Raw genomic sequence first — 60,948 nt, 5'->3', positions numbered from 1 at the left:
ATCAAAGCATCCAACATGCAGCAAGAAACATACTTCCAATAATAACAATACAAAGATTTGATCATCAAAATAATAATAATAAAAAAAAAAAAATGCATGTAATTCAGAGCAAAAATCCGCTTCTCCAAAATTTGTAGGTTGTAGCCAAAGTCTCTAGAAGAGTTACAAGGGAAGGTTAATTACCTGAGAGAAATGGAGAGAAGCGTCGTTTGTTGGAGGAGGTAGAGAGAGATTAGAGAAGCTGTAATTTGTGAGAGATATTAGAGGCGAAAGAGGGAAAAGGGAAAGGTAGGAGGAAAAGAAAATTATGGTGGGAAAAAGGTTAGGTTTCTCGGGTGCGGGGGGTCATGAAAATTATTTTCATTGTTCCCGTCATTTAAAAAAAAACCGACGCAAAAAAATGAAGATTAGCGTCGTTTCTTAAAGAAACGACGTCGTTACTCGACATAAATTCATGTCGCTTGTATTTTAAACAACATTAATAAAAATGACACCAAAAACCTTTTTTTTTATAGTGTTTACCATGTGGCATCATGTACACCATTAAATGAATGCAACAAAATAAAATTCTAACCATAAAATGGCTTCTCTCCATTTCAAGTGACTATTTCCTCCAAAATGGGATCGTACACTAAAATATATATATATATATAACAACCAACATAAATAAAAGGAAAACTTCACTTACTCTTGAACAAACAAGCGTTTTTCAATATCCCCCTAAACTTTAAAATTTGCAATGTAGAGTTCTAATTTATCAGCTCCTTTCAGTGCCCCCTACCATTAGGATTTTTCGTTAACTCAAACGATTAACATGTAAAATGTCCACTATACTGCTATAAAATTTATAAAAATAAAAATCTTAAATTAAAAAATGAAAAAAAAAAAAAATGGACGACCCACATTCTAAGTGTGGGTGGCTGTAGTTTTTTTTTTTTTTTAACTTTTTTTTATTTTAAAAACATAGTATTTTGATCATTTTTATATCTTTCATTAGAGGAGGGGCATAGTTGAAAAATGCTGATAAATCAGACACATACATTACAATTTTTTTAAGTTTAAGAGAACATTAAAAAGGCCTTAATAATCATCGATAAGAACAAATGACTAATCTTGGTTAGTTTGATAGTTATGCCATTGATCGTACCATTTGTCGATGGTGGAAAACCACATGCAACTTATTAATTTGGGATAATTGCACCACTGGTCCTTAAGGTTGGCCTATATTACGAATCACTCTCTGTTGTATAAAAAATTTATGGAAGGTCCTTGTGGTAAACTATAATTACAAATCACTTCCTGAATCTGTTTTATGTCCACCAAGTTAATAGAGTCTGTTAGTTTGCCACGTCATACCCAATAGGAAAGCGACATGTGTTCATTATAATAAAAAAACATAAATAAATAAAACTTAAAAATTATTTTTTAAAAAAAAAAATTAGAAAATAGTGAAGGGGTGGTTGCCAATTAGGCACGTGTCGATGCTAATGGATTCTATTAACTTAATGGACGGAAAACAAGTTCAGAGAGTGATTCTTAATTATAGTTTACCACAATGACCTTCCATGAACTTTTTGTATCACAAAGAATAATTCGTAATTTAGGTCAACTCTAGGGATCAGTGGTGCAACTATCCCTATTAATTATTTGGTCGTTTTGTAATTGTGACAATGTCTCAAGATCGATCTCCATGTCTGGCATAGCTTCCAGCCATGGCCATATGTCTTCGTGGTTGGGCGGGATGAGCCAGTCAAACTACGGATTAGGATTCCTTACAAATTTTAAAAAATTAGTACATTCTTAAATTACGGTATTTAGACCGTTTTTTATATCAAAACGTTTGAAAAATGACACATATTAAAATTGTGGCATGTTATAGTTAATAATTGAATATATTTTTATCATGTTCTTGCTAATCTCTATGTTTGTAAAAAGGTTTTGAGCAAAAAATTATCTTTTGGTTTTCTAAATAATAAGCGTCTTTGCAAAAGTAAAAAAATAAGCATTTTCGGAGGAAAATTATTTTTGATTGCTTTGATAACATGTCACAATTTTAATAGGTAGCATTTTTAAAGCGTTTCTATGCAAAGAAACAACCTAAATTCTGTAATTTAACAATCTACAATTTCTTAAAAATTGTAAGGGATCCTAATCCTCCAACTACTTTTTCTTGAGGTTTTTTTTTTTTTTTTTTTGTTATTATTATTATTCATTTTAATTTGTTTTTATTTGGGGACAAAATTATCTTGTCATAGTTATTTATGTTAAAAATTGATGAAAATACTAACAAAGATCTCGAATTCATAATAGAACTAAACTCTATTCTTAAATTTATCAAATTAAAAGCTGAGATTAAAAGTTAAAAATGACAAAAAGCACGAGTCATTGCCTGATTTCTATTTTTTTTTTTTTTTTATATCAATTTTAGAAAGTGGATATATTTAAAGGGCCCATTGAATTTATAAAGTGGATTTTATTTTTTATTTTTTTCAAACTTGGGTTATCGCATTCTTTCCACCATGGAAATCTATTTATTGACTCAATTGAGATCAACCAAGTATGCTTAAAAATTATAGTCAGCAAGTTTACCCCAAATAATTTCGTTATATATGTACTTTTTCATATATATATATATATATACACTCGTAACAAATTAAATAGCTAGTATCAGAGTCAGCTGTGTGACTGCACCCTAGCTTGAGGAGAAGGGCTTTGAGAAACCAGAAACATGAGGATAATAAGGAAGAAGCTGCATATATGAGTGTAGGATTATTACCTCATTATTATCATTTCGAATTGGTAATCTTATTAGGATTAAGGATATAATTTATTTTGAGAGGTCTTCTTAGAATTTGAGGCTAAAGCAATAACGTGAGGTTACTGTATAAGCTAGACATGCAGCAACACGATTTTTGGAGTGGACATAATTAAGCCAAGGCATATTTTGTTGACAGGCAATTCTGTTTCTAGGTTTTTCAGGGGTAAAAGATCTGAGATAGAACTTCTTTTTTCTTCTGGGTTGATAGAATGGTTTTAATCATTCTGAGTTTGCCATTGTCTCTATAGGCATTAAATTTGGTACCTTGTTCAGGCCGGATCAAAAAGGCCGGTGAGCTGGGTAATTTTAAAGTCTGCTTGTATTGTTTTTGTATGATAGTATGAACTTGTATTTTCTTCTATCCTCCACACGTACTGTCAGTCCATTACTACCAGTTTAGTGCGAGAGGAAGAAGATGAATGGAGCAAACACTTTTTTCATTGTTTCCTAGAGAGAAATTGACGCGCCAGAGAGAGATAGAGATCGACGTCAGTAAAAAAATATCATTATTGGCTAGACGGACAAAATTTGTAGTCAACATTAATGGCTTGTTCTTATAGCGTAGCAACTTGGGAACAACAATGAAACATCCTTTGAAAAATATCATGTGGATGACACAAGTAAGTCCTTTAATTTAGATGCTTTTCAATGCATGCTTGTTAGTCAATATAATTGAAAAAGAAGCCGGCCACATTAAATTCCATTTTATCGTCGCGAATTGATAGCGGAGGCAGAGGGTCCAATAACGGAGGTTGCTTCTTTCCACTTCGTAATTTCCGTGTTGAACTGCTGGCATGATGCTATTCGAATAAAGGTACCTTTGATGGCTTTATGCAAGAGCCTTAGTCAAATAAAAGTTTCAGTAATTAAATTTAATTACTGAAAACACTCTTATCCCCCAAGTTTTCATGCAATTAGAAAAGTTTCCCAAGAATAAATAAACTGTACTCCATTTCTCTTTCTTCTTCTATTCTCCTTCTGGTATGAGTTATCAAACAGGAACCATGAAAGATTTGATGGCTCATCATCTCCTCTTCACCTTCTTTCTCTTAGGCCTTTTCACTGCAAATCATGCATGCGACCAAATAGACCAAGTCTCTCTCTTGTCCTTAACCTTCAATACATCTTCTCCTCCATTAAATTGGTCTTTGTTGATTGTTGCTATTGGGAAGGTCTTTCTTGTGATCATAACGGTAAGGTCACCCGTATTTGGTTACCCTCTAGACACCTCAAAGGGAGTATATCCCCCTTGCTTGGAAACCTCACACAGCTCACTCGCCTCAATCTCTCCCACAATTCCCTTTCAGGAGCTCTCCCTACTAGATTCTTTTCATCCTTGAATCAACTCGAAATCCTTGATTTGAGCTACAATTATCTAGCCGGTGATATATCATTACTATTTTCATCTAATGGTCTGCCTGCCTCCATTCAAATACTTGACATGTCTAGCCATCAATTCAATGGGATGATCCGATCTTCATTCCTCCAACGAGCAGGGAACTTGATCAAGCTCAATGTTAGCAACAATAGTTTCACGGGCTATATTCCTTCCTCTATTTGCATAGATTCTCCTTTTGTCAGGCTCCTCGATTTCTCTCATAATCATTATAGTGGACAAATTCCTAACGGACTTGGAAGATGTTCTAGGCTAAAGGTCTTTCGAGCAGGTTTTAACTCTATCTCTGGACTGCTCTCTCATGATATATACAGTGCAATAGGATTGGAAGAAATCTCTTTGCCTTTCAATAATCTTTCAGGATCCATTAGCAATGACATCGTGAACCTTACTAAACTCACCAACCTTGAGTTATATGGCAACAAATTGAGCGGCAAACTCCCTATGAATATCGGAAAGCTCTCTAAATTAAAGCATCTACTCCTTCATATGAACTCCTTAACAGGTTCTTTGCCTCCTTCTTTGATGAATTGCACAAATCTCATAGAATTGAATCTATGGTTCAATTTCTTTGAAGGAAATATCTCCGCCTTTAATTTCTCCGGCCTTCGTCAACTTTCTATACTTGACATGGGGAGAAATAACTTTACTGGCAGCTTGCCAATAAGCATTTACTCATGTAAGTCCCTAAGGGCAATTCGACTTTCTCGAAACCAACTAGAGGGACATATCTTACCCGCAATGCTGCAATTGAAATTCTTATCTTTCCTTTCCCTTGGTCACAATAAGCTAACCAATATCAACGGGGCAATCAACATTCTATTGCATTGCAAGAATCTCAACATACTCTTCTTGGAAGGAAACTTTTTGCATGAGGCCATGCCAGGTGATGACTATGAAGTTGGTTTTCATGGATTCAAAAATCTTCGAGCTTTAAATCTTGCTTATTCCCAACTAACTGGTCAATTGCCTATATGGTTATCTAAGCTTAGGAACCTAGAAACCCTAGATCTAAGTTTCAATTGTATAACAGGTTCAATTCCTAGTTGGTTGTCAACTCTTTCGAGACTTTTCCGTTTAGATTTATCTAATAACCTCATTTCAGGTGAATTCCCAAATGAACTTTGTTCATTTCCAGCCCTAATATCACCAAAGGCTCTAAGAGACGACATTTATTTGTACTTACCAATTTTTCTCGTTAAAAATGATGCCCTTCTCCAGTACAATTCTCTCTCAAACCTTCAACCAAAAATATACATTTCATACAATAATCTTAGTGGCAATATCCCTGTTGAGATTGGTCGTTTGAAGCAACTTCGTATGCTGGGTGTTAGTAATAACAACTTCTCAGGCAACATTCCAAACCAAATATCTGAGCTCACAAACCTAGAAATACTGAACCTCTCTACAAATCAGTTGTCGGGCGAAATATCAGCATCATTAGGTAGTTTGCATTGTTAGAAATAATCAACATATTATTTAATCTAACATGCGCAGCGGAAAACGAATAAACAGGATTCAGGCTTACCTCTAGCCATGTTTGCTCAAGCGTCTCCACGATCCATCTGAAGAACAAGAAAGATTATTTGAGGGATCTTCTAACCTATGCCTATTGCTTGATGGCTGTACTGATGGTGTACACAGGCACTCTATTTATAGGCTAGGTCAGGGACCCTCAAAATGGTAAACACCTTATTTGTCTCCTTCCATCAAGGAAACAATATCATTAATTGATTTTAAAATCAATTAACCGATTCCATATTTACGGTAATCTAAATTAATAGAAATAACCATAATACCGATTCCATATTTACGGTAATCTAAATTAATGGAAATATCCATAATGCCGTATATGTTTATTGAAAAAATAATAAACATAGTAAATACTGTAAATGTGATATAAAGGCCACAACCAAAAAGGAATAATATATTACATTCTCCCACTTGGACTTTATAACACATGACCATATGGTATTAGGTTCTTTAGTTTTGGCCAATCTTTTATGGAATCCTCCAACTCAGTTAAGAAATGTTTCACACGAATCATGGCGGTAAAACCATTATAAAATTAGGTCGTCCCTTCCATGTATCACGATGTAAAACACTCCTTACATGAGTACCTTATGGATAATCAAGCTTTATGAATGAACTTCCTATAAGTCATTCGGGTCCAACTTTATTTATCCTCATGGATAAAATAACAAATGTGCACAAAAAATCTTTATTACAATAACTTTATGTCTATAGACCAAAAAGAGACAAACCAAGCGAAAATGAATTAATGAGTCTCATATATTCCGCATGACCTTATTCTTTCTTTACCGGTAAACTTTAAGTCATGGGATCCGCAATCATTAATTCAGCACTTATATGCTCAATAGACCCTTTATGTCTCTTAATGTTATATCTCGTACTGAGATACTTGATGTCGATTTACTTCTGCTTCTACTCTTTATTCTTATAAAAGAAGATTATAGTAGAATTACCGCAGAGTATCTTTATGGTCTAACTGTAAAAATCGACAAGATTGAGACTTTCAACAAATGTCTCAATCATCATGCCTGTGTACCAAATTCATAGCACGCTAGACTTTTAGCTTTCTTGGTAGACGTAGCAACTATAGTCTGCAAACTGCATCTCTAGGATCTATCCTTCAATAAAAAGATATATACCTTAGAGTAGACTTTCTACTATCTACACAATCAGCAAACTCAAATCTAAACAACTAACCACCTTCAAATGGAAAGTGTATCCTTAGGTTAAGTTGTTCTTCTTGGTTCCTTGCATATACCGCAAGGCTTTATTTGCAGCACTTTATTGACTCAATATACTTATTGTCAGTCATATGGTTATGTATAATGCAGACGCTTAAAACTTTTCATCTGCCCTTATTCCAATACCTTTTGGGACATTAATCTGTATTTAATTAGTCCCTCTTAATTGCTACTGAAGGTACATAATCCTTCATTCTAAATTTTCCCAAAACTTTTTCAATGTAGGGCTTTCGAGACAATGTTAATATTCTTTATGTCTCTGTGAATTTCTATGTCAAAAGACATAAGAGGTTTCACCCAAATCCTTCATTTCAAAGTTTTGTGAACTTTATGTAACAAACCTAAATCACCACTTGCAAATATAGGGCTAGAAAGATTACTATACTCCCACTGACCTTAAGGTATATATACTAATCAACAAGGTTTTCTAATAACCTTGTAAAAAGTATTTTACCATTGAGAGATCTATCACAGCCCATAAATAGAATTCTTTAATTTGCAAGCTTTCTGACTGTTATTTATAAAACCTTTTGATTGTTTCATGTAAATCTCGTCTTTAAGATCCTCATTCAGAAAAGTTGTTTTCGCATCCATTTGATGTAGCTCTGGATCAAAATGAGCTACTAATGCTATGATTATCTTGATGAACCATTCTTAGACACTGGAAAGAATGTTTCACGATAATCAATGCCTTCCTTATGAGTAAAAACATTGGCTACGAGTCTAGCTTGACTTTTGAGCAATGGATTTATCTCTTACTTCATGGCACTGAATCTTAATGTGGAGTTTTCTCCACTCATAGCATGTGAAAACAAATTTGGATCATCTTTATGTCCAATGTTAATATCAGACTCTGGGAGATATACAACATGATCACTAAGAATTGTTGATCTCCTTATTCTATAGAATTTTTCTTAATTCTACTTCCTCTGCATTTTTGCAATGGGAGAATAGACTTTTGAACCTGTTCTGTATGAGTTGGTTGTTCCAGAACTGATTGTGGCTCAGGATAATCAATCTGATTTTCCATGAATACAATCAATCATCCTCTATGAGGAGGAGATTTAGCCAACTCTAGTGCTTCCTCAAATTCCAATTTATGTGAATGAGCACTCCCACTAGGTTCTGCATCCTCTAGAAATTTTATAATCAACAATCCTAGGATTATATGAAGGATAATAAAACATTAAAACCTTTTAAAGTTTACTAGATAGCTTATAAAAGATCCGCTGGTTGTCCTTGAATCTAATTTTCTAAGGCAAGGATTATAAATCCTCTCTTTAGCAAGGCAACCCCATATGTGTAAATAATTTAAACTAAGCTTCCATCTTTTTCATACTTTAAAAGGTGTCTTATGGACAACCTTAGATGGAATACTGTTTAAAATATACACAACGGTCTTCAAAGCTTTACTCTATAAGGGTAATAGCAGATTAGTATTACTAATCATTTCCCTATGTGTGTACCTACCTTAATACTCTATGCCTATATTAGATCTTATGATCTTCAAATTGTTTCTCATCTTCTTCCTTATAGGTATTAAAAACATTCAATACCCCAGCTTTAATATTTAGAAGATAGAGATACATAAACTTTATATGGTCATCACTAAAAGAGATAAAAATATCTCTGACCATTTAGGCAATGAGTATGGAAAGGTTAACATATTTCAATGTACATGATCTCAAGAATTTTAAAAGGCTCTCTTTGGCACCTCTAATGGTCTTGTTGGTATGCTTTCCCTTATGCAATCCACACAAGTACCAAAGTCAGTAAATCACCGACTTTTATTTTCTGTATGGAGATATATTTCAATCTCCAAAGCCATAACAAGAGCATTTTTAAATTCTTAAAGACTCTACTTTACGTCAACATCACTATGCAGAAATAAACAAATAATTTTGTTTCAAAAATTGGGACGTAGGTCAATTTTAAATAGACTTTAAATAAACCCCAACCAATATTCCACCAAAAATAAGAAAAATTTCAAGTTTAAAATAAAATTGAAATTTTTTAATAAGCCAAACTAGAAAATGGATTTCAAAAAGATTATGGAATATAAATCATTTTTGAGGTCAAAATTATAACTGAATTTTAAAATTAACCTATAGATTCCAACAAGCTCAAATTATAAACACGTGTTATCCATTTTAAAAAGGACTCTGCATTTGTGTTGACAATGTGGATTGTTAAACCATAATCAATCCACAACATATTTGAATGAGTCACTATAAGAGATTCATGACATACTGGATATATGAGATTTATTTTAAGTCATTTCTTTTACTTCATGCAATCTTTCTTTATATGCCCTTAATTTTCCTTATTTCATGAGAAATATGTATCTTGATTGCCATAATACTTTATTGGCACCTTATTCTCATGCTTTAAGTGTTGGACATGATTGCATTTATTGGTCCTTCCTTTGACATGAATAATCATGTGAACACTTTATAAATTCTCTCATATCCTTGAACACACATGGTTAGAAGTTTATTTACTAACCATTTATCCTTACGTGTGTTACAAGATAAAATTCTACACTTAGAAGAGAGAATTCAAAAAATTGAAATAGACCAACAATGACTCAAAAATCTCAATCTTTAGGGACTTAAGCTAATCTATAATATCCTTCATTCCCATAATGGGATTATAAACACTTCAGAAACTGTAAAAGGTTTGTCTTTAAAACTTTTTCTATTGGGGTGCTGGCCAAGTTTTGTTTGAACTTACTAAATGTTCATAAACAACCTTTATAAAACTTTGGCTCTAAAACATTCAGGAATAAATCCCTGATGACTTTAGTGACATGAGATTTCATGAACATCTAACTTAAGTGATTAAATCACTCCCACCGTTCATGCTTAATAATCTCACGTGGCGTACTTAATTCCGCGGGAGTAGGTGGTTTGTCCACACGGAGTACCAAAATTTTTAACACCCCAAATGAAAAAGCATATCAATCATTTTTCCAATCAGAAAAATATTATCATAATGTATTGGAATATAAAACCACCAAAAGGTAGAGTAACATGAATAGCTGCAATAACCCAAAATTAAAATAAATACTTTAATGCTATGAAGTAACTTTATTTTAAATTAGCCAATGCCAATTTAAATAGTAAATTTCAACCTACCTTTGGGCAAAGGTTGCATCACGCATGAAATTTACTCTTTATTGATAAGACTAATAAATTTAAATATTAATAAATAAAATTCTTCGTACCTTTGGGCAACCGAAAGAAATTTTACTTTTAATACTAAATTTATTATCTCATTCTAATTAAGTCATAAAAATAAAAACTTCCCTTTGGGGATAGGTAATTAAATTTATGAGTTAATTACAATATGATGTTAATTTTTCTATATGAAGTTCATGTGTACGATCCTTATGCAATTATTACAAAATTAGGATGCTTTGGCTCTCCCAAAATCATAATAATCACGCTGTAATTCATGAACATCTAATAAATCTTTATGAGGTTCATGCGTGTGATCCTGATGTAATTATCATACAAAAATGGGATGCTTTGGCTCTCCCATAATTATTATGATAATTACGTGTGTGTAATCTTGATGCAATTGTCATTCAAAATTGGGATGCTGTGGCTCTCCCAAAATTATCATGATAATTGCTACTTCATTAACATCTAACAACTTTATAGATGCCCCCTTAATGGCCTTAGGAATATAACAAACCAATACTTAAATGGGGTAAACAGCATTTTCCAAGGTGCAAGCAGATGAGCTCCCAGGAAAGTGAGGGGGGTCACACCGGACACACTTAAATCCCAAGACTTTCCTTGCCAGAACTTTCCCGACATTGCATTCTTAGATATTACTGTAAACACACCAGTATATATGGTATTGTTAATTATTCTTAGGTCTAGGCATCAAACAATTTATATTTAAACAATATAAATTTAAAATATATATATCCCTCAATTCATGTATTAAATAAACAATAATTTTAATACACAATACTGTAAATAATAAAGGGAATAAAACTTTAATATGAGGACATAATAAAACACATGGCCTAATGGTTTAGTAAGTGGCCAAGGCTCTTTACACCTGGTGAACCCAGGTTCTAAACACCATAAGGCCTAAATTCCCCTTTTAAAAAGAACTTGATGGGTTCCTGAAAAGGGTTGCTGTATTGGGCTGACCCAATTGGGTTAACCCACTTAATTTGGGTTGGGTATCTGTATTGGGCTACTATATTGGGTTGGGCTTTTGGGTCACAAGACTCCAAATGGGCTACTGTATTTGGCAATTAGGTCAACCCACTTAATCGGGTCAGGCCTCTGAATCTATGTATAGTGCTGGCCCAAACTAGGTCAGCCCACTTAAATGGCCCAAAACTGCATGGGTTTTAAAAAACCCTACCCGAAAATATATCAAACCCAAAAACTTTAATGGGTCGAAACCCTACCCAGTCACCAACCAACCCGACCCGTAATGTTCCAGATGGGTTGAAAACCCTAAAAAATGGAACCCTAGCCGCCACCCCTTTATGAAAATACCCATATCAAGATTACAACAACTCAAAATTAGGCAGTATATCACAATACACAGAATAGTGATAAAACAAAAAATAGTTATATCAAATTTATGGGTTTTCCCAAACAGTACGTGAACAACAAATATTCACAAAATAATCGCTAATGCGTTTCTATCATGTCACAAAAGACGAAATATTGCTCAAACAATATTGACAAACAGAAGTGAACAATACCAAATAGAATATACTTGATTCAATATTGATAACCAATAAAAAATACTTGATTCAATATTGATAACGCATAGTAAAATTATATGCTGAGCAAAATAGCACAGAGGCTGGCTCTGATACCACATGTTAGAAATAATCAACATATTATTTAATCTAACATGCGCAGCGGAAAACGAATAAACAGGATTCAGGCTTACCTCTAGCCATGTTTGCTCAAGCGTCTCCACGATCCATCTGAAGAACAAGAAAGATTATTTGAGGGATCTTCTAACCTATGCCTATTGCTTGATGGCTGTACTGATGGTGTACACAGGCACTCTATTTATAGGCTAGGTCAGGGACCCTCAAAATGGTAAACACCTTATTTGTCTCCTTCCATCAAGGAAACAATATCATTAATTGATTTTAAAATCAATTAACCGATTCCATATTTACGGTAATCTAAATTAATAGAAATAACCATAATACCGATTCCATATTTACGGTAATCTAAATTAATGGAAATATCCATAATGCCGTATATGTTTATTGAAAAAATAATAAACATAGTAAATACTGTAAATGTGATATAAAGGCCACAACCAAAAAGGAATAATATATTACATTTCTTGTCTCAGTTTAGCGTTGCAAACAATAATCTGCATGGACCAATACCATTAGCCACTCAACTCCAAAGCTTTGATGCCTCTGCATATGAGGGCAATCCTGAATTTTGTGGCCCACCACTTCCAAATGGGTGTACCGATATTGTAATTAGCACCAACGTTGACAAGGACGTTCAGGATGATGAAGATTGGCTTGGAATGCCATGGTTTCCGGTTAGTGTGGTTTTTGGCTTCATTACAGGCTTTTGGGGAATCTTGGGTCCTTTATTTTTTAGCTACAATTGGAGAGTGGCATATTTTCAATTCCTGGACAATGTAAAAAAGAGGCTCTATGTCACACTAGGAATGTGTTAGACTGGATTGCACAGAAGGTTGAGTGTAAAATCTTCTTTAAAATTACATATTTGTGGCTCTGAACTCTAAAGACTATTACCAATTTGGTTTCTCATGTTATTCGTCTATGGTCCTTTAATATTTAACTATTATTGGAGAGTTTCATATTTCCAATTCTTGGACAACGTAAAACATGGGTTTAATGTGCTAATAGTTGCTTGTATGGGCCGATCGATTGTATGGAAGGCTTGAAAACTAAATTAGAGTGTTTTTTGCTTTTTGGTTATGATGTGATATAAAGAAGAAAATAGTTTTGTGTGTTGAGTTATTTATTAATATTTCCTCTTTTTTTTTGCTTTTTCTTTTTTTATTTAAAAAGCAAAAAACTGTCCTAAAAAGTATTGTCAAACGAGCCCCTTCTATTCTCGTAACGAATATGCCATGGTTTGTTTGATACTCCTTGTTCTTACTTCTCTCTAGAACTAAGAGAGAGGTGAAGGAAATAACCTCCTATATGATGGGAAATCTGGCGTGAGAGAGAAAAACATATATAGCAGGTCCAGGGAACTTGGATCTAAGAGAAACTGGGCTATCATTTCAACCGTTTAAAACCGGTCGCTAATGGACTTGAAATGTAAATCAAAGCTTTGGCCCAAATCCTTTTCCACGGACGCACGGCTTAGTGAGTACAGTTAGAAGCCTTCACATCCTTTCCTCTTTGTCTTTTTGTTCGGTTATATATCCCACCTCGATTTCTCGAATAAGACCCAAAACCCTATTGTTTATTCTGTTCGATTCTCTTATGTTTATCTTTTCAATCTTAAACCCTAATTTAGGAACCGGGCCAAACCTTGTATTGAAACACCAAACTAAGATAGAAAAGGCTCATGATTGATACGACTACCTCTACACAAGCTGTGTACATGCAATGGCTGCCACAAAACATTCTACGAGTTCACAATCTCTCTCTCTTTCTCTCTCTCTCTATTCGTTTGATTCTTTCCCTCTTTTTGGGTAGGTAAAACACCGAACTTGGCAACAAAATAAAAGGCAAAAAACACGCTATATAGTTATAATGTACATTGTACAACAATCAACATCACCTTCTTGAACGTTTCCTTGACCTGCCTGCACCTCCCACCACCTCTGCCTCACCATTGTCTCTCCCCCTCTTCCCTGTAGCTGCCACGGCCACAGACTCGGGTCTCTTTGGTGGCCTCCCAACCCCTCTTTTCACCTTTGCATTCTCTTTCCCTCCTCTCCCACCACTAGAACTCCGTGTAACCCTCTCATCCCTCTTGATCCCTTCCCTCTTCCTTAACCTCCTCTTCTTCTCCTCCTCCCTTCTACCCTCTTTGCTATCATCCTCGGAAGTATCATCTTCCTCTACCATTTCACTTGGCGAATTTTGCTTCATTCTTTTTAAAAAACTCGCCGCACCTGCCTTCTTCTTTACTGCATTTTCCTTTTTCTCCATCTTAACCTCCAAAGCGTCATGAGAACTGAGCTCATTCCCACCATATTCATGCTTAATGTCACCATCTTTGTTGCTCGATCTCGAGTTTCTCCGACCCATTCTTTCTTTACTCCTTTTCTTCCTTATACCTTTCTCCTCCATCTTAACAAAAGAAACATCATTGTTCTTTTGGCTGACATTTGGTTTTTGCTCAAGCTCTTTCTCTCTTTTATCTACTTTCCTATTAACACCTTCGGTAATCAGTGCTTTCATAGAACTTCGTTTCCCACATGCCACCATGGTAGTAGAGGACTTATTGGGCTTCAAAAGTGAGTCGGATTCTTGTTTGGGTTCGGGCTTCACGGTTCTGGTTTGGAATTTCCTGGGGAGCTTCTTGTTGAGTTCATTACATACTAGAGCTCGGAGCTCTTTGGCTGCAACGTGCTCAGGGGAACCTTTACGGAAAAAGATGACACCATTGTTGAATAAGAGGAGGACATCACGAAAGAACTTGTGGATAAAATCCGTATAGACTCCTCTATCAAGCCTGGATTGAATTGTTGGGAGATCCATGTGTTGTCGAATCAAGCTTTTGTACCTTCCTGATTCCTGCAAAACCGTAGGGTTTTAAGATAATTAAGTTCCTATTAAACTGAGAATATGTTTTCTATCTTTTGGTAGTCAAAACAAAATACAAAATACATTAAAAAAACAACTCAAAACACAATAATAGGCTCTTTTTGATAACTACATTCCCCTTATTTTCACTTCTCTAAAAAAAAAAGGTCTTCAAAAGATTCTAATTTGTTTTACTTTTTATATCACATCAATAATTCTTTTATTATTATTCAAATAAAAAAAAAAAAAAAAACTCAATACAAAACAAAAATTTTTCATACAAATTCTTTATACTTTATATCACATCAACGATTTCTTATTACTATTCAAAAACAAAACTCACCTCAAAAACCTTTACCAAACACACCAAATATTTTTTTTAATCAATTTTTATATTTTCTTGTTGTAGGAATATTTTGACTTAAACTTTTTGCAGACTTAGGAGCTAACTTATTATTTCAAATTTTCTTTTTAAGAAAAAAAAAAAATTTGGATGAATTGCCATGACCTCTTTTTTTCTCTTTTTTATTTTTTTTATTTTTTTTACAAGTTCTACATCTATTTGGGTTTCTCAAAATAAGGTGTGTTCGATAGAAAACATTTTTCAAGTGTGAACACTACCAAAAAATAATTCTAAAAACAATTTTCACATTTACGTCACATCATCAACTTTTTCAAACCAAGAACATAAAACACTCCTCAAAATACATTAACAAATATTACCCATACACATGGGAGATGGTATTCCTGGTATTTCATGTTCTGAAATTCCTTACCATACATGCAGTATCAGTACTATACCCATGTTATTGTTTGGTAGCAAGCCAAAACTACCAAATGATCATTTTGTTAATTTCTTTCTTCTTTTTTTTTTTTAACTTGTTTTGTAGAGGGGCAGAATGATCATTCTAACTAAACTTGAGGGTTAAATCAGTCCTTTAAGTAGCAGACGCAATAAGGTAGTGTGTTGTAGACCGTGAATTTTTTTTTCGCGTTTGAAAAGTTGTAGGGTTTTAAAATTCCACAAGGAATAAAAGTATAGAAGAAAACGCTGCATCGTTTCACGGAGGGTGGCTAATGGTAGAAAAAATTAATGAATAAAGGTACAAACCGTAGAGCTATTTACATATGCTCACTTGGGTCAACAGTTAGCGTATGAAAAGGGGGGAGTCCGTGCGAGCCAAAAGCGAAGAGCTTTCCATAGAAAAGTATTCCTCATATAAAATAAGTGCTAATTATGGATTAAAAAAAATTTGCAAGTAACCAAGGGTGTGAGAAAAAACTGCAATCACCCTCCATTGACGAATCATAAAAGCAGAAAAAAATACGGTTAATATGATCCAAAAATATATAAAAACCGATATTCCCAAAGATGAATCCCACTCTTTGAGCGACAGCTGAATCCCACCAACTAAACTTCTATTGACCCTTGGATGATTCTAAACCTTCCTATCAGCCCCAAGAGAGTGAGCCAAGTGCCAAGTGGGCCAGACTGCAGCACCACTTGAAGACCAAAAAGTGAAATTGACTGAACAGGAAAGACGAGTGAGAATTGAGAATGCACAGTAGAGTAGTAGGTGTGACAATTTATGTTTTCAGGATCGGATTGAGTTGTGTCAAAATAGAAATATAGGATTATATATGTTAATTCTATTCTGATTCATTTAATTAAACGAGTAAAAAAAATTTATTCTAACTTGCTAATTTCATATTCAGTTTGTTTCGAATTCATTAGTCATAATAGAGACAACCTTACATTCAAGCAGCCCGAAAACGACAAACCCATTCTTAAGCCTAAAAAAATAGACCACCCCCTCAATCTTTCGTAACAAATTATATTAAGTGATTACCAGGGACTCCCTATATTGTCAGATATATGTTTATTGGCTACAACTCCGACCGTCTTAATATGCAACTGTCATTAATTTATCATTTAGGCCATGAGGGAAACTTGTGCTCATACACACGAAACTGTGTAGAAAAAGCATAATTCATGAGAAAACTTCATTAATAACTCATAATTTTTCATCACTTTTGCAATTAAGTATTTAAACTTTAAAAAGTGTTAATTTAAAGTATTCATTTTTCGATTTTTTTCAATCCTCTATTAAAATTCTCTGTTAAATCCTATCAACATTTTCAAAATACTACTCTTTTTTCTGAAAAAATTATAAATAAAAAAAAAATTGAAAGAATTTAGGTATTGATCAGAATTTTAAGTACTGAATTGTAAAAGTGATGCAAATAGAAATTATAAGCAAAGATTTTCATAATTTATCCTTGCAAATGGCGTGGTGATTGTTGAAATGACAGTCTCACTTGGGTGCATGGTTAAGGCGGCAGTCTTTGAATCATAAGCGCTAGACGCTAGGGTGCATGTCTATCCTAAATCTTGGCTACCAGTCTACCTGGCTGGCAAGACATGCCATCCAAAATTATGCCAAAAAAAAAAAAAAAAAAAAAAAAAAAAAAAAAGAAAGAAAGAAAAGAAAACAATGAACAAAACAGCGAATCGGGGAGGGGAACGAGTTTAAACCATTAAAACCAATTACAGAACTTATTTGAAAAAATGAAAAATAACAAAAACCTCATATAAAAAAGAAAGAGAAAAGAAAAAGGCAGAAGCGTGTTTACTTAAAATTTAAAAAAAAAATTAAAAAACTCCTTGAATCTCTTATTTATTTGAATACCTAAAAATAGTAAACCCCCATACGTCCACGCCACCGGGAAATGTCACGACACGTTATGAGAACGTATGAAAAATTATACTAAACCTCAAAAAGTTGAGCCTGTTATTAAAAATGTTTAAATTGCAATTCACGTTTACTTTTTTATTGTTTGAATTTTTTATTTTTTATTTTTTTAGAAAAAGAGTTATTTGGTTATTTATGAGCATTTTAACACCAAAATCTGGGGACGTAAATTACAACAAAATAATAATTTGAATGAGCTAAATATTCAAAATTAAAATTTAAAGAAGCTTTTGTAAGAGATTAATGTTATATATACTCTCATTTTACTCTACCCCACGTCTCGAACAAAAAAAAGAAAATTGTGCCCCCTCTCCTGGTCGGTATCACTTCCGACCATCCAATCTGACAATCACAACCATCAAATTAGATGTCGAAGGCAGTTGCAACCTCCCAATGGCTCTAAAGGTAAACGCACCCTCTTTAAAAATTCAGTTGGGATGATCGACCACTCCAAAAGAAGTTGAGCTTACGTGATAATGCCCCGGTATAACTTTTTATAGGAATTGATGTGACAATTCCATGTACACGTACAGGAGTAAAGGTATTATGAGTAAAATGGGAGCACAGCTAGCATATTCCTTTATAAAAATGGTATCAACTTTGAGGATTAAATGTAATTTCCCTTATGATTAGGCCAAAAAAAAACAGTAGTTTCCCTTGTAAAACTACAAGCCAAGTCGGGGCCTCGAGTTATCGAGGTTCAAGTATGGTCAACAAGCCTAAGCAACTACCGAGTTTAATTATGCACTAAACGACGTAGTTTCAATTTCTTAACTGGGCCCGCCTGTCCCATAACATGTACCCCTACACCATTCATCAACATCATTGCAACCATTTTTGGTCTCGTAGCTCATGCTCATGTGCTCCATCACAGTACGCCACCGTATGGTCCAGTCCTAATTACCGAAACGCCCCCGACTAAATCTAAAATGAAACTGATATCCAGCTTGTCGCCATATGGTGTTCTGTGATTGGTTCACAAGAGATGTAGCTGAGACGCATCAGGTCCGTTGAAATTATGATTCTCCCTTCGTTTTTAAAATTTTTACACAACACTTTTTTCCGTTATTGGTTGTTTTTTTATTTTTCTTTTTTCTTTTTTCTTTTAGTTTTTTTTATCAAAGAAATATTTGGTAAGGCGGAGGATACCTGGCTCCGAAGCCGCCGCTCGAAGGCTGAGCCGAGCCGATGCGACCGGATGATCCCGAGGAGCTTCACCAACGGCTCAGATTTGACGGCCGAGACTCGTTTCGTGGCGGGAGATACCTCGTCACCCTCGGGCTCCTCGCCGCTGCTACTCCCTCCAACACCACCACCCCTGCGACGTCGTTTTTTCTTTCTCGACAGGCTGGCCGAGCTCTGCACGTCGCTGCTTTGCTTCGACGTTGCTTCCTTTTCCCGCTTCGACTCACCCACCGATTCCATCTCGCCGAGTCGACCCGACCCACTCGCCTTACCACCTATATCCTCCTCTTTACCATTATCAAACGAAGAGTCGTTGCCCGGTGCGGGCCCGGCCCGGCCCGGATCCGGTTCATTTCCCACCAGTTCGGGTCTCACTTGCTCTGCAACGACGCCGTTTCCCGGTGGCCCTTGACCGTCGCCTCTTTGACTCGTGGAATTGGACTCGTTGAAAGAGCGATTGTCTTTATCGTCGGAGAGAGATTTCCCAGCGAGATTATCCGGCGCCGGCGACGTTTCTCGGCCGTCACCTTCGAGATCCTTCTTCAGATCCACCGCTTCCGCCTCCGCCTTCAAGCTCCGCTCTCTCTCCTCCTCCAACCTCTTCACCTTCAACTCCAACGACCTGTGAAAACGAAAACAAAAACTCTCAGATCTCAAACCACGAAGAGAACCCGATCTTTCCCGCTCAGATCTCAAACCACGTAAATTCGAACGCCAATATTTACACGATCGACACGTCGCGGCGCTGGACCTCGCGCCGGAGCTCCTCGACCCGAATCCGACGGAGCTCGTCGACCATGGGAAGCAGGCTGGCCGATTCGTCGTCTTTTTCAGGCATGAAGCGCTTCTTCAAGTCATCAAACTTGTCCCTACAGTACTGGGGCGTGAGAGTGGAAGGCAAGGTGGAACTCCGGCTCTGAAGCTCCATGGCTATGGAATCCCAGCTCTTGGTGCCGTGGCGGATCACGGCGCACGCTAGCAGGAGCTCCTCTAACGTGCCCCAGGGTTGCGCGCTCGCTCCGTGTTCCCTATCCATGGTCCTCTCATTTCATCATACCATTTAGGGTTTTTGCGTCTCGATATGGGTTTCGTTCGGTGCCTCTCTTTTATGTCCTGTTAGTTTTATTATGTGTTTATGCTCGTGGCGCTTTTGATTTATATATATATAGATAGATAGGTACATATATGTATGTGTTTATATATGTGTGGTTTGCTTTCAGATTTTGCTTTCTTCGCGGTTCGGGGGATTTTTTGGTTTTGCACACAAAAGCATTTGGGCTCGATCTCCAGCTCGCCCCACCTTGGCGCAAAGAGGGGGTTTTTCCTCGTCGTTGCTTGCGAAAGTTCAAAATTGCCCATTTCTTTATTTTTTATTATTATTATTATTATATCCCTATTCCCTATCACTACGAGCTTGAAGGCTGAAGCTTCACAGTCACAAAGACCTCTGACTGTTCTTCTTCCGGATATCATGGGCCGACGTGGGACCCAGACACAAACCTGGTTTTGGTTGAACCAAGGCCTAGGGTGAGGATCAACAGATCCTGAGCCCATTCAATTTTCTGCCCGGATGGTGGGACCATATGCTCTAACAAGTAGCCCACCATCCGCTCTAATTGTTAGAGCAGGTGGAGCAACGAAATTGTTTGAAATCTCTAATTTTAAGATCAACGGCGGCCGTCACAGTCATTTCAGATGCGTAATCTTTAATATACAAATCTTATTTGAATAATTTATGTGAAATTTCATTGGTATTACAAATAATGATATAAGTTTCTTGTTATTATGTGAAAATTTAAAATTTATGCGAAAATTATGTGTTTTAAGAATAAATATTTCAATTCAATTTGAATAAATATATATATATATATATGAGAAACTAATCTTCATTCACTTGGCAATTCTCTCCCTCTAAGAAATTGCATGCTCTGAATTTTGATGGGAAAATGAGAACATTGTGTTTGATATGTATTGAAGTAGTACTCTTAGCCGTTGGATGGTTTGACAATCCAATGATAGTCTTGTATATGTACGGTTTGATGTTGAGGTGCTTCGGTCTTAATATATAGACAATGAGAATATGGAAGTTCATATCCTATCGATTAGATATGGTAAACTCGTCCAATTATCACATTTTGTTTGCTAGCAGCTATTTTTGGTATTTTATTCGATTCTGGAAGTGGGAAAAGTAGAACAATGATTCAATTAATGACGTGTCTTTTTATACTTTTTTTCAAAATAAAAAATAAAAACATCGTGATTCTCTACGAATATATTGGATTAAAGATTTACCTTTTTGCGTTCTGATATTTATTTCGCATATATTTTTGTTAAGTTGGTATGTTTTATCATTTTTTAATGTATGCTAAGTTGGTATGTTTTATCATTTTTAATTAAAAAATAATAATTCCAACTAAACGAAAATGGACCCCATAATGCAAATAAACATTTTATCTGGATTAAGTGATTATAACATTTAAAACCAGTAATGAGTTGGGAGTTTAAGAGAGAGAGAGAGAGGCTCCCTTTTTTGAGAGAGAGAGAGAGAGTCGTTGTTTTGGCTTTGTTTTGAAGCCTCTCTCCTCTTTGGGCTTTTTGTTTGGTGTTGGATAGTCTCTCAATCTTTAGGGTTGTGGAAGTTTTGTCTCTTCGGTGTGGATTCGGTGGAGTTTGTTATATATTTATAGTTTTTAGTTTGTGGTGGCAGGTGAGTTTTTTGGTGAAGGTGTCGGAGGGGCGTGGTCGTCCATGGCGTGTTGACGACAAAGTTAGTGGTCGAGTTTTCTCACTGTTAGATTTTTGAAGGCTAGATCTATGAGTTTTCGTCGTCTTTTGTTGGACACACGCCCTCTAACCTTATTCATCGTTAGTCTCCGGTGCTTCAGCCGCTTTTCACGGCCGTACGGTCTCTTGGTGGTCGGGGCGTGGTCATCACTCGCCTGGATTTTTTTTTTGGTATTGGATTGCGTGTGATGGCTAAAACTAGTTGTTTTTGTCGTATTTGGTGGTGTTGGTGTTGATTGGAGGCTTTACAGTGTTTGGGTGCTGAAAGGCCTTTTTTGGCGGCAACTCTCTCGAAAGGCATATTCTCCTTTGAGCTTTTCCTGTATTGTTTTGGTTGAGTTTTTATCTGACAGTTTGCTTTGTGCGTGTATTAATCTAGTCATTGACTTTTGCCCATAATGTGTGACCAATTCTCTGTTCAAGTAAAGGTGTATGTCAACGCAGAAACACCATTCTGTTAGCTGAATTTTTCTTAGTAGCAACTGTCTGCACTTGTATGAGTCTTGGACCCAAGTTGAATATACACATTTAGGGTCGATTGATGTTGTAACGTTGTTTTATTGTATGAATGGAAGTTCAACTTTCCTTTAAAAAAAAAAAAGAAAGTGATCATAACATTTAATAGAAAAAAAAAAAAAAAAAACAATTTTATTTTCTATCAGCTACTGTTGGTGTTGATTCAATTATTATTATTATTTTTTTTTTAAAGTCAGTTTATAAATGAACCAAATCAGGTTGTACAATCATAATCTGCTACAACAGCACTATGGATAAAGTTAGGACATTCATCTATCCAGGTGTTGTTTAGCAATTGAGAAATGGCATTCTTTGCCAATACATGAGCTACCCGATTTGCACTCTTGCGAACATGATGCACCCCCATCGACAAGAAATGAGAGAACATACTTTTGGTGTCATTCAAAATTTGGCTGTAAATTCGGAGGCTGGGCTCCCTGGCACCCAAAGCAGACACTATACCTGAGGAATCTCCCTCCAGAAGAATCCGGCTTCCCCCCACCTCTTGGGCGAGAACCACAGCCTCCCACGCCGCTAGAGCTTCGGCAGAGGCAGGGTCAGTGATGTGGGGAATAACTTTCGTCCTGGCTGCCAAAACCCGACCAGTGGCATCCCTAATAACCACCCCCACTCCCATTCTATCTGACTCCCTTGATATTGCAGCATCCCAGTTTATTTTCCAAACATCTGGGGGAGGTTTGGTCCATAGAGAAGGAGAATTCGCTAAAGCTCTGGACAGGGGTATCTTCCGACTTCAAGGCTTGTGAGAAGCCTTCCAACGAAAGATGGACAGCTGCCATAATTTGTGAAGGAGGTGTGAGCTTGCCCTCAAAAACAAAAGAATTTCTTTTATGCCAGATTGACCTGAGGATCAACACTGCTTCCATAAACTCTTCTATCTCTAGTTTTTCTTTTAAGAACAACAGCAAACCTCTGCCGTCAGTTTCACCACAAGCCAGCTTCTGATGCTTCCTTCTCCCTTCTTGCCAAACCGCTACTGCCATAGGACAACTCCAGAGGCAATGAAAAATTGTTTCCGATTCTCCGTTGCATATGGGACAGTTTGGATCAGTAACCACTTTTCGGGAGAACAGGTTGAGTTTTGTGGGAAGTAAGTCATGGCACAGTTTCCAACAGAAGTTTTGCACCGCTGGGGTAGTTGGCATTTTCCATATAAACTGCCAAAAATGTTCGTTACCAGCAGCATCTGAACTTTCACCTTGTTCTTGAGATCTTCTCCTCATCTCCATATGGTAAGCGCTTCTCACAGTAAAGATACCCGAAGGGGAGTCCCTCCAAATCATTGTGTCTTTCTTCAGCAGAGGACTAAGCATGACACTCCCAATATCAGCTGCTTCCCCAGGGTCGAACAACCTTTGAATAAGCTCTAAATTCCACCATCCTGATACTTGGTCAATCAGGCTGCTAACACGGGACTCAGGGTGCCAATTAGTGCTGTTGGGCAAAAGTAAGCGACTTTTGGGAGGGTTCAGCCAAGCATCCCTCCAGATCTTAATGTCTTCCCCATTTCCCACCCTCCACCCCACTCCATTAAGCAGAATATTCTTGGCTTTGAGGATGCTACGCCACACAAAGGAAGGTCGACTCCCCAACTTTGTCCCCAAAAAGCTCACTTGCGCATGATACTTCTCTCTCATAACACGAGCTACTAAGGAATCCGGGTTGGACAGCAGCCTCCATCCTTGCTTTGCAAGCATTGCCAAATTGAACACCTCCAAATCACGGAACCCCATACCACCCCTGTTTTTTGGCTCCCCCAATCTCTTCTAGCTCATCCAGCGGACTCGCCCTTGATTAGTCTTATGCCCCCACCAAAATTTGTTCATCAAAGAGTTTAGGGACTTACACAAAGTTTGAGGTAACCTAAAAACACTCATACAATAAGTGGGCAGCACTTGAACCACAGCTTTTAACAGAATTTCCTTCCCTGCTTGGGAGAGGAATTTTTCCTTCCTTCCTTCTAGCTTTGCCAACACTCTCCCGCAAATAGAAGCAAAGGATTGCTTCTTAGACCGCCTCACCATCGCCGGAAGACCCAGATACTTGTCAAACCTAGCTGAAACTGTCACCCCTGCCATGTTGTTAAGGAAATCCCGAAAGTCTAAATGAGTATTCCGACTTAAGAAGATGGCTATTTTGGCTGAATTCAGTTGCTGCCCAGAGGCTTGTTCATAACACTGCAGCACTTGGTTTAGATTTGCCCATTCCACTCCATTCGCCCTGCAAAAAAGAAGAGAGTCATCCGCAAAAAACAGGTCTTTTTAGGCTTATATAAATACGCTCTTATGTATATATATATATATATATATTGGGATCAATTCTCCCATGCCTTTCTCGGTTAGACCAACCCAACTAGCTCCGTTCGGGTTCGAGCAAGAACAAGTCTCTCTATTGGTTGGAGAGCAGCGCTATTAGGATATCTTGTAGAATGCGCGAAATTGTACTTTCCTTTTTGTTTTTGAATTTCGATAATCTGTTTTGTTTCGTTGGAACCATCTTTTTAAAATACATATTTATCCCCTGTCACGTGACTTATTTATTAGTTATCTTTGTATCCTCACAAATATCACGTGGCTTTAAAATTACAATTAAATTAAAATTTAATAATAATAATCTCAAATTTAATAATATTTTTAAAAGTCACGTGACATTTGGAGAACACAAAGATGACTCTTCTTATATAATTACTCAATTAAAAAAGGCGGTGGATGGAAGCAGAAAAGTGAAGAGAGAGTAGGTAGTAATCTTTTTATTTTTTATTTTCCTCTCAATTTTAAACTCTAAAAACTTTCAAGTTTGTTCTATTATGCCAAAAAATAAAAATACTCTTATAGATTGGCAGGATTCTACATTTTTTAAGGTAATGATATAAACAGAAAAAATTGAGATGAAATTTATTTTATAAATTTAATAGTAAATATTGTCACGTATGCTTCGTTTGTTTTGGCGTAAAATAATTTCTGAAAAATGATTTCGGTATTTTTCAGTGTTTGGTAAGGGCGAAAATAATGGTCAATCAAAAAATGATTTCCGTTTGACCAAGAATACTTAATAAATTTCAGAAAATGATTTATACTTTTTAAAAGCGTAAATCATTTTTCGTAGATAGTAGATGCAGTCGACTCTCTTTTAAATAATGCAGTCGATCTTTATGTTCAAGTAATTGACTATCATCAGATTCCGACAAGCCAAATTTCGACACCGGTCGGTGCCGGAATCTAGCGACGTCCGGCAATCGTTGCCGGATTCCTACCGTATCATGCCAAATTCGGGCCAAATTGGCCGGAATTTTGCTAGAGAGGCTGGATCTTCGGCTATCTGGCCGGAATTTGGCCAGAACGGCCGGATCTTGGACGAATCCGGCCTGGATCTAGCTAGAACGGCCGGATCCCCAGCGTTCTGGCGGGGATCTTGGATGGTTCCGGTCGTTTTGGCTGGAATCTGGCTAGGACGGCTGGCTTCCGGTCAACTAGCCGGGATCTGGCCATTTTGAGCCGAATTTGTATGGGTCAAATATAAAAAAAAAAATTTATATTAACATTTTTTATTTTGTGAATAAAATTTAATTTTTTTTTAAATTAATATGATTAAATTAAAATATAAAAAACATTTGTAATTTTCCGTACGCGCCAAACACCGAAAAATGATTTCGACAGAAAATATTTTTCTAAAAAATGACTTCCCTAAATATATTTTATGACGAAAACCATTTTACACCAAAACAAACGGAGCATTAATTTAAGATTTTTAGCGTAATATGAATCCCTCTATTTCAATTGCAATAAGGTGGATCGTCCAAACAATTAGAACCAACCATTTCACCTAAAAAGGTGGATCGTTCAATTGAGTGTTGGGCCACATGTCACCCCAAGTCCATAGGCCCAGCCCATCCCCAATCAACAATCTTTTTGACAGCCCAAATTTGAAAACATTGTGAATTTCAGAGGAGCGCGAAAACTGACCTCCCGGTAATTCAATTCCCACTGGTCCCTCTTAAAATCCAACTCTATAAATCCATACCCTTTCCACGGAATAAAAAAAAAAATCACTTCCTTCCTTGAAACGCTTTTCACTTTTTCCTCAGATTCTCAAATTAGGCTCGGACAATGACGAGGAGGACTCGAAGCAGAGCCGTTGAAGCGGAAGAAGCACTCAAGGACGTGAAGCGCGAGCGAGTCGACTCGGAGGCAGCGGGTCGCGATGAGTCACCGACACCGGCGAGCCAGTTGGACCGGAGGGTGCTCCGGTCTAAGTACCTGGCCGTCATGAATCTGATTAATGGTTTTGATTTTTTCATAAACAAATAAATATTTCTATTAATTGATTTTTTTTATATTTTTTCTATCATATGATTTTTATTTTTTATTTTTTATTTTTTATTTTTTGTTTTTATTTTATTTTTATATTTTTTTTAAAAAAGTTTGTCGGTTTTTGCAGAGGAAAGAGAGGATTTAACGAGGGCAGACTCGGATAAGTTCAGTGCTATAATTGGCGAAGTGGAGAGGTTGCATGAATTAGGTATTCAAATTTTGAAAAGTTGATTTTTCTTTTGACTAATATATGTTTGGTTGCTGAGAAAATGAAATTGCGTGCTCTTGAAATTGGAAGTCAGCTAACAATAGTTGGACTTGTTTATCATATAAGGTGTCACATGTTGAAAAGTTGATTTTGAAAAATTCAAAAGAAAAAAGTTGAAATATTAATTAATTAAAAGCTCAAGAACATGCTTTAAGACACGTATGATAAATGATGTGGTGATAAAAATTAAAATTATGTACTTAAAAATAATGAAACTTCAGAATAAAATTACCTATTTGGATGACTTTCAGTTCAGAAGCCGAGGGAGCAATTGGCTGATGCAGAGGCACTATTGGGCATTGCTAATTCTTTGGCGACGTCTGTAAAATCGCATTCCAGTGAGGGTGTTACACCTGCAGATTTTGTTAACTGTTTACTCAATGAATTTGGGCAATCCAATGGGGGAGTTGCCCCACAAGAGAATGCTCAGATTATGGTTCGTTGGAAAGATATTGGGCTTGCTGTTGCACCCATTTTCCGTAAGGTTCATGGGTGTTGCACCATGTGAGTTCTATGTATGCCCTTTTTTTTTTATTGGATGAATAGTCATGTGCATTTGTCCTTTGTATGAATATGGGCTAGCATAATTGTTTCATTTTATTGTTGTATATGTTAATTTCTAAAGGGTTGGACCTATGAATACTGAGTTGAAGCACCGGAAGACTGTGGTTCACAGAAAACGTGCAAAGCCAAATGAAACTGCTCGTCCCGAAGAGGTGAGATTGCCTTCTGCCCCAGCTTTATTGTTTATGTTATCGTGATTTAGTGTGCTATGTGCTTTGCGTGTGAGATTTGTCCCTAATGGAAGGATAGAAGATATGGGTAATTAGTATTGTAGATGAGAAGTTGGAGACTGGGAGATCAAATGCTGCTTTCTGTTAACAAATTAACAGTTTATGTCGATTGTGGCTTTAAAGTTCTTATGCTTGAGTACATGTTAAAAGGTGCTTTTCTTTATTTGGTTTTGTTATTCCCTATATCTTGGAGGTATGCATTTGTTTTTTATCTGTCTTTTTCTTAGCTTGTCTGTTATTGGAAATTGTTCTCATGAGATCTAAAGCTAGTCACTCTCTTGTAAACTACTTGTCTGATGCTAAATGTTTACAGTTCTCATATGTAATTTCTCTATAAGTTTGTTACTGTTGTCCAATGCGTCTCTATTGTGTATGTGGCCTGATCTTTCATGATAATGCCAAAGTTTGCGATCCAGGAGTGAGTTTGATGTAAAGTTTTTTGATATTGAAATTGATTCTTCTACCTTGTTCTAGCAACAATTAGCATTCAACCAGATTTGTTATTCATGTGTGACAGCTTGATAGTACTGGGGAAGAAGAAAAAACAGATACTGACAAGAATATGTCAACTATGTTTGAGATCTTGAGGAGGAAGAAGCGTGTTAAACTTGAGGGTTTGATATTGAATAGGGAGTCCTTTGCACAGAGCGTGGAGAATTTATTTGCTCTGTCATTCCTAGTTAAAGATGGGCGAGCTGAAATAAGCGTGCATGAAAATGGTTCTCATCTTGTTTGTAAGTTCATATGCTCAAAATGAATTTGGAGTTTTTGTTTCCTCTAAAAGTGTGTTTTCTGCCATCTGTTCTTTTGGCTTATTTGTAGTTGGCTGTGTTCTTTTTCAGCACCAAGGAATGCTCCTGCTGCCAACTCTGTTATGTCAGGCGAGGTTGCTTACGGTCATTTTGTTTTCAGATTTGATTTCAACGATTGGAAGGTATAAAATGAAAGAAAAGATAATCCCATAGAAAAATAAAGGCAATAGTGGAAATAATAAAATGGTAATCAAATCTGATTGATTTGGTTACTATCAAACCTAATTACAATCAACCTTATTAAAAGGAAGTAACACACAATATCAATATAATATATTTCCTTTCAATATAGGAAATATATTCTCTAACATAAAAGAGTTTTCCGCATTAAAGATAGATGACTTATGTTGTAGCCTTGGACTCCCAATAAATCACTCTCTTGATTGTTTGATTAGCTTTGTATGATATTTTGTCTTGGCGATTTCTTTTTTCTGATGCATGTCTTACAGTTAATGATGGATGCTGTGCCACTTGGAGAGGAACTGATGCCGCATAGGAATATCTCAAACCTGTCGGCTGCTTCTCAGGCAGACCAAGCAGTCAACAATTCTCAAGCAGCATTACCCACAACCCCAATTAGGAAACTGTCTAGGAACCGTGGCCTCGTTGTGCAGGAAGATTACGTTGTAGAAGAATCTCCTGACAATGACGATGGTGTTTCTAAGAGAGAAAATGCAATCCGTAGGGGTAAGCGTAAGCTTAATTGAAGGCTAGACTTGGTAAAATATGTCATGGATCTAACCCAACAAGATGCGGTTAGCATGCTAATTATGCAGGGTTCCTTATTCTCTCTCTGTCCAGTTGCCTGCTGCATGTTTATCCTACGATGTATATAGGTAGCCTTTTTTTGTGATAAGTAGATGTAGGTAGCTTTTAGTTGTTACATTCTATGTATTTCTCTAGGTTTCAACATTTTGACACGACTCTCCCCTTTGGGTTGGTTTGACTTTTGCCACTACTTTTGGGTCAAGTCAATGTAAGAATGCTTTTTTTTTTTTTTTTTTAGAAAGAGTTGTAATGGACTCTTTGAAATGGGATGTGATTGTTGCACAACTCACTTACACAACTCAAGACACATTAGCAAGATTCATGCATTGTGCAAGAATCATTTTTCATTTGAAATTAGGGCAACTGGAAGAAGCTGTAGGGCTTACCTACCCAGACAACTTAAAATGCAAGATCTACCTGCTTGGGATAGGTAGGCCTCACAACTTCCTTTTCACTTTGGACAACTTAATAGCATAGAATTGCAATTCAATTGAAATTTGGATTTGTACTAATTAAAGTAATTGTTGGTGCTTAAAGTCAAGTTGATTTGGGTATACCTATATATGCGCGAAGCAATTTGGTCCCGAGTCCAATTAATAGATATTGGTGTCTTAACTTTAATATGAATGTAATTTTTAAGAATGCTTTTTAACTTTTTTTTTTTTTTTTATTATTATTAATAAGTACTCAAAAAATCATTAAAAGTGTAAGACGCTTTTAGTTATACAAAAAGTATACAAAAGAAAATATTAGAAGAAAGAAGAGAAATAAAGAAATCATGATAACAAATCATAGAGGATGAAGAAAAGCAATAGTTCAAAGATACAAAGGAAGATATGGTTTCGTACTCATAGGCTCTTGTCATGTTCTGGCAATTGATCTTTTGCTTCGATGAAGACAGTACAATGCGACTTATCACATCATGCATTTAATTTTTGCCTCAACTAAGAGCATTACATAAATCATTAGCCACACCCTTTTTTTTTTTTTTTTTTTTTTTTTTTTTTTTTTTTTTTTTCTTTTTTCTTTCTTTTTCTTTTCTAATTAAATAAGAAAAATGTTTATAAGGGAGAATTCTTCACACTTTTAATCTAAAAGAATAAGTGAACGATTCTATAAATGAAATAGGGGTGGGTTTCCCAACAATAAATCTAAATCAAATTAAATCAGTGCTGAAATAAAAACAAATGGTAGGAATTTAGTCAAACAAGTGATTCAGTCATCTCAAAGGGGCGCATAAAGTAGTTAAAAAGGTTAAAGGAATACAGAGTAAGGCAAGTCTATCTGTACTCCCACTTTAAAACAACTACTTGAAGATAGCTGAAGCGGTAGAAGTACTGAAATAATTCAAATTTGGGATTGCAAAAAAGAAAGGTACCAACACAAATTCAAATACAAAAGTCTTTCTTAAAGGGGGACTAAAACCCAAGCAACAAAATAAAACAGAAATAAATAAACAACAAAAAAAACCCCAAAAATTAGCAAATCGGAGAAGCAAAGGACAGCATGGCTTTCGGTGCCCGTGCGTGGATCGTGGAGAATGTCCACCTAGCGCGTGAGCACCATGCGCGGGCGTGTGGGAGGCAAAAGCTGTACAGCCGGTGCCAATTTCAGAATGTACAGTTCAAGAAAATGGCAATTTCAAAACAACGTTAATGAAAACAAGGTTCTTAATAAGATTAGTAAAAAAGTGATATTTTTGTGATTTTAAAAACGCAATCTTTAAAACCATTCCTTTCGAAAATATATTTAGCCATTTTTTTCAAACGCACTTACAAAGTGAATACATTTAGCCATTTTGTTTAAAAACGCTATGCCAAACGCAGTCCAAATGTTAGGCTTCAGTGAAAACAACTTTTCATGTTTCTGGTTTCATGCACAATGAGACAAATTTGCAGAAGCAGCTATGAGCACAGATATTTCAATTTAAAATCATTTGGATTCAGAATTATCAGTAAATATTGCAGTCTCTAAGAAAGGCAAAGAAAAATTCTCACAACAAAACGGGCCGCTGGCCAAGCCATCCTAGGTTGAATCCAAAGAGGGGGAAAAAAAAATGAGCAGAAAACTAGCTGCATGACCGCCAAGTTAAGAGTCCGGCTAACAGTTGACCAGTTTCTGGTTAACCCTAGTGCTCGGCTTTTGGAATGTCCAGATCCTTGAATATTGGACTGTCAACTCCTACACCCATTGCGTTCAGACCATTGTCAACATATATAACAGCACCGGTGATAGCAGAAGCCAAAGGCGATGATAGAAAGGCGGCCGTGTTCCCAACTTCCTCTGTTTCATCAGCATGTGAACTTAGCGATATGTAATAAAATGGTGGAAAGCGGAAAAAAGCGCGTATAATTGAAGGACGACTAAAGAACTTTGGAAAGTCACCTGCAGATAGTTCTTTTTGCAGAGGTGCATTGGCTAATGAATAGTCAATCATCATGTCAATAAATCCAATTGCTTTTGCAGCACGGCTCCTCAGTGGACCTGAGGATCAAAACCAGAAGAGACTTGATTATCATGAGCTAATCAAGGTAATGGTGATACCAACAAATAACTCACCTCTTCAAGAAGCCTACATACCAAACCAGATCCAAAGAGGTCAAACAGAAGTAACCCCTAAAATGGGGACATTTATAAACTTCTACAATTATTAAGGCATTAATACTGCAAATTAGTTGGATTAAGACTTATTGGGTGGGAATTACTCAGACATTATTAATTAAACAGAATACATAAGCAAAATTTCCAACCATCAGTAATGGTAGAATTGAAGCTTACTCATGAAAGTTAGAGGGAGCTTACGACAACGATCCAAAGAAGACAATGACCCAGTTAAACCACCTCTGACTAGGGCAACTACGCACCCTGTTTATGGTGGAGCAAGATGGGTAACTGGGTTAAGGGCATGGGCAAGTGGTCTTTAGAATTACCAACCAATCCACAGAGAAAATATACATCAAGGATTCTAAAGTTGTAGTACATCCTTGTACAGAAAAGAAACCTTCCATTTAGATTATCATTTATAAGAGATCTTTGAAAACCCAACAAAACCATATCTTCCAAAAGTAGCATACATAATAATCTTGCAAATCAAAACATGAAATTTTTTAATAAACAAGCTGAACATGGCCCAAAATTTACATCTTTTATATGATTTTCTTGACAGATATTTGAAAAACATGTTGTGCATTGGCAACATTCCCTATGGTTTAATGATAAAAGACAACGCCGAGGGACTATAAGAGTTGCATAGAATCTGAGAGAGGAAGCAATTAAATTTAACTCAAAGAAAGAAAGGACCAAGGTACCAGCAGATATGGCGTTGACTCTGATTTTGTGTTTTCTACCCGCTTCAAAAGCAAGCACCTGAATGAATCACCATATTCACATACAAAAAACATATCAAAACTAGCTAAAAAATGTGGCAAGTTATAATTAGAAATGCACAGGTAGAAAAGAAATGCAAACTTACTCGTGTGTCACTCTCCAGAGCAGCTTTTGCAGAACTCATACCTCCACCATATCTGTGTATAGAAATATCAGAATTCCAACACCCTATGAGAAGTGACAACTCTGTAAATAAGAAAAGAGAAGCAAACAATGCATGGCATACATACCCAGGAATGATCCTCTCGGATGCAATATATGTAAGAGAAATTGAAGAACCACCTGTAACAGCAACAACCGTATATGAATTGCGAATATGGGCCTCAACACAGTAAATCTTGCACAATTTAGAGTAAAGAGCAAGAAAAAGAAGAAAAGAAAGCACTATTGGATAATTGAGTATAGAAGTGTGCCTGGATTCATTAATGGAATGAAGTGCTTGAGTAAAGAAACATAGGAGTAACTTGATGCTGATATAGCTGCAAGATATCCTCTCCGGGATGTCTCCAACAGAGGTTTAGTGACCTATTAAAGAGGTCAATAGTAATTTAACACCAAGAAAAAATCACATAGATATTCCACGATTAAAACAACTTTACCTCTGGTCCATTTGCAAGTGAGTGAACAAGGATGTCAATGCTGCCAAAATCCTTCTTCACAGATTCAGCGGCTTCCTGCAAGACAATTTAGAAGCAAACAGAAAATTAGAAAGCACATCTAGTTTAATAATTTTGGTGGTCTGCATGTGCCAGTAAAAAGATCAATGTTTTAGTGAAATCTCAAACCCAGTAATAAGAGGAAGGCTTCTAGCAACTGAATATTAACAATGGTTTTAAAACAAATCAAATTTACACAACAGACTTAATCTTCCAGCCAGCGCATAACTTTACAATAACAACATTTTCTATAATTCCGCGGCTTGGCAATGCAGAAGGCACAACTAGGAAAAACCTTTGAACAAATGAACTGATGCAGACCCAATAGTGTCACAGCTGACAATTAGTGACAGATGAAGTTAACTGATTCTATAGAAAGAAAACACCAGTTAAAATAAGACTGAAAGACACCAGATTACAGCTAAGTGTTTAGTCTTTGGATTGGATATACGTTGCATACAATAGGTAAGGAATGTCAGTTGCCACCTCTTATTAAGCTTTTCTCAATTCGAGAAGACGGTATACTAACAAATTATGAAAGCAGATAACCAACTCCTCATAGATGTCATCTTACATTAGCTATTTGACAGAATTTCATAGCAAGCACTATCCGTTAACCATCATTAAGTAAAACAGCAGCTTGTAGCTTGTTTTCCTATTGCTTGAAGTATGAAACCTTGAAGTTCTAGAACAAAATTCAAAATTCATCTCAATCTAGAGCAAGCCTATCCAAAAATTCAATTGCCTACATTAATCAAATTACATGCATTTTAAGAATACAGGGAAAAAAAGATGAGGAAAGATAAAAGACAACCAGAAGGTCATACTCATTGTTTCTTGGATTTCAGTTTGAACATGTCATGGGCCCTACATCTAGGTTAATATATTCAAGCACAATCTCAAGGCAAAGCGCCACTTCTTATGTGGATTTTGACATTAACATTTCATTCAATACAGACTCTTAAAATTCCTAAAAAAAAAAAATAGAAAAAAAAAAAAAAAAAAAAACAGAAATAACGAAAGTGGAAAAATAGGAATTTGTACCTGAACAGTCCAATTACTAGATCCTGCATAACGTTTGTTTGTTTTTACCTGCAAGAAGTAACATCATAACATGTTAGCAAGGATATATTTGAGATTTAACCCATTTCACATTTTCGTTTAGTAAACTAGATATATATATATATATCTCCATTACATCTTCAGGTACATCCTCAGGGTTGTCAAAGACTGCATCTAAAGGATATACTTTAGTGATCTCCATCAAAGAGCCGTCTGGTAACCTGAAAGTCAAATTTCTTGTTAGTAGAGGGCATTTACAAGTATTGACCAGTTTCCAAAATCAAAAACTTACACACGTGATTCGTCAAACTTTCCACGTCGCAGGCTGGATTCAAAAATGTTCAAAGCCTAGAAGAGAAGCTTCCTAGTCAGTAATTATATCATTTTACAAGCCTGGCATTTATTATTATTATTGTTATTATTTTTATTTTTTTAAGAAAAAAATGCAAATACACAGTTCTTAAGATTAGGCTGATTTACTTACAGGCACCCACGTGCCCACGAGAATTTCAGCACCTGCAGCAGCAAGGGATTTCGCTATTGCCCAACCATATCCATGGTCATCAGCTACACCAGCAATAAACGCCCTCTTACCTACACAGAATACTCCAAGTGTTAGTGCCTTTTTTTTCTTTCTTCCTTCCTTTGTAAATATGCATGGCTTTTTCCCCGTGGTAAGTATCAACTTGGTGGATGGACAAAAGGCTGCCCATTAATCAACTTGGCAGATGGACAAAGGCCAGGCCATTTATATATGTAAAAATTATAAGTTACTAGACTAAAAGCTAACAATTCAAGGAGAATTCTTGCAGAAGTTGAAAGACAGCACCACCACAAAGTTAGCAACTAAAAATGGGTTGGTAAAATGCCAACATCAAAATAATGTATAGGCTACAGCTACAACTTACAAGGCTGCCTTTCATAAGCATAAACAGAAGAAAATAGAATCGACGTTTAGAAAGGAAGATGTTATAGAGGTTGCTCTATTAAATGCAATGGTTTCTACCAACAATTTTGAACCACCATAGAGAACAAATCGATAGATCAAAGGACATTAGAAGACAAATCATACCATTACAAGCTATCCATAACAGGAATACAGAAGGAAAGTGAAAACACCGTAAACACAAGACCTTTGAAACTCATGAAAGGGGTTACATAAATACCAAAAAAAAAGGACAAAAAAGTGAGGGGAAGGAAACAGAAAAGAGAAAACTGACCTCTCAAATCAATTGGCAACCCTGAGACAGGTTTGCTTTCACTAGCATTAGACATTGCTTTTGTAGCAACCTTATTGAACTTAATAGAAGATGATGTAAAGCTCCGCTGGAAAGGTTGTACAGATGATATATGACATCCACTTGTAAGCTTATTCCACGTGGCTACCTTGGAATTACCCCCAAGAATTGTAGTACCTGCCTTGAAAAGTCTGCGAGAAGAAGAAAGGCATGGTCTTGCCGCTGCAATTTGCAGGCTGGAAGAGGCTGTCGTTGCCATCTCCAATAAATGAAATCTCACAGGGGAGAACAGAGATCTATATGAATTAAGGCATTGGTATTAATACACAGAAAAATGTATACTAGATCTACCAAAGGAAAATGCCAATGAGCAGTTAGCTAAAATGGGTGAGGTCAAACGAAAACTCTTTTAGTTACAAACAAATCTTACAAAATTTTCATACTAAATTATATGAGGTTATATTATCTTACCACATGTATAATAGTTGCCCCCTCCCCTTCTCCCAACACCCCCCCCAAAAAAAGCATATGTAAGAACTGAATATAAGATATATTGTATGAATAGTATTACGCTTGCATAAAATTTTAGTCTTCCAAAATAATTTCCTCAAATATGTGAAGATATCCCTTGAATGACAACTTCTGCTGGAGTTTGAAACAAACATATAAATCTAGACACAGCTAGTTCAACTCAACAATCCAGAATTACAGAGGAGGATAGCAGCAATCCTTGGATTTGAATGTTTAAAGCATATTCACATTACATGCTAAAAATTAAACAATCCATTGTACTGATTGAAGACATTAGCAAGAGCAAACAAATTACCAAACAGTATCAAACAATTTCGTTCTTTAAGTAATTATATTGCGTTTATTCATTACGATTTTTTTTTTTTTTTAAAAAAAAAATAGTATTATATTCAAAATCAATAATGACTGCCGGTCTAAATTTCATTCTTTTTATTTTTCTTCAAATTATTCACGCTATCATTCCCAAAATCCTGATTTGTTAAACCATGCTCAGGAAAGCAAGTAACCCCTAAGTCTGGCACACTGCAGTGGAAAATCTAAGAGAAACCCGGAAAATAAAAACCCATAAATCAGCCCCCAAAAAAATCTCAACCCAGAGACACACTTAGGTACACAGAAGTGGAAAATCTAAAAGAAACTCAGAATATAAAAAACCCATAAATCAGCAAAAAAAAAAAAAAAACTAAGCTGAACCCAGAAATACACCACCACGGATTAAGTCAAATGTAGGCATTATTGTGACCTTACAAGTCTAGAAATTTCAACGACAACAACAACAGCAAAGATTCATAGAGAGAGAAAGGGAAAGAATTCACCTTTGTGCGAGAGAAAGCGCCAATGTTGAGAGTAAAATGGTGAAGAGAACGATGAGAGTCTGTGTGCGAGTGTGTGTTTAATAAGTAGGAGTTGGTTGGGAGCTAAAGACTGGAGCGTGAGGGCATCGGAAATGTCGAAAGGCAAATCAGATCGAAAGTTTTTGTTAAGATTTGTTTTATTTAAGTATTTGATGTTTGTGTTTGGGTTATGAGTGAAAATCTACTAAAAACGTTTCTACAATAGTCAAAGTTTTGTGTGAAAGAAATAGAGCCCTTAATTCCATTCCCTTATACTTAAAACAACCAAGTTTTTTAGATTGACATGTTTAAAAACCTTAATATTCTCCGAGGAGGTTCTACCCCGTGAAAACGCTATTTAATGGAACTTTAGCCTTAACCGGTCGTGACCAAGAAACCACCGGTTTCGCTTCATTTGAAGGCCCCTATCAATGAAGCATTGGGGCGGGGTCGGTTGGTTGGGAAGAGTAGATAGCCTACATTGTTAATTAGCCTAATAAAGGTGGTGATATTTATGAGAAACCTAAGTTGAAACCTATCAAGGTTGTGATTAATATATAGATAAAAGGATTTAGAGCATGGATATATACAAACATTTTTGTGTGTAAAGATCACATGTTCTATTAATCTTATTAAGAATATAGGTAAGAACCACGTTTTCGACCAAATTTAAAAGAAAATTTTGTATTCTTTGGTTAGAAACTTAGGACGTTCAAAGAGGCCCATTGTGAAAATCCCATTTCAAAATGTCAATTAGAAATCTCTAAAATTATTTATAAAGTCCGATCTTACTTAATTAAGAAGCCAACGTAAAACTTTAAACTCATGCAATTTATTTATAATCCATCTACTTAATGTAAGCAATTCATTTGTCTAATGTAGAACCAAATTTCTAGAGTATCACAAGAATCACGTTTTGCATTAACTACTTTCTATTATTTTGTTGTAAGCATTAGGTTTGTGAAATTCAAGATTAAATTGATAAATTTTGAGGTCTAAAGCGATCATTTGAAGTAAAAACCTTTTCTTATATTTAAAATTTAATTAAATAATAATATTTATTTAAATTTCGATATTATATTTTTCTTTCATTAACATTCATTCCTCCCGTTTTATGAGATGTAAAATTATTAATTAAGTTTTCATTTTGTTTAAATTTATATATTATGTTTTCATCTATCTCCCACGCGTAGCAATGAACGGCCAAAATACAAAGTTGTCATAAAAAGAGAATATATATTATATAGGCTAAGAAGAGTTAAAACTAATACACAAAATGCACTCACAATTGTTATTGGCTCATATTTAGGTCATTTTTCTTATTCTTCTTCTCAAGGCCTTTTTTCTTTCTTCCATTTGGGGACCTTAAGCAATAGCTAAGTGGCCTACCTATTGAACTCGCATAATAATATTCAATTCCTAAAGGTAATTAAAAGCTCATATTTGGTAACGTGAAAAAAAATAATACTAGAAACTATATTTTTATCCTACAACATTCTCATAATGTTGATTTGACGATCCAAATAATTTTTTATTTTTTTTTAACAATAATTAATCCAAATATTAATTGAGATTATCACATCAGTATTGTGAAATAATTGTGATATACATATATGATATAAAACATTAGTGGTTGAAAAGTATCTATTTACTACCTTTTAAAATGCCCAAGCTCAGCCCATAAATGCCCAAAAAACAATTTGCAGCTCACTCACATTTTTTGTGGTCCTAAGTTTATCGGCTTAAAAGAGTAAAGCCCACTTACTTATTGGAATTGCCAACGAACCTCTTGTGCTCGGCCCAAAACTCATGATGGAGCAGGCTTTGTAAATGATAGGGCGCTTCCATCAATGACCCAAGCCCAATTCGACTAATACATTTGAGAAATTTAAACGTGGCTTCTAAATTTATCATTGTACCAAAATTCAATAGTGATTCATCACGAATTCAATAATAATTGTAAAAGCCACACCGAAGAGTGTGAAAGTGAGAACGTGTGTGCAGCATTATTCAATAATTTTATACTCAATGGAAATATAGCTTGTGCACACCTAGCAGAAAAAAAAAAAAAAAAAAAAAAACCGACAAAGAATAAAGTTTTCATTCAAATTGAATCGGATAAATTTCTTTTAATACAATCTATTAAATTAATGTGTTAAACTCACATACATTTTAAAAACTCATGTGAGAATCAAATGCATTTTGGATACATGTCAGTTTAAGAATAATGTTATTATTCACACTCATTTCATACCGGCTGACATGACGTATTTTAAGTAGCTTCTCCGTGTCAATCACTCAAAAAAAAAAGAAAAAAAAAAAAAAAGCCACTTAAAACACACAACGTCAATCAATGTCCAACAGGTATATATGATAAATTGGAATAAAGAATAATATTACTCGTCCGTTTAATTAATAAGCCGAGCTAGAAAAAACTCTTCCAATTAATTATCAAATTTGAAGAAAAATTGTCCAACAGGAAATGAAATAGCATTTTGGAAAAGAAATATGCTTGTGGAATGGCAAACGAATCCTATTTTGTGAGGTGGGCGTCTGGTCGAGCAAATTACAGGCTGTTTTGTTGGCGGAAGCAGTGGATGGTGGTGGGTTCTCACCTTAAAAAAAAAGCCCAAATGTGTATAATATTAATAGTGCAACGCACCTTTAGGCTTTAGCTAGGCTTTGTCAAATTTGTCACTTCAAAAGGATAAATGTCACATGAGAAACTATTTGATAGTCTACGTTTCACATTTTTTTTGGAAATTCATACGTTCTATCATTGCCAACCCTCTATATTTTGTCCCACACAGGCAAAATAAGATTCATGTGCCGGATCGAATCCAAATATATTGTGGAAAACCTAAGATTACGAAGACTTTTATTTATGTAAATAGAGGAGTTTGCATTGCTCCATCGTTTTAATTAAAATGCATTAATGTATATAAATTATTCTTTATAATATTTAAAATCACATTTTTATTCTATCACTATCCCGCTCTACTGAATGGTTAAAGTAGTAATCCGTTCTGACACGTCAGCAGAGTGCATGAAATAGTGATAGAATAAAAACGTGATTTCTAATATTACTTAAAATTTATTGTTTCTAAGTAATATTTTTTATTAGATTAAATTTTTGAAACAATTGATGATTTAACATGCATGGTATTAGAGCAAATGTAATAGGTTTGAATATTGGCTTCGTCAATTAACCTCCTATTTTAATTAAATATTTTACGTATTGAGCTTCACTTATTAAGGGAGAGTTTGAGCCTATATGTTAGGAGGAGTTTAAGAGCATTAATTAAATGATTGAGTAAACTATTTCTTATCAGAATTCACAAAAACTGTATTCTAATTTGGACAATCTTAAACGGGCTAAAGTTTATGATGAGAACCTGATTAACCCATTCCGCTAGTTGGTCAGGATAAGGCAAACCATGTTTTACGTAATACAAACTACCTTCAACTCTACTATTTTAATATTATTGCATGTTAAATTGTTATTTATTTCAAAAGTTTAAGTTTAAGTTCATAAAAATAGTAAATTTAATTAGTTGTTTACATTCATATTTTAACAGAGACTAAAACGAGAGAGAAATTGTATTGAATTGTTGTATGTTTATAAAGCTCTTAATTATACGGTAGTATTTAATACACACAAATGGGGAGATAAAATTTGGACTAATTTTCTGTCATCTTCCATCAATGGAAAGTGACAGAAATGGGCAGGTGCAAATCTCTTGATTGACGCTCACCTTCCTTATAACATTGGATGCACCATAATTGACATTTCCTATTATGACCTCTATCTCAAGCAAGTTAGTTATATCCATTTCCCAAAAAATAAAATAAAATAAAACATAAAGACAGTGAACACATTGGTTATTGTCTTTTTTTTTTTTTTTTTTTTTTTAATACATGTCCACACAAGAGCGAAAGGAGAGATTCGAACTAATGACTTCCGCTTCATAAAACATGGTCTCCAGCCGATTGAGCTACCCCTTGGAGACCCTTGGTTATTGTCTTGTCACATGATAATTATCATACTAAAGCAGCATGAATGTAAATTATAAACTAGAGATGCCAATTTGTATTCATGTTAAAGCATGAATATAAAATTATATAAGTTAATTTTAATTTGAACCATTTAATTAAATGGGTTAAATCCTTAACTATAATCCGTTAATTTCGTGCTAAATTCGTGTCGGATTTATGAGTCATATAGAAAATTGTCAACCTCAAATGTCACATTTCGGATTCGGGTCGTATCAAGACATTATATATATATATATATAAAAGTTATTTATAACCGAACTCATTTAATTAAACTGGTAAGATTTCTCTATCCTAACCTTATATTTCGTGTTTAAATGTTCGTGTCAAGTTTGTAAATCGTGTTAAAACTTATCTGTCATACCATCAACACTACAGTCTTCACGTCTTTCTTTCGGTGCGATGATAATCATCCTAAATCCGGCCATCACCTCTAATGTTGATCTTAATATCATTTTCATTCTGACTAAGTTATGACTTATGAGGGGAGTGTATAGGTAGCCTCACACAAAACTAGATATTAAAGAATCAAACCATTTTCTTCATTCTTGATTTCTAAAAGTAGTAATGCTTTAGACTTTCTTTTTTACCTAATCTTTGAAACAAAGGTCATATATCCATCCCCATATACACCTATATATGTTTTGACGTCTGTATGAGCCATGAGTCCCCATGACCATATTACTTTTTGGGACAAGACCCATGCGTTTGATTATGGCGCATAACAAGATCTCGGTGGTCATTGATGAACATGACCACATGAATGCGACCCCCCTGTCGTTATGTAAGCGATTGATTCGTGGATCAATGGTGTTTTCATAAAAATAAAGTAGCAATTCATGGATGAGGAAGCCCATGTCATGCACACGAGAAACATATTCTTAATTATCGTTTATCGTGAGTCAATGACACGGAAGCTAGGGTTTCTTTCTTCTTCTTCTTCTTCTTTTTTATTATATATATATATATATATATATATATATATATATATATATATATATATATCCAGCAATTGTAATATCACATGCAAGGGTCCCCCAATTCTCGCCTTGGTGCAAATTAAAGTTCAACCTGCCATCGAAACCAGTTTTGGTAGGTCCAAGAATTCAGAACCGCATATTTACAGCAGACTGACAGAATTGGAATCCAAGATCGAATTTTCTTCTTGCTTTTGATTTTCCTTCAAATTCCTACCTTTTTTTTTTTTATTAATTTTTTTTACCGAAAGATCTAAATATTTCATTGACTAAAGATCACAAGTATAAAGCTATTACATCATAAAGTATAAAATTCTACAAAATCATAAACATAGTCAAATGCTATGAAGTTATATAGTATACAAACAAAATTTTTACAATAAATTGTTAGCTATGGCTTTTATCTTTCGTTAATCCATGTACAAAAATAGTTAAGGAGCAAATTTGCTCCAAGCAAACTATATCTAATAATACAAGAAAATGATAAATGTACATCACATGTACAACAAGGGTACAACACCCCTCTCACATGGGGTGAGCCCCACACACTGTGGGGTCCACCTCATGTGAGAGGGGTGTTGTACCCTTGTTGTACATGTGATGTACGGGAATCACCTCTCTCTAATACAAGGGTAGCCAAAATTCCTAGAAAAAATTATTTAAATCGGCCGTGAGAGATAGCCTATCATATTTGATTAATCTTCCTCCTATAGATCGCACATGATGGCAGATCTAAAGAGAATAAAACTTTTATTCAAAACAAAAATACAGTCATCAAACAGCAGTAACGACCAAGGAGGAGATGAACGACACAACACAAAGATAGATAGACGGATGCATAGCTGAGATGCCAAAATTGTTGATCTGGTCGAAAAACACCTACAAACAAAAGAAAAAATCAAACTAGGAGGGGGAGAGTAGGAACGGGGAGTAGAAAAGAAAATGAAAAGGAGAAGGGAGCAAATCTTCTTCCTCTCAAATCTATTTTTTGAGATATGAAATCTAGGGTCGGCTTCTCTGATTCCTACCTTACTTGTACCGGGTTTCCTTTTAGGTTTTGCCACCCACGTTCTAGCAGGTCCCACTGGTAAAGGGATGAATCAAATCTTTTTCTTACTTTTAGCATACAGTAGGATTTGAACCATACTGACCTTAACATTCTTTTCAAGTATTTAATTATTAGATTTTTCGTTTGGTCCTGGATTTTGCAGGTTAAAAAATGTGTTTTTAAACAAAAGTGTAGAAAGTGTTTTATTTGAGAGTGCATTTTTAAAAAGTGGCAATTTGAAAATACAGAAAAATTTACATTTTCAAATCATGATCGATATATTTTTAAAACACACGATTTTAAAGGCTAAATCACGATTTTACGAAACATTTAACTAGGTTTTTAAAAATCGCACTTTTAAAAATTGCTATATATATATATATATATATATATATATATATATATATATATATATATATATATATATATATATATATATATATTTAAATAGTATGTTTTAAAACCGCAAAATCAAACATACCCTTAATTGGAGTAATATATAATATATCGAGATGTAAGTTTGGACCATTTACTATTCTTTTAAACTTTTTAATTTCTTAGGATATAGGATCAGAGCAAGATGGTTGATCAACAATTTGAGACTTCTTGTGTGATGCATATGTTTGCATTTGTTAGATTCTTGGACGTGATTTTGAAAATCCTTTGTTAGTATATACTACCTTTATTAGTGACCGAATTAATGGTGGAAATTGGAAAGCAAATTAGAGCAAGATACACCTTTGCTTAACTCTTTCTTGTTTATTTAACTATCATAAAGTCCATTTTAAAAAAAAATAAAAAAATACTATCATAAAGTCCACATCTTGTACTAAATGATTAATCAGGCAGGCCCTATTATTATCTCTAATTGCTAAGTGTATGAATGATTCTCTATTGCGGCTTCGTTCCGATCTTTATTAGAGTGCGTTTGACATAGCGATTTAAAAGACAAAAGGTGAAATTTTAAACTAAGTCGCAAAAAAATGAATTACTTGAGAGTATTTTTTTAAAAACTTTGGATTTGAAAACATAGATTTTTCTACATTTTCAAATTGTAAGCAAAAGTGTGTGTTTTTAAAAAATCACGATTTTAAACGCTAAATTACGATTTTTTAAAGGCTAAACTCTAATTTTACTAAACGCTTGACTGTGTTTTTAAAAATCGCATTTTCAAATCACACTTTTTAAAATCGTTATTTTTAAATGACACGTTTTGAAATCGCAATTTTAAACGAGTCTTTAACATTATATATATCCTTCTTATTGTGACTATCAAGTTGTTGATATGATCATCTATTTAGCTCATTAATTTCCAAATATTATTAGGTTTTATCTTGTGGGGTTTACATTGGGGGTACGGTGCTTCCTCACCCCTTATTTTGTATTATCTTTTACTTTGTTAATTTATGTAAGAAAACAAAAAAGAAAAAAGAGTAAAAGTCAAAGTCTGGATGTTGGAGTTTTCTTTCTTTGTACCAGAAAGGTGATTAGGACGAAGGAGCAGCTAAAAAGCAAAGAATGATGGAGAAAGGAGTGACGGAAGGTGGAGGAGAATTTACAGTGAATAGTGGCCGTAATGGAGTCAAGTGGGAGTGGGAGACAGCTTATGATCTTCCTGATAAGATAACTTTAATTGAATGGGACACTAACGTTTGATTTGATAAGTCAGTGGTGCACAGTATTATATGGACCCGTCCTTATCACATTTCCTTTTTTTTCTTTTCTCCCTTGAAAATAGGTTCCACTTATCTTTCGAATTTCATTTTCTAGGTGAAAAATCATGGAAATATATAGTGCTTCATAATATGACAAATTTTGAATGATGGACAAAAATGCACCGGTTGACGGCTTATAACTTTGTTTACAAAAATTTAATAATTTTTTCTTTCCATGTCCAAGAATTTTTCGGACGTGGCATAAGAGTCGTTACGAGAAACCGCAAGTCTTAAGAAATTGAAAGAGCATCCGATGCTTAAGTCTTTGACAAAATAACATATATAATGAAGAGCGTGAGAGAGAGAAGGTTCACGAGTATGGTCTCTAGATATTTGTCACGTAATAGGCCGGCTCATGAGTACGGTCTCTAGATATTTGTCACGTAAATAGGCCGGTTGCTAGCCTTATAATTACTTTTCATTTATGTCTAAGTGGGCCTATAATAAATTGATTGTAGAGAAAACTTCACTTATTAATTCATAATCTTTCATTACTTTTGAAATAAGGTACTCAAACTTTAAAATGTGTCAATTTAAGGTATCTATCTTTTAATTTTTTTCAATCTCAACTCGGCCTCAGTTAGAAACTTTCAAAGATTCAGGTATGCGTATTTTTGCAAATTCCGTTAAATTCTGACCAACGCCTAAATCCTTGCAATTTTTTTTTCCTAAAAAAAAAAATTAGGAGTATTTTGAAAATTTTGACAAGATTTAACGGAAAATTTTAACGGACAGTTGAAATTGAAAAAAATAAAAATAAAAAATTGAAAGATAAATACTTTAAATTGACACTTTTTTTAAAATTTAATTATCTTAATTCAAAAATAATAGAAAGATTATTGTACCAACAAATGTCACATTCATTATTCTATGCATGCTGTCTAGCTTTAACTGTGCTATTGCGTTTTGTGGGTTCATCCCAGAAAAGAAAAGAAGTTGAAAAAGAAAATCTCCCAAAAGAGATACTGTGTATTTTGGAAAATGAAATTGTGGTGATCAGTTTGAGGTCAATTTCGATTCATATGAAATTTAATTCAGAAATGATATATGATATGATGCACCCAAAAGAATTTTCAGTTTTCTAAAGTCTGGCAACTGTAATTAGTTTTATGCTTTACTGTATGTTTAGCTTAATTTAATTTCTGGGTCAAAGATTCGGTTTGGGTAAAACTTGAAAATCTATATATATTAAACTAATGAAGAAGTTAAGACATACCAATCTTATCCGAAGTTTGTATTAGTCAGTAACGAGATATAGTTTTTTTCAATGGCTTTTTATATGGGTGGTAACGATATATAGTTGGATTTACAGAATTTTTCATGCCAAGATGGTTACTAATTAATAACCATTAATTTGAATGAAAATGTCTTTGTCAACCTCACCATCTGGTTATGATAAAAAAAAAGGTCAGGTGAAAACGGATTTTTTCTTTTTCTTTTTCTTTTTTTCTAGGCAAATATAACACAAAACCAAAAATAGAGGGAAAAAAAAACACAAAAATAGGAACTAGACTAGGAGGGTTAAGATTTACTAATGAAAACTGCATCGATCTAACGGGAAAGGGACGAATTGACATTGTTATGGACTTTGCCAAAGATTAGACATGGATGAACGATGAATGCATGGTTAATTCCAATATATTGATAGTCTAAAGGATCTAATTACTAGTTTCAGATTAATTAATTAATTTTTTCCCTAAATGATTGGCCAATGTAAATTAGGAAGGAGCTTGTTGACTGGCCTCTTGTTAGGTTCTCGTTTGCTCCAATAAGTTACAAAATATGTTATGACTTTAAACGTCTCATTTGGCTTAAGTATAATCTTAATAATGTACGTGTATATAAGCTATTGATCACCCTTTTTATTTAAGTCCATTTTCAAATATAAATAAATTGTACCTGAAATTTGTTTGTGAATATATATATGTATCTGGATAACATTTAGATTAATGGGACTTTTTTGCACATATATATCAAATTAATTACGAAGCTTACATGTAAATTTAATGTAAGTTCTCATAACGATTAAGAAGCTGAAATAAATTGAAGTTCATTTCTAAACATTGTGCCAAAGCAAATTTATTTCTGAAGTAGAAAATTAATACACAGTACATTAAAACACAACAAAAGTTTAATTAATTGCAGGAAAAAAAAAAAATTCACTAAATTAACTTGCAAACTAACATTTTCTCTGTGTACATATCCTAGCTAATTAACGCATCAATATATAACTTGCTTATCAAAACAAAACTAGGGAATATCTCACCTTTAATTTGTCAAAATTTACAGCTTTTGGATGATTTTTCTGAACGTGATTACAATATCATGACACCTAATTAATGAACCTCACTCTAAATAAAAAATAATTAAAAAAAAAAAAATTAGCTCCTCGATCTGTCAGTTGATATGTACACCAAAGAGCCTAAAACCTTTTTCATCCACGCTGTGTGTCCGATCCAGTCCACTCAATTCCTTCTCTTCCTTAAATCCATTCTCATCCTGATGATCATCTACTTTGTAGCTGATGAATTTTTTCCCCAAATTTAATTCTAATTCCACCTGCACATCGTTGATCCCCTCAACCAAACAATTCTTGCTCTCTCCCCCATTATAAATTACATCGATTAAACAAAATGTTTCACCCTCTTTTGCCTTTTCAGCACGTTCACATGTATAAAATGTGATGATATCATTTGCCTTCAACTTTTTTTCCTTCACGAATCTGTTCCAACCTCTTGTGAAGACAAAACTTTGGCTACTCCTCCAATAGCAGTAACGAAATTTCCACGACTTCATTAGCTTGTCATAGAACAGTAATTCAATGTCGTCCACCCCGCTGCCGCTGCCGCCACCGCCGCCATTGTCGTCGACACTTTCACAAATGCAAGGAAAGTACCTGACGGCATATTTCTTTGGAATTACAAGCCGATTAAGCTTACCCACGTCGCTTGGTGTTAGCTCCTTCTGAAAAAGTTGGCTGCATGAAAACTGTTCGTCGCCATGCACTACCCTCGTTTGCTTGAGACTGATTCCAATTTCGTTGGTTTGAGATTGGGTGCGAAGAAAGGCGGAAAACTTTGATGGGTAGGAACCATCCCTTATCATGTTTAGAACTGCTTCTGTGCTGTAATTGTTTTGGAAATTAGGCTCTTGAGCGGTCTGATCGGTCCATGAAAAATTTCTATGTGAATCCCCACTGCGAAGCTTTATTGCAGCGCTGTCATAAGCCATGGCGGCTTCCTTTTCAGACTTAAACGTCCCCAGCCAAATCCTCTGGTGGTTGGCATATATCTGTGCACCCCAATGTCCGTTTACCTGAGGCACAACTCCTTTGAATTTTGCTATGGAGGTGGCGGCGGCATTGTTGTCGTGTCTCGTCCGCTTGTTGTTTGCCTGCAACGTGTAACGGGTGTTGTTTGAATCTGAGGTTTCTGCTGTCACGTTCATTTTGGCACTCGAGATCATGCTCGAAGCATCCTCTTCCATTGCAAATATGGCAGAGAAATTAATTAGCAAAGGTGGGGGGATATAATATTTATCGAAGGAAAAGGGTACGTACGTACGTAAGAGGAAGTATTTGAACAAAGGGACAAATTACAGTACTGTTTTAATTGGGGGAAATTGATGAGGGAGGAAATCCTGCCATTAGAGGAGTCATTCCGTCGCATGAAAATGATGGGTTTTGTATTTAATTGGAACGCGGAAAATTAATAAAAACTAAAACCAAATCAGGTATAACAACCAAGTTAATTAAAAACAAATTAGTAACACATTTTGTTAGCAATTTGTTATTCCCATGCATGCATATATGCATGTATATGTGATGATCAGGTGTGCTTAATTTTATTCTTTCTCATAATATTTCGATATATATATTTGCACATCCTCCTGTCAAGGAATTACGGTTCCTGGTGAACTCTAAACTAAACTCACAACTGAATTTCTTTTTTTGGTGGGGGGATCATGATTAATTCAATTCATGGGGAGGGACAAGACCCCAAAACATGTTGACTAACAAAACAAATATATTATATATAGCTTCAAAAAATTCTAAACAAGATTTAATCCACACAATATTAATTAATTATATTAATCCAACATGGATCAGAAAAATCAAATTATTAAATGGTCTATAATAATTATATTAATTGGTTTAATTTCTCCATCATTTGGCATGCATGCATGCAGTAGTGCTCGATCGATCTCTATTAATTGGGTTTGTCTGAGAAAATAAAAAAAAAAAAAAAAAAATTGTAGAATTCAAATATTCTAGTAGTAGTAGATATGATAAAATTATTTGGTTTAACTAATTAAATTACTCCCAAAGCTAAAATAAGGCAAATGGAGTTATTATTGGCACGAATTTCTGAATTACTTAAACTCCCTAACTAAGGCCATATCTAGAATTTGTGTGTATCTGCTTGATTAATAATTAGGTACTAATTCTGTCTTCTATTAATATTGTTCATCTAACCAGCCTGTCAAAGTGTTCTTTACAAAGTCATACCGCGTCACAGAATAAGTAGAAGGGTACGTTATCTACTTTACTGGGTTTGATCCTGGCCGGCCTCCACAACTACATTTTAGTTTGAAGGAGTCCTCCCATATTTGACAATTAACGGTACATTTGTTAGGGTGCCCAAAACCCACGACCAAATCTGAAAGAGCATAAAAATATATTCTTACTGTTCTCTCATTAATTATATATATTATATTATTTTTCCTTCAATACTCTCGTGTATTTCTTTGGTCTTGTAGTACTGAATTATTATTATTATTATTATTATTATTATTATTATTATTATTATTATTTTTTGAATGGGGTACCGGTGAAATATTAATCTAGGTGTACCTGGTGGATAACAAAACATCATAATGGACCGTTACGATGCAAAAACTATTATATTCAAAATGAATGTGAAATCTAAAAAGGATTAAATAAATTGAGTAATGTTAAAAATTATATTTTTATTCAATAATTATCGTACAATACTGATATGACAGTCCTAATTAGTTCTTGATTTATTTATTTTTAACAATGACTGATCTAAAGGTTGGTTATGACAGTCACATCAACATTGTAAGATAGTTATGAGATAAAAATGTGGTTCGTAACATTACTCTAAATAATATAACCACCCCCGACATCAGCCATGCCAAAATTCAAAAGGGGTGGCAAACTCCCTCTCCCTATTTTTTTTTTAAAAAGGAAATTTTTAATAACTTTAAGAATTTTTTAAAGAGAATGTATATATATATATAGTCATGTGGGCTGCATGTACGTAACATATTTTTGGTCCATTTTGATGTGGCCAATTCCTAACGGAATGTCTTTTTTGTAACGATGTGATAATTTGAGGAGCCCAATTGCCCAAATATTAGCTTTTAAATTAAGTTCGGTGCCATAAGTGTATATAAAAGTGGTGGTAATTCAATGGACTAAATGTAATTTTTTTTCCCCTGTTTCCATCATCACTAATTTGGTGATCGAATGCACATGATTTCTTGGCCTACATGTCATTAAATTTTTTAATAATTATTTGGATGGTTGTACGTCTTTGAAGTTGCAAGCATTCTCTTTACTCTCTGAACATGCATACACGTACGATGTGTAGAAATTAAAGAAAAAGTGCTAGAATTAATATTTTTAATAACCTATTTCTTTAACTATCGTATGTTTTAAAATATATTTTATAATCCCCATTAAGCATGTTTTTATGTAAATATTTGAAGATTTAGTCATAATCGATCAGTTGTTATATATATATTTAATATCTTTTTTTTTTTTTTTTGAATTATATATATCCAACACCCTACATAAGTATTGGAGTTTAGAACTGAGTTTAGTTTTAACTAGCTTTACAGTTTTATATAGTTGTCATGATTTTTATACAGCTAGGTAGTTATTCGTTTGTTAGTTAAAGCGCACATGTGCTTATTACTTGTGTATAAATACTCTTCTTGTATGTAACTCTATTTCTCAAGTTAATCAATACAGAGATTCAGTTCATCCTTACATTTCTTGTTCCGCACGTTATTCTCTCTGTTCTTCATCAATTGCTTTACAATTCTGTAAAGTTGACATAAGCATTAATATGGTTCCCTCCCTGACACAATTTAGAGTCTCGTCTCTAATTATAGAATAACCCACTTTTTTTTTTTTTTTCATTTTTTCTTTTTTTAATCACAAAGACCTATTTTCCATTAAGATTCTAACCCTTATATATGTTACATGCCTAATTTTTCAAGCATGTACCTGATAAATTATGATAGTTCATTCGAGTAACACCTTCCAAAACAATTAATGACTAGAATTGATAATTAATTTCTTTGATTCCCGTTATAATAAACTTGGTTCGTTTATATAGAAAATTACAAGAAAAAAACTAACTTCAAATAAAATACTAAACTCCTAATTCTGGTGGAACGCACATTCCTTTTACACTCTTATTGCTTTAAGAGCAAAGTCTCGATCAATCCTAATGAAATAATTAACAACATTATCTAATGGGACATAAGTCCTTATCTAATAAGAGTCATGCTTTAAGAGCAACACTCTTCTTTTTTATCAAGTCTTTTTCTTCAATATGATGTCCTCTTTTCATAGAACTGTAGACTCGTAACACCTTATTAATTAATCAAATGTCCCTTAACAAATTTTTGACGCAAATTAACCCCACTTGGTCCACGATAATTATGAAAGAAAATATAAACTTAAAAGAAATTAAAAACAAAGTGCGAAATAATAAAATAGAAACATGAAATTTTACATGGTTCGGTTTATAATCTACGACCACAAGATAAAGCCCAAATGACTACCTTATACCCTTATTCACTTGATGAGTTTACAATACAAAAAAAACTCTATATATAGAGCTTATAGATGAATATAAGCCTAATCAAATCCCTTAATTTAGGGTGATTCAATATCATCAAATTCATAAATTCAAGGTAATATAATATTTACCAAGGGCAATACAATTCTCATCAAATTTTTAATTTTAGGGTAATCCACATATACTCTAACATTCCCCCTCAAACTCAAAGTGCAAAGATTTGAGAAGCTTGAGTTTGCAATAAATTCTTCTTCTTCTTTTGCCTTTTTTTTTTTTTGGTCGGAGATGACTACAATCGACGACAGTTGACGGTGATGACTAGAGGCGATGGACGACGATAATTGGAGATGTGCCTTAAATTTCAATAGGCTAACTTTGGGCCAAAATCAAAGTCAACTATGAGCTAAAATGGACATGAATTTTAAATAATACCACAAATGCCAATAAAAAGATTGGCCAATTACGGACCAAAATAAGAACCAACTATAGGCTAAAATGGACTTGGATTTTAAACAATACAACAAAGGTCAGGAAAGATGGGCCAACTCAGGGCCAAAATAAGAGAGCCAACAAATGGCTAAATAACTCGAAAGCCAAAAGATGGGTCTTGGTTAATAAGTGAATCAACAAGACGAAGCAACAGGGCCAACAAAAGGCCGAAACAATATGGCCACTTGGTTTCTTTTTTCTTTCTTTTTTTGCTATCTCCCTTACAATCTTTAGGGTTTGACATGTTGACTTGAAACCAAGGAAAAGAAAAACTTATGCCTAGCCTCCAGGGGAGGCATTGATATGGCATGGTGAACCAAAGAGATCTTCAAGGTGCCCGATGAAGGGGAGATTTTCAACAGCAGCGATGGTGAGGTGCTCTCCTAATGGTGGGGCTACTAGAAGGACAGTTGGCAAGAGATCCATCAGAGGAGGTGCCGTGGCGATGATGATGGCGTCAAAGACAGAACGACACGAATGAAGCGACAAGGGCTACTGTCGAAGTGGCAGGCTGTGGTGGCCAGATCTAGCCGGAGACAGTGGTTGGAATGGTTCAGTGCGGCTGAGTGGCTCTGTCTAGCACTGGACTCAGTGAACTCTCCATCGACATATAGGTGATGTTTGGCAAATGTTTGTATCGAACAGAGTAATGAGTTGTTAATTTTGGAATTAGTAAAAAATGTTGATGTGATATAAAGTAAAAAGAATTTGTATAGAAAAGTGAAAAAGTTTTGTATTGTAGTGGATTTTTTTATTTGAATAGTAATGAAAAATTATTGATGTGATATAAAAAGTGAACAAAGTTGGAATGTTTTGATGATTGTTTTAAGAAAATGTGAAAATGAGTAAGAAATAGTGCATATCACTATTCTGTTCTGTTCTAGCCATTGCCAAACAAGGCCATAAAGCTTTAGTGGAGAATTGGGTGAGAGAAAACAAAGATGTTGACCGTTGAGGAGAGCAACGGTCAAATCATGGACCCAACTATCTGCTTTTTTTTTTGTTTTGTTTTGTTTTGTTTTGTTTTTTTAAACACCTCTGACCAACGATCTATAATTACAAAAAGAATTTTTAATGCAATTCTGAATCTCGCAACTAGGAAAAAGAATATGTTTTTTCACAACAAAATAATCTTATAATATTGTCAAAAGAAAATAATGAACTCTTTCATATTACCTTGCCGTATATATATATGATATAATGAGAAAATTATAGACAAAACCATAAGAGAGAGAGAGAGAGAGAGAGAGAGAGAGAGAGAGAGAGAGAGAGAGAAAACAAAAAAGGGAATTCCACAGGAAGGATCGAAATTGGCATTAGCCTATAACTCTGATACCATGAAAGAAAATATAAACATATATAAAAGAGATTAAAAACAAAGTGCGAAATAATAAAATAGAGACAAAAGATTTTATGAACGTCTACATGATAAAGCTCAAAATGTTACATTATACTCTTATTTACTTGATGAGTTTACAAAGCTTACAGATGAATAATCAAATCCCTTAATTTAATTAGGGTGATTCAATATCATCAAATTCATAAATTCAAGGTTTTATAATTTTTATTAAAGGTAATACGTACAATTCTCATCAAATTCCTAACTTTAAGGTAATCCACATATATTCTAACAAATTAGACTTAATTTTCTCACAGCTTGTAAACAAAATTATATGTGACTTGTAAACTAGTTTAGACGTGGGTCGGCTTGTAAACTAGTTTAGGTCAAGTTGATCAGAAAGAGCAGGAGCATAATTAGGAATCAGTTAAACTGATCTGCTGACTAAGTATATATGTCTTATACAGTTACAGTACTGTGGCATTCATGACTTTTCTCTCTCTTCCTCTTTCTTTCTAAACCATAAAGGTTGGAACCTATGATCCATCGAGCTGAATGATTTCTCTTATGATTTGTTTGTGAAGTGGTCAGAGAGAAGCCTTGCATAGGCACTGTTCGATCTGAATTAAGTTTTGGATTGAGAGGAATTGTTTGTTTGTGAAGTGGCCGGTCAGAGAGAAGCCTAGCTTGCATAGGCACTGTTCGATCTGAAGTTTTGGATTGAGATCGAGGAATTGTTTGGTACACTTTTGCACCATAAATGACAAAAGGGTTCCACGAATTTTCTAGTTTTCCGGCAAGACGAGTGATTTTACCGGCTGCATTGCCGATTGTGATCGTTGATACACGTTCTTCACAATCGCCGGAGTTCAGTACGATTCCAGAAGAAGTTACTTTGGCCCTAACCAAGTTCCGTAAAAGGTTGGCGATGTTTATAATTGATTTCACTTAGTTTCTAATTACTTTTGTTTAACATGTTAAGCATTATTTTATGTTCTTTTAATTTTTACTTGGCCGGATAGATTAATTGGTCTAACTTCTGTTTCAATTCGATATTCCCTCGAGTAATGCTAAAACCACGCTTTAATTCTATTGCTATTCTACAACATTGATCATTTATTTATTTATTTTAAAAAAAGAAATGATCAAATGGCTGATTGACGCTTCTACATCAACATGATTGGATAACGATGGCATGTATAAAAGTGTAAGATTATAGCATTACTCTACTCATTTATCTAAAAAGGAAAGAGCTAGTAATTCTAGAATTAACCACACTTTTATCCTATAATAGTATTCCACGCAGTTGATGTAACAGTGTCAATCAGCCTTAACAACTTTTTTTAACAAGGACCGATTGGCACGGCCTCCTCAACAAGGTGAGATAGTGGTGAAATAAGAGGATGAAAAAGTGGGATATAACATTAATACTTGTAAGATAAAAGTGTGATGTCTAACCATACTTAAAAAGAAAAACTTCTATTTCAATAACCTTTGAGATTTCACAATATTTTTGTTACAGTTTAAAGTTTTTTTCCAAGCTGATTTGAAAGATAAAATATGTGAGGAACACATAGTTTAAGCACAAATTTTAGTTTAATAGATTAAATTAGAAGAATATCTTTCAATATACTTCAGAGGAAAACTTGTAATTATTTGTTTATTGGGTGAAGAATTATCTCTTGATGTAATTAGGAACCATGCTCCGATCTCATAAGCAACATATAATATGAATTTTTCTATCTTTTCGGGGTTTTTTTTTTTTTTTTTTCATTATTCGTGTAGCTTGTTTTGTTTTCAGCATATTTTGTTGCTCTCGATAAAGAAAATGTTACTTGCACTACAAGCTTACAACAACTCACACTGGGCCCCACTCTCATGTGAGGGGTTGTTGTGCCCATATGATGTGGGCTTGTAGTGTAACAATCAAATCTCTTATGGATAAAACTTGTGTGACTGTCGACTGGTTGCAAAGAGATAAGTGTCAGTACGTCACGGTCAATTTTTTGAGAGAAAAACAAAAACACATGCGTCAGCAGCCTCATTTTGTGAATAAATGGTATGGAGAGGTATGGAGGTATTTTTTTTTTTTTTTTTTTTAAGACCATGGAGGTATGGAGTTAATTAGTGAAAGATAAATGATATATATATATATGGGCAGAGCCAACTTTTGCAAATTAGGGGGTTAAATTTTTTTTTAAAAAAATTAATAAAATTGGGAGGCCAAAACTAAAAAAATAAAATTTAAGGTATAAAATTTTAAATTTTTTTTAATTTTTTTATTTTTTGTTGAACACCTTGGGCTTTTGGGGGGGCCAAAGCCTGAGGTGGCTCCACCCCTGTCTATACACTTTTATAATATCTTTATTTCACTTTATTGATGCGATACAATCAATTAATTCATTTCTTTTTTTGTTTAATTATGGCTTATCCAAGAACAGATTAACAGTGATACATTACTAAAATGAGATAAAAATGTAATTTCAAATTTTTCTGTGACTTAAGATTTTATATAAGGAAGATTAAATTTCATTAATTAAATAAAAATAAGATAGGATGGGGACAAAAACAAACTTCTTAGTTGATACAGTACAAAATACAAATAATTAAAAATTAGTCAAATAAATGATTCAGTCCAATAATTTATTTTCTTACTGACTAAAAAGAGGCCAAGTAAGAAATTAAAAGACTGACTGCTAGCTAGTAGGCATACCAACGTCGGCGACAGAAAGTCTCCATACATTGCCGATGCGATAGGTAATACATTAAGACATTGGACCAATTATTGGGAAGGACCACATAATTGCCTTGAGATTAATTCATGGTACAGTCAAGTGAACGTTCAAAAATTTCCATAATTAATGCATGTGGTGATCAAGGGGAGAAAGAAGGAGAAGCCTCTTCTTTCACGTCTTTCTTTCTTATGACATTGAAACCAATGCTTATCATTTGCTTTTGGCATGCATACCGTGAACAACTAGCTTTTTTTTTTTTTTTTTTTTTAATATCTTCAATTTGTTGTTGATGATTTAGTAATTCAAATAATGATGCCTTGTAAAAGGTGGAAATTAAAAGATAAATTTATCGAACTTGTTACGTCAAGCACTCTATTATTTAGTAACCTTTACATATTTGGCATATTATGAAGGACTAGAATTTCCGCTCGAAGTTCGGGAGATTATAGAGGATATATTGAGATATGTTTCTAATGGCCGGGCCTATTTATTCGAACAGTTGTTCAGGCTGCCCGAGTATTTGCACGCTCGGGGTTAAAAGGTCTTATTAAGAATCTCTCACAATCCTTGCCGAGTTGTAGGAGGCAAAGAGATTGCAGGAATTTTCAATTGTAGGGGCCGGATTCCGATTTTATTCTGAATTATTTGGCTTAATTTATAAATTTATGTGTGTAAGAACAAATAATTAAAGTTGATTATAATATTCAATTTGTTCTCTGGGCTTCTTTATCTGTACTTTCTTAATTTGTTTATAACCTCATCCAAAATTTTAATATTCGGTGATTTAGGCTTTTGATTTGTATATCATTCATTTAAGTACCTTATCCAAATCTAATCCCATAGATTTGTGCAGCGGATAGCTAGCCAATTGCCTAGACTGATTAAAGAAATTATTTGGAACATTGAACTTGACCACAATATTGCTTGTTAAATATTAAATTCATCGATCTTAACCTTTTAAAAGAAGTGATGATTTAACATATATTAGCAAAATGTTCTAAGTTTAAACATTGTCTCTATAATTCACGTTCCTTCCATTATTTAAATATTAAGGTACGTATTAGGTCTTACTGATTAAATTTATATTTTCTTATCAATATAGGGATAAATGATGATTTAATATTATTATTTGTCCAGCCTAAATTGAAATAAAGGGATGAATATACGTACAATGCAAAAATTAAAAGGCAGAAAAATTATTTGTTGTCAGTTTGAAATTAAACGATATTTCCAATATATTCACTATTTGTGAGCTCATAATCATATAATATTGTTATATAATTATCTAACCTAATTATATAAAATAAAAATGAAAATGAAAATGAAAGCCAAAAGGGCATGAGGTTAGGTCATGGATCGCAACATGAAGTAGCTAGGAGTTTTCTTTTCTTCTTCTTCTTCTTCTTCTTCTTTTTTTTTTTTTTTTTTTCATAAGATGGTTAGATTGAATCCATTTAACTTAATTACATTATTATTCTTTCAAAAGACTCAATTGTCAAAATCCTGAAATTTAAAACATTTCTCACAATACACAATATACCAATGCAATTAAACCTTTATTAAAGAAGTATATATTAATGGTATTATGCATGTATTTTTTAATATATTAAATCTTTTTTTTTTTTCTTAACTCCTGCAACTTGAGGATTTATCATGTTCCAGAGACAAATACCTTGACAATATCTCTTGGTCTTCTTTTTTCTTTTTTCCTTTTCCTTTTTCTTTTTTCTTTTATTATATATATATATATCAGCTTTCATTATGTGTTAAAGGTACCTGCAGTCTTAAAAACCTTTTTTTTTTTTTTTTGCGATTATTTTTTTCTTTTATTGCTTTTGCTACTTGCATCTTAGAGAGAGTATCTTAATTAAAGTCATATTTTTTCTTTCATATTTAATTTTTGCATAATAAACCATTTTTTTTTTAATCTTTGAATGATACATGAAGCACGTTATTTTATTTCTTTTATTAAATAAGGACTAAGGTTCTAGAACATGTTAGAAAATTAAAGTAATGAAAAAACATGATGTTATTAGCATGAACAAGCATATATATTTACGTCTAAGGAACAATCAATCAAATTTAAGTAAAAATAAGTATGACCACAAAAAAGAAGTCATGAATTGCACGAATTACATGGTAGCTAGTTTACTTAAAAAAGAGGAAGCTGCTGACCACAAAAAAAGCATGAAATTTCTTCTTAATGTAAATATTATTTATTCGATGGGGACTTTAATGTGTTTGGACACACTACAAATACTGTTCAGTAACTGTTGTTCTTCATGCTCAACGAAAAACTTGGGAATTAAATAGAGAGAAATGGTCACTGTCACGTGGAAATGCAAATCCCACTAACAAATATTCATGTAAGAAATGACCCAGTTTGTGGCACAGGCTCCTCCAAACTGACCTTTCTTTCTCTTTATTCCACTAATATTTTTCCTTTCTCTTTTTTAATTTTCAGTCAAAAAAATGAAAAATTTATTCTGTAGGAATGATGTTGAAGGCAGTTTTTGAAAATAAACCCTGTCATCCATATTCTCACACTCTCTCATTTCCTATATAATGAACCCTTCACCCGCCACTCTTTTCAGTCATCTCCTTGGCAACTTCTCCTACACCACTTTTGGCTTCTTCTCCTTCTCGATCCTTCTCTGGCCTTCTTCTTGTTTCCTTGTAAGTTCTTTGTAGACATTAGTTTCAGTACGCGTGCAATATTATTGGATTGGAAATATAATTTGCAACCCTGTACATGTTTTTCCTCCTACGTAGGAGGAAAAACATGTACAGTTTAAAGGTTCAAATAATCTCACCTTGTTTTGGTGGTTGCTTTTTCCCCCTTCTTCTTCTTCTTCTTCTTCTTCTTCACCTACGTGAACTGATTTTTTTTTCCTAGTTAAGTGAAATGTTGAAACCATGCATGGGACACCTTTTAAGTTTATTTTCTGAATATTTTGTATTTATCACTGACTAATTTTGATGTGTTGCAGAAGAGACCTTGAAAGACTGCTATGGGTTCTCTTATTATCAGCTTCACCAACGAAGGAAAGGTAAATTAAGAAACAACTCAATCAAGTAAAAGTTACAAAAATAGAAAATATTGTCTTATCAATTGGACCAAACTTCATTTGTCAGGTGGTTGGAGTTGAGGTCCACATGCTCTGTATTTGAGTACAAATAACTGATATGTGACATATGTCCACTTTGGTGTCCCTATAGCTAGTGAGTTGATGAGGGTGTGACGAACATGGAAAACTATATATGATTTAACTAATATATTTCATGTGTGATGTGATATCACATACTTCAACATGGGCTGCTTTTCCTTGTGGTCTAATTAACTAGTTATAGCTAGCCATAAAAATACATTGGATTTTTGTTTTTGTTTTTAAATGTAAATGAAGTTCAGATGGTGGCTTTGGTACCTTATTATGACTCATGTCTTTTTTGGATTAAGTTACACTGGATAATTTCCTGAGCTGCTTGGTAAAATGGACGATTTGTATCTGTTATTATCTATTTATCTTATTCTTAAAAATTCTGAGTTTTCATTCATTCACTCATTATCAGTTTGCGATTGATTTATTATCATGATTTCTTTCTAGCAGGTCAGGGAAGAAAATACTAGCTTTGGAGATGCAGCTGTGACCAAAACCTGCAACAAGAATGGACAGATGGTGACCAGTCCTGGAAGCAAGGATAATTGCCTTGTTAAGAAGGGCACAGGAGGGTGGAAATATACAAGCATCTTGTTAGGTACCAATAAATGAGCGATATATATATAGCTTCTACTAATTATATATATATATATATATATATATATATATATATATATATATATATATATATATATATATATATATATATTCTCTCTCTAACACCCCAAAAAAAAAAAATGGAGAAAAAATGTTTATATTCTTTTTTTATCTTTAATTTTCAAATGTGGGGGTGATTTTATTTTTCATAATTATTTTTAATATGGTGCAGCAAATCAAGGCCTAGCAACACTAGCTTTCTTTGGTGTTGGTGTGAACTTGGTGTTGTTCTTGACTAGAGTTCTTGATCAAGAAAATGCCGTTGCTGCCAATAATGTTAGCAAGTGGACTGGAACTGTTTATTTGTTCTCTCTGGTTGGAGCATTCCTCAGCGATTCATACTGGGGCCGTTTCTTAACCTGCGCAGTCTTTCAGATCATTTTTGTAGTGGTAATTAATTAATATATATGTACACATATTTATCTTTACTCGATCACTCACATCCTTTTTTTCAATTAGCTAGCTTGCTAAGTTGCTAACCAAGTAATTATTCACCTATTTTACTAGGGTTTGGGGCTATTATCCCTCACGTCATGGCTTTTTCTGATCAAACCAACGGGTTGTGGTGATGGGGGAATGGCTTGCATGCCCACATCCTCAATTGGCGTGGCCATCTTTTACTTTTCTATCTATTTAGTAGCTTTTGGATATGGCGGGCACCAACCAACTCTTGCCACGTTTGGAGCAGACCAATTTGATGCCGCAAACCCTAAAGAAAAGGAATCGAAAGTGGCTTTCTTTGCCTACTTTTACTTTGCACTCAACGTAGGCTCTCTTTTCTCAAACACCGTTTTGGTGTACTACGAAGACACCGGAAGATGGACACTTGGGTTTCTGGCATCCTTTGGTTCTGCTATTATTGCCTTGCTGTCGTTTCTGATGGGGACTCCTCGATATCGCTACGTAAAGCCATCTGGCAACCCTCTGCCACGTGTTGCTCAGGTATTTGTCGCCACCGCTAAGAAATGGCATGTTGTTCCTGCCCACCCGGAAGAGCTGTATGAAGTGGAAGGATCAGAATCTGCCATTAAAGGGAGCAGGAAGATTCTTCATAGCAACGAGTTTGAGTGAGTATTGGAATTTAAGACAATTTTTTTTTTCTTCTTCAATGATATAGGAAAATATTGTTCTCTAGGATTTATTTGTTTTGTTAATATATATATATATATATATATACCATATTATTTTGTCACTGTCTACTTATTGGATGGCCTAGCCTATCTATATATATACACGCATGTTACCTAATTTTCTATTTTAATTGCAAGAAATAAATGAAAGGAACTAA

General features: G+C 34.5%; 5 protein-coding genes and 1 pseudogene across 5 annotated transcripts in view; 3 read left to right on the top strand and 3 right to left on the bottom strand.

Moving 5' to 3' along the window:
* Positions 1-3,786: 3,786 nt before the first annotated feature.
* Positions 3,787-12,682, top strand: LOC133878516 (receptor-like protein 2; annotated as a pseudogene).
* An 849-nt stretch (positions 12,683-13,531) lies between these two features.
* Positions 13,532-19,887, bottom strand: LOC133878225 (uncharacterized). Its single transcript, XM_062316759.1, has 3 exons — positions 19,399-19,887; positions 18,638-19,295; positions 13,532-14,726 (listed from the first exon to the last, which is right to left on the bottom strand). Exons 1-3 carry the CDS (start codon positions 19,707-19,709, stop codon positions 13,761-13,763), a joined length of 1,935 nt encoding a protein of 644 aa, XP_062172743.1. The 5' UTR covers positions 19,710-19,887; the 3' UTR covers positions 13,532-13,760.
* A 6,169-nt stretch (positions 19,888-26,056) lies between these two features.
* Positions 26,057-29,231, top strand: LOC133878247 (non-structural maintenance of chromosomes element 4 homolog A). Its single transcript, XM_062316777.1, has 7 exons — positions 26,057-26,275; positions 26,432-26,512; positions 26,824-27,076; positions 27,198-27,288; positions 27,884-28,100; positions 28,209-28,300; positions 28,628-29,231. Exons 1-7 carry the CDS (start codon positions 26,101-26,103, stop codon positions 28,883-28,885), a joined length of 1,167 nt encoding a protein of 388 aa, XP_062172761.1. The 5' UTR covers positions 26,057-26,100; the 3' UTR covers positions 28,886-29,231.
* A 1,634-nt stretch (positions 29,232-30,865) lies between these two features.
* LOC133878471 (enoyl-[acyl-carrier-protein] reductase [NADH], chloroplastic-like) lies at positions 30,866-36,851 on the bottom strand. The gene is made up of 13 exons (XM_062317025.1): positions 36,636-36,851; positions 35,272-35,585; positions 34,536-34,645; positions 34,344-34,399; positions 34,188-34,272; positions 34,034-34,081; positions 32,933-33,007; positions 32,747-32,858; positions 32,564-32,615; positions 32,419-32,470; positions 32,255-32,312; positions 31,332-31,430; positions 30,866-31,229 (listed from the first exon to the last, which is right to left on the bottom strand). The coding sequence occupies exons 2-13, from the start codon at positions 35,546-35,548 to the stop codon at positions 31,075-31,077; spliced, it is 1,179 nt and encodes a 392-aa protein (XP_062173009.1). The 5' UTR covers positions 35,549-35,585; positions 36,636-36,851; the 3' UTR covers positions 30,866-31,074.
* A 9,992-nt stretch (positions 36,852-46,843) lies between these two features.
* Positions 46,844-47,932, bottom strand: LOC133877145 (AP2/ERF and B3 domain-containing transcription factor At1g50680-like). Its single transcript, XM_062315392.1, has one exon. It carries the CDS (start codon positions 47,930-47,932, stop codon positions 46,844-46,846), a length of 1,089 nt encoding a protein of 362 aa, XP_062171376.1.
* A 10,494-nt stretch (positions 47,933-58,426) lies between these two features.
* LOC133878637 (protein NRT1/ PTR FAMILY 7.1) overlaps positions 58,427-60,948 on the top strand; it is a 4,302-nt gene continuing 1,780 nt past the window's right edge. The window contains exons 1-5 of the mRNA XM_062317210.1: positions 58,427-58,521; positions 58,836-58,895; positions 59,454-59,601; positions 59,833-60,050; positions 60,168-60,727. Coding sequence (XP_062173194.1) covers positions 58,857-58,895; positions 59,454-59,601; positions 59,833-60,050; positions 60,168-60,727 — 965 coding nt within the window. The 5' untranslated portion in view covers positions 58,427-58,521; positions 58,836-58,856. The remainder of the gene's footprint in view (positions 58,522-58,835; positions 58,896-59,453; positions 59,602-59,832; positions 60,051-60,167; positions 60,728-60,948) is intronic.

The sequence above is a fragment of the Alnus glutinosa genome, chromosome 9 (assembly GCF_958979055.1).
Source record: "Alnus glutinosa chromosome 9, dhAlnGlut1.1, whole genome shotgun sequence".
Classification (NCBI taxonomy): domain Eukaryota; kingdom Viridiplantae; phylum Streptophyta; class Magnoliopsida; order Fagales; family Betulaceae; genus Alnus; species Alnus glutinosa.
The sequence above is the reverse complement of the archived record's forward strand: the minus strand, read 5'-3'. Positions and strand labels throughout refer to the sequence as shown.

Excerpts from the sequence above, each read along its gene's own strand:
- LOC133878247 (XM_062316777.1), top strand. The coding sequence starts at position 26,101 with ATGACGAGGAGGACTCGAAGCAGAGCCGTTGAAGCGGAAGAAGCACTC. Across the intron at positions 26,276-26,431 it reads CGTCATGAATCTGATTAATG|AGGAAAGAGAGGATTTAACG; the intron begins GTTTTGATTTTT and ends CGGTTTTTGCAG. Across the intron at positions 27,077-27,197 it reads GTTCATGGGTGTTGCACCAT|GGTTGGACCTATGAATACTG; the intron begins GTGAGTTCTATG and ends TAATTTCTAAAG.
- LOC133878225 (XM_062316759.1), bottom strand. The coding sequence starts at position 19,709 with ATGGATAGGGAACACGGAGCGAGCGCGCAACCCTGGGGCACGTTAGAG. Across the intron at positions 19,296-19,398 it reads CGCCGCGACGTGTCGATCGT|GTCGTTGGAGTTGAAGGTGA; the intron begins GTAAATATTGGC and ends TCGTTTTCACAG. Across the intron at positions 14,727-18,637 it reads AGCGGCGGCTTCGGAGCCAG|GAATCAGGAAGGTACAAAAG; the intron begins GTATCCTCCGCC and ends ACGGTTTTGCAG.
- LOC133878471 (XM_062317025.1), bottom strand. The coding sequence starts at position 35,548 with ATGGCAACGACAGCCTCTTCCAGCCTGCAAATTGCAGCGGCAAGACCA. Across the intron at positions 34,082-34,187 it reads CTGAGGATGTACCTGAAGAT|GTAAAAACAAACAAACGTTA; the intron begins GTAATGGAGATA and ends TACTTCTTGCAG. Across the intron at positions 32,859-32,932 it reads CACTTGCAAATGGACCAGAG|GTCACTAAACCTCTGTTGGA; the intron begins GTAAAGTTGTTT and ends CCTCTTTAATAG.
- LOC133877145 (XM_062315392.1), bottom strand. The coding sequence starts at position 47,932 with ATGGAAGAGGATGCTTCGAGCATGATCTCGAGTGCCAAAATGAACGTG.